Source organism: Solanum verrucosum, unplaced genomic scaffold, assembly GCF_900185275.1.
Source record: "Solanum verrucosum unplaced genomic scaffold, falcon-dt-bn FXZP01001088.1, whole genome shotgun sequence".
Lineage (NCBI taxonomy): Eukaryota > Viridiplantae > Streptophyta > Magnoliopsida > Solanales > Solanaceae > Solanum > Solanum verrucosum.
This window is the reverse complement of record NW_026019802.1, coordinates 136,547-208,635: the sequence shown is the minus strand read 5'-3', so window position 1 is coordinate 208,635 and position 72,089 is coordinate 136,547. Positions and strand designations below refer to the sequence as shown.

Here is a 72,089-nt window from a genome sequence, read left to right as displayed (position 1 = left end):
TATCATAGTTGATTTTATACTATTATTCATTACATATTAGTTTCTATTTTGGGTTGGCCGATGATATCTACTCAGTACATGTTGCCCTGTACTGAGCCCTGCTTGTGTTTTTTCTTTGTTTTCCTTTTGTGGAGTGCAGCGAGTGTATCAGTGACTTTGAATCGCCCTCAACTCTAGCTAGTCTCCAGCACATCAGGTTCCAAGGTGAGCTATTCATTGCAGCTCGTGTTGGATTCTCTTGGTCATGATAAGATGTCCTTAGTTTTTGGACATAAACTATTTTATTCATTTATTTTGGTGTCTTTAATACTCCTAGACTTAGTATTTGAAGATTAGATGTACTTGATGTGATGACTTTCAGGTTTTGGGAATAATGTGTAATAGACTTTAGAGGTTGTTTTGATTGGTTACTGTTATAAGTTTTGAGCTTCCGCATTATGGTTTGTATTTCGTAAGTTTAACAAGTAATATATATTGGGGTTTGGATTCATTGGTTCGCCCACCTAGGAGGTTAAGTGTGGGTGCCACTCATGACTTGTTTTGGGTCGTGATAGTATTGAACTCCTAGATTGATTGAGTGAATATCTTCTTCTTTTGTTGTTCTTGTTTCCTTGTATATGTCCTTTGATATGTGCAGGTTTGTCTTGATTGATTTAAACATATATTCCCTTTCCATTCTTATGTGCTTAACTCTTTTAGAAGATTCCTTTCCTTAGGCGTTTTTTGTGCTTGACTTAGTTCTCTTTCTTTTCCTGGAATAGGTAGTAAATCAATTAAGTGTTTTCATATTAAAACTTCTTGATTACATGAGGCTAACACAAGATACTCCAGCTCGGACTCAAAAAGCTCCATGAGAGGTGCTCGTATTAGGAATCGAATCTGCACCACAAACTAGTGCTACAAGTGTAGTAGTATGAGTACGAAACCACGTGTACCCAGTATATCTCATAGACCGATAACAATGAAATAGTGATGGGAGTTCATATAAGAAAATCAGTTCTTTACTTATACAAGTCTATATTAGTGTCATCAATAGAGGTAATCAATTATCAAGTACTTTCCAACCACTAATAAAATGCATAATCATCAAGAATGAAGGATGTTATGAGATGCAATGCAATATGACACCATGAAATGATATGCCTCAAATGCCAAGTACTCTCTCAACCGTATATACATGATACTTCTTGGAAATACATCGAGAGTTCATGCGCCATGGGGGACTCGCGAGGTCCATATACTGACACGGACGATCTCCACGTGTCTGTGCGGATGATCTCAACGCACTATCATAAAATTAAACAATTTCCGCATGGACGATCTCCACGTGCCCAAATTATAATCTTAATAACTCAATATCCCCAGCACAGACGATTTCCAAGTGCCCAATTTATACGCAACCTCATGTCAATGCATGTGCACAATATAATATTAATGAAAAATGATGATGATGCATCTCAATCAAATATCAATATGATATGTAATCACCTCAGCTATCACAAGTATACGAGTTTAATAAAGAACACAATCACACATAATAAATCAAGTCAATAATATATCAGCTAATGCACATATGCTTTGGCATTCTCGGATTTCGATCCGCATTCTATAGTAATAAACTTTTCCTTTATAACACAAGTACTCATACCAACGCCCGTCACACCATTGGTACGAGACCCCCATCTTTCGCCCTTACCCATGGTCTATTCCATTTTTAATCTTTAATTAGAAAAACGTCCTTCAATTAAGTCTAGAAAGTTTTAACATACCTTGAATGCCAAACACGTGGCACGAGTCCTTAAGATTTTTCCTTCCCTTTTCGCCAAAGTTTCAGAACGTTCCCAATCTACCAATTATGCAATATTCGTAAGTAAGCGAGTTCATAGACACTCATATTACTACACCTCTAACCTAAACCAAAAACTCATCAAATTGCTATAATCAAGCTCCTAATTGTGGTGCCAACTAATATGTCAAATCTTATATTTCCTAAAAATCTAGCCTAGGATTAAGTCTCACCCCTCTAAATATCACAAATCTACGGAATACAATACAACCAAAACTTAATATTCTATATCCATAGATTAAACTTCAACTATAAAGTAATAATTATTAGAGAATTCCAAAATTAAAACCAAATAAGTCGCACCCTGTAATCTTTGTTTTGCCAAGAATTAATTTCCTATAGCTAACAATTGTTTACCCCCACATCAACAACCATCATGTGTAGAGTAACACGAAACTCCAAAAATTATTTTATTTACCTAATTTTTTCCAACCGAAAACTTATACCATTGGTCAATAGTCATTAATAGTTAGTTATTAACCTACCAGTGATTCCTTGGCAACAATTTCTACCACATATGCCTACCCCATAAACCAAATATAATATCTAATCATTCAATACATACATAAACGACAATATTAAGTTGTAGCTATATTTTTTCTTTACCTGTAGACTTCCGTTCTTGTTCTAGTAATGCGGTAGTTCTCTTCGTCGTGTGCAGATAGAAGTTAAGGTGGATTGTGGTGGGACAAAGAATTATAAACCCTCAATTAATCTTAATTCATCTCTTTATATGGGTCAAATTACTTGGATATTAAAATAAATTATGGACTTAGCCCATTAACTACCAACTAATTTATTTTATTTAATAAATACCCGCTAATTAAATAATCGTAGTTATCAAATAGTTCAAAATTTCCATTAAAATTCTTACGGGAAGAATCAAAATAGTCCTAGTTCTCAAAAAGGCCTAGCGGGTCGTTACATCACCTACCACTTAAACAAACATTCATCCTCGAACGGTAAAGGAATAGAGCACACTTGAATGCTCAAAAAGCTAAAGATATTTACTCCTCATGTCTGACTCGGTCTCCCATGTAGCCTCCTCCACCAGACGATGCTTCCATTTAACCTTTACTGAAGAAATCTCTTTCGACCTCAACTTTCGAATTTGCCTATCCAAAATGGTTACCGGCTCCTCCTCAAAAGTCAAATTCTGATCAAGTAACACATAATCCCATTGAATCACACAAGAACCAGATGATACTTTTTCAACATTGAAATATGAAAGACGTGGTGAACACCCAACAAATCAGGTGGCAAAGACAACTCATACGCCACCTCACCCATACGCTCAACAATCTCGAAAGGACCAATATATCTTGGGATCAACTTGCCCTTCTTTCCAAATCTCATCACACCATTCAGGGGAAACTTCAATAGAACCCGCTCTCCAACCATGAACTCAAAATCACGAACCTTTCGATCTACATAACTTTTTTGCCTACTCTGAGCCATGAGAAGTCTATCTTGGATCAACTTGACATTGTCCAAGGACTCCCTCAACAAATCTGTACCCCACGGTCTAACGTCAAATGCATCAAACCAACCAATTCGAGATCGACATCTCCTACCATACAAAACCTCAAATGGTGCCATCTCAATGATTGAATGGTAACTATTATTGTAAGCAAACTCCGCTAAAGGTAAAATCTGATCCCAATGACCACCAAAGTCGATAACACACACCTACAACATGTCCTCAAAAACCTAAATAGTCTGTTCAGACTGACCATCTGTCTGAGGGTGAAAAATTGTATTAGGATCCACCCGAGTGCGCAACTCTTTCTGCATAGATCGTCAGAAATGAGATGTAAATTGTGTGCCACGATCTGAAATAGTAGAAATGAGAACCCCATGCAAACAAACTATCTCTTGAATATAGATCTTGGCTAACTTCTCTAAATTATAGGTAGTCTAAACTGGTACGAAGTGTGCAGACTTAGTCAATCGATCCACAATGACCCATATAGCGTTAAATTTACCCAAGGTACGTGGCAACTCTACCACAAAGTCCATAGCAATATGCTCCCACTTCCACTCAGGTATGGGCATCATTTGAGTTACACCTCCAGGCTTTTGGTGTTTATACTTTACTTGCTGACAATTCAAACACAAAGATACAAAATCTACTACGTCCCTCTTCATATGACACCACCAATAGTGTTGCTTCAATTCACGATATATATTAGTAACCCCTGGATGAATGGAGTACCTCAAACTATGTGCCTCCTCCATGATCAGTCTAGTCAAATCACCTGTCCGTGGAATACAAATACGACTTTTTATCCTCAAAACTCCCTCACTATCAAGAATTGCATCCTTGGCTTCTCCTTTTGACACCTTCTCTCGAATCTTACATAAATCACCATCATCAAATTGTTGTGTCGGAATTTTCTCCAACAAGGATGACCTGGTCTTCACATAAGCCAAAACCATACTAGATTCTGAAATATTAAGCCTCACAAAGCTATTGGCCGAGGACTGGACATCCCTAGCAAAAGGACTCTCGCTAATCTATAACAAGGCTAAACTACCCATACTTACCACCTTTCGACTCAAGGCATCTGCTACCACATTTGCCTTGCCTGGATGATAAAAAATAGTCATGTCGTAGTCTTGAAGCAACTCCAACCATCTCCACTGCGTCAAATTGAGATCCCTCTGATTGAATACATACTGGAGACTACGATGATCCGTGAACACCTCACAATGTACCCCATAAAGGTAATGCCTCCAAATCTTCAATGTAAACACTACAACCGCAAACTCCAAGTCATGAGTAGGGTAGTTCTTCTCGTTAACCTTCAACTGCCTTGAAGCGTAAGCTATCACCTTCCTCTTCTTCATCAATACACAACCAAGAACAATCTGAGAAGCATCACAATATATAATAAAACCCTCTCCCTCTACGGGTAGAGTTAAAATCGGAGCAGTAGTTAATAAAGTCTTGAGATTTTGGAAACTTACCTAACACTCGTCAGACCACTGAAAAGTCACTTATTTCTGGGTCAATCTAGTTAGTGGGGATGCAATGGATGAGAACCCCTCTACAAATCATCGATAATAACCTGCAAGGCCTAAGAAACTCCGAATCTCCGTAACTGAAGTAGGTCTGACCCAATCTCGAACTGCCTCAATCTTCTTAGGATCCACCATAATACCTTCCTTGGACACTACATATCCCAAGAATGTTACCAAACTAAGCCAACACTCACACTTTGAAAACTTTGCATAGAGCTTCTTCTCCTTCAAAATCCCAAGAACAATCCTCAAATGATGCTCATGTTCCTCCTTACTACGAGAGTATATCAATATATCATCTAATGAAGACAATAACTAAGGAATCCAAGTACAGTCTGAACACTGCATTCATCAAGTTCATAAAAGTTGTTGGGGCATTAGTCAACCGAAAAGACATCACCAAAAACTCATTGTGGCCATATCATGTCCAAAAGGTTGTCTTAGGGATATCCTCCGCCCTAACCTTCAACTGATGATAACTGGATCTCAAGTCAATATTAGAGAAAACTGAAGCACCTTGGAGCTGATCAAATAAATCATCAATACAAGGTATCAGGTACTTATTTCTGATGGTAACCTTGTTCAACTATTGATACTCGATACACATACGCATGGACCCATCTTTGTTTTTCACAAATAACACTGGAGCACCCTAATGAGATATACTCGATCTTATAAAACCCTTGCTCAACAAATCCTGCAACTGTTCTTTCAACTATTTCAATTTGGTCGGTGCCATACGATAAGGAGGAATGGAAATAGGCTGAGTGCCTGGTTCTACGTCAATACAAAAATCAATATCATGATCAGGCGGAAGACCTGGTAAATCTGTCGAAAATACCTTCGAAAGTTCACTCACCACCGGAATAGACTCAAGCATATGAGTCTCAACAGTAGTATCTTGAATGTGCTCTAAGTAAGCCAAAAATCCCCTCACTACCAAGTGATGAGCCTTAAGAAATGATATCACCCCTTTAGGAGGGTGACGAAGAGAACCTCTCCATTCTACTATAGGAATTCCAGGCATAGCTAATGTAACTGTCTTGGCATGACAATTTAAAATTACGTGATGAGGAGAAAACCAATCCATATCAAGAATCACATCAAAATCTACCATACCTAAGACTTTTAAATCAGTGTGAGTGTCATATCCTATCAAAGTAACTATACATAGTCGATACACCCGATCTACCACTACGAAATCCCCAACAGGAGTAGAAACATGTACCAGCGAATCAAGAGACTCACCTAATATATCCAGACTCGAAGAAAAATATGTGGACACATAAGATTAAGTAGATCCTGGATCAAATAATACAGTAGCTGGTCGATGACAAACCGAAATAATACCTGTGATAACAACATCTAAAGTCTCAGCCTCTGGACTACCTGGAAAGCATAACAGTGAGAACGAATGCCCTCAGATTGTGAACCCCTACGACCACCACCTCGACCAGAAGGAGAACAACCTCTACCTAAATGAGAACCACTTCTGTCACTCTGTACACCTCCCTTAGTTGAAGGTTATGCAGCCCTGAAAGTCGAAGCCTGAGAACCCTGATGCGAGCCACCATGTCTGGTCCTAGGGCAATCTCTCACAAAGTGTCCCATATCACCACACTCAAAATAACCCCTACGAGACGTAGGTGGATGAGAGGAACCTGAATGACCAGAATGCCCTCCACGACCTACAAGTCTGCCTGTGAAGTATGCACTGAACTCGAAGAACTATATCCAGCGTAATCAGCCTCAAATGCTAGCATAACAGCATGAATGGGTTTGCTAGACTGAGAGTGATAAACTCTCCCTGAGTAACATTAACTTTTCGGTGGAGCACCACCACAATCACCTGAATGACGCACCCTCTTTCCCTCACGCTGCTCAAATCCCTCACGTCAAATCATCTTTAACTCCTTAGCATCATCTACCACCTTCTGGAACGGAAAACCTTTTCACTCTCTTAGCCTCGATGGGAAGTATCATCGAAGCATGCGTAGCCAAGGCATGAAATTTACCCTCATACTCTACGACTGACATACCATCTTGTTGCAAACCCTCGAACTAGACCCTCTTACGCTCCCTCTCACTTTGTGGAACAAACTTGGCTAGAAATACTTGAGTAAACTGAGTCCATGATAGTGGAGGGGATCCAGCTGGCCTACTACTAATATAATCCCTCCACCACTACTTGGCAGAGCCAGTCATCTGAAATGCTGCCTAGTTAACTCCATGAGACTCCACTAATCCAAGATTATGGAACCTCTCATGACAACTAACTATAAATTCATATGCATCCTCAGTTAAGTCACCAGTATAAGTCGGAGGATTCATTAGTCTGAACCTCCCAAACATTTTTTGTTCATCCACAGTCATGGAAGGCCTGTTCGCCAAGTATGATGCAATACCTGGCAATTCCATACTATCTAAATAGGGAGCTATAAAAGCAACTGGCTGAGTCCTGGGAGTCTGAGAATCTGGAGTAACCATCGGATCTAGAGTATGACCTCGAACACGGGTCTGTGAGGCATCAGAGGTGACATGCAAAGTTCCCGCCTAAGCCATCCCCTCTAGAAGTCCTAACGTACGAGCAAAGGTATCTTGAAGCACTGGGGCGGCAATAATACTGGGTGGAGCCTGAGCTGGTCCATCCCTCTCAACACGATCTTGCACATTCCCAGGAATAACATCTATATTATGAGGTACTGCTCTATCATGTCCCTGGGTAGCTATTGGTACTTGTCCTTCCACGGGTGCTGTAATACGACCCTTACCCCGACCTTGACCTTGTCCCCTGCCTCTACCCCGGATAGTGCTCCCAAAAGCAGGTGCAAGAATAGGCTCCTAATCACCACTTGCAGATGTACGAATCTTATATTTCCTAAAAATCAAGCCTAGGATTAAGTCTCACCCCTCCAAATATAATAAATCTACATAATACAATACAACCAAAACTTAATTTTCTATATCCATATATTAAATTTCAACTATAAATTAATAATTATTAGAGAATTCCAAAATTAAAACCAAATCATTCGCACCTTGTAACCTTTAACAAAAATAGAAGTACCCAGAATTCAAATATCACTATCTTTGTTTTGCCAAGAATTAATTTCCTATAGCTAACAATTATTTACCCCACATCAGCAACCATCATGTGTACAATAACACTAAACTCCAAAAATTGATTTCATTTACCTATTATTTTCCAACCGAAACCTTGTACCATTGGTTAATAGTCATTAATGGTTAATTATTAAACTATCAGTGATTCCTTGTCAACAATTTCTACCACATATGCCTACTCCATACACCAAATATAATATCTAATCATTCAATACATACATAAATGGCAATATTAAGTTATAGCTATTTTTTTCTTTACCTGGAGACTTCCGTTCATGTTCTAGTAATGCGGTAGTTTTCTTCGACGTGTGCATATAGAAGTTAAGGTGGATTGTGGTATGACAAAGAATTATAAACCCTCAATTAATCTTAATTCATCTTTTTATGTGGGCCAAAGCACTTGGATATTAAAATAAATTATGGACGTAGCCCATTAACTACCAACTATTTTATTTTATTTAATAAATACCCGCTAATTAAATAATCCTAGTTATCGAATTGTTATAAACTTTAGCGGGTCGTTACATCACCTACCACTTAAACAAATGTTCGTCCTCGAAGGGTAAAAGAATAGAACGCACCTAAACGCTCAAAAAACTGAGGATATTTACTCCTCATGTCTGACTCGGTCTCCCATGTAGCCTCCTCCACCGGACGATGCTTCCATTGAACCTTTGCTGAAGCAATCTCTTTCGACCTCAACTTTTGAATTTGCCTATCCAAAATGGTTACCGGCTCCTCCTAAAAAGTCAAATTCTGATCAAGTAACACCGAATCCCATTGAATCACATGAGAACCACCCTGATGATACTTTTTCAACATCGAAATATGAAAGACGGGGTGTACACCTGACAAACCAGGTGGCAAAGACAACTCATACGCCACCTCACCAATACGTTCAACAATCTCGAAAGGACAAATATACCACGGGATCAACTTGCTCTTCTTTCCAAATCTCATCACACCCTTCATGGGCGAAACCTTCAATAGAACCCACTCTCCAACCATGAACTCCAAATTACGAACCTTTTGATCTGCATAAATTTTTTGCCTACTTTGATCCTTGAGAGTCTATCTTGGATCAACTTGACATTGTCCAAGGACTCCCTCAACAAATTTGTACCCCACGGTCTAACCTCAAATGCATCAAACAAACCAATTGGAGATCGACATCTTCTACCATACAAAGCCTCATATGGTTCTATCTCAATGATCGAATGGTAACTATTATTGTAAGCAAACTCCGCTAAAGACAAAAATTGATCCCAATGACCATCAAAGTCGATCACACGCACCCACAACATGTCGTCAAGAACATAAATAGTCTGTTCAGACTGACCACCTGTCTGAGGGTGAAAAGCTGTATTAAGATCCACTAGATTGCCCAACTCTTTCTGGATAGACCGTCAGAAATGAGATGTAAATTGTGTGCCACGATCTGAAATAATAGAAATGGGAACCTCATGCAAACGAACTATCTCTAGAATATAGATCTTGGCTAACTTCTCTGAATAAAGAACACAATCACACATAATAAATCAAGCCAATAATATATCAACTAATGCCTATATGCTTGGCATTTTTGAATTTCAATCCGCATTCTATAGTAATAAACTTTCCCTTTATAACACTAGTACTCGTACCAACGCCCGTCACACCATTGGTACGAGGACCCCATCTTTCACCCTTACCCATGGTCTATTCCATTTTTAATCTTTAATTAGAAAAAAGTCCTTCAATGAAGTCTAAAAAGTCTTATAATACCTTGAAGGCCGAACACGTCCACAAATCCTTAGGATTTTTCCTTCCCTTTTCGCAAAGCTTCAGAAAGTTCCCAATCTACCAATTATGGAATATTCGTAAGTAAGTGAGTTCATAGACACTTATATTACTACACTTCTAACCTAAACCAAAAACTCATCAAATTGCTATAATCAAGCTCCTAATTGTGGTGCCAACTAATATGTCACGTCTTATATTTCCTAAAAATCAAGCCTAGGATTAAGTCTCACCCCTCCAAATATCATAAATCTGCGGAATACAATACAACCAAAACTTAATTTTCTATATCCATATATTAAACTTCAACTATAAAGTAATAATTATTAGAGAATTCCAAAATTAAAACCAAATCATTCGCACCCTGTAACCTTTAACAAAAATGGAAGTACCCTAGCACTATCTTTGTTTTGCCAAGAATTAATTTCCTATAGCTAACAATTGTTTACCCCCACATCAGCAACCATCAAGTGTAGAGTAACACGAAACTCCAAAAAATATTTTATTTACCTAATTTTTTCCAACCGAAAACTTATACCATTGGTCAATAGTCATTAATAGTTAGTTATTAACCTACCAGTGATTCCTTGGCAACAATTTCTACCACATATGCCTACCCCATAAACCAAATATAATATCTAATCATTCAATACATACATAAACGACAATATTAAGTTGTAGCTATTTTTTTTCTTTACCTGGAGACTTCCATTCTTGTTCTAGTAATGTGGTAGTTCTCTTCGTCGTGTGTAGATAGAAGTTAAGGTGGATTGTGGTATGACAAAGAATTATAAACCCTCGATTAATCTTAATTCATCTTTTTATATGGGCCAAATTACTTGGATATTAAAATAAATTATGAATTTAGCTCATTAACTACCAACTAATTTACTTTATTTAATAAATACCTGCTAATTAAATAATCGTAGTTATCGAATAGTTCAAAATTTTCATTTAATTTTTTTACGGGAAGAGTCAAAACCGTCTTAGTTCTCAAAACGACCTAGCGGGTCATTACAGTTTATGGTGCAATTAATGAGAGTGAAGTAACTCGAACGATTGCTAGCAAGTTTGGTGGACCTCGCATAGCAAAAGAACATGCTCCGGATAGTACCAATTATCCTACATAAAGACCATGTAAAACAAATTTGAGATAGTTGATTGTAGCTTAGACTTTTAATTATTATATATTTTTTAATTTTTAGATGATGTATAATTGTGTTTGCTACAGTTTTTTGCAACAATATATAATATGTACTATTTTACATTATTAGATTTATTCTTCCCAAATTTATACTAGTTGAATACCAACTTCATACATTTTTATATTTAGCCTTTGTTTTAGATTTTCAAATTAGATACCAAGTGTATAAAAATTGGATATTGGCTTATATTGGATTTTTAGTTTTGAAAAACACATCACAAACATAGTAAAAATTAAAATATTTTGAGATTCCTTTTATACAACAACTGTATACATAGTTACATTTAAGTTTTCCAAATGGATATCAATTGGATACAATATTAACTAGTTTTAGGTTGACTGATTTGGTTGAAATCTCAATTACATCTTAGTTTTTCTATTTTTTCCAATTGGATACCAGTTGGATACCAATCGGATACAACAATAACTAGTTTTAGGTTAGCTAATTTTATTGAAATCTCAATTACGTCTTGCTTTTTCTATTTTTCCAATGAGATATCAGTTGGATACCAATTAGAAATTAGATTAACTAGTCTTAGGTTGGCTATTTCGATTGAAATCTATTTTTTTTTAAATTTTCTAGTGGGATATCAGTTTGATACCAAGTGTATACCAATTGGATACAACATTAACTAGTTTTAGGTTGACTAATTCGATTGAAATATCAATTACATGTTTTTTTTCAATCAGTGGGACTTCAGTTGGATACCAAATGGACACAATTTTCATACTTAAATTTGACTAAATTTTTTCAGTTGACACCAATTGCATACCAGTATTACCGAGTTTTTCACTATACATTTGAAAAACACTGAATACACAAAGAATTAAGTAGTACACATAATAAATGTTCTGAAATTATAATTCATTAACTTAAAATGCAAAATAAATCAAAACATGAGTTTGTCACAATTAAACAACCAAATCAAAATAAAAATAAATTATGACTTTTTCCATCAGGGTAATTTGAATATGTCTTCTTGTTGTGTCCCTCCCGACGACATGTATTGCACGTAATTTTAGACCTCTTGAATTTCACATCAGCTAGCCCTTTTAGAATTGTATACAAATTTTATACAATTCTTATTCACACATTTCATACATATTTTTACTCAAAAGTCATCAATTATTCATACCAGTATCTAACCAATAGATTACCAAAATAAATCCAACTTATAAAGATTAATTGTAATTTCTTAAATTAACAGTATACCAAATTCATTACATTATCATTATTATCAAATTACATTCCATTATAATGTCAAAAAAATCCATTCAAATCAGAAATTGTATCATAAAACATTATAGATTGCCACACATGTTTGGAATTAGTAGTATTAAAAAAAATTATATATATTTTTAACCAGCAAACATATATACCAAATAATAATGGAGTACCAAAATATAACATTATTCATTTTAAAAAAACGCCAAAATGGAGTATACACATTTCATACATTTTTTAGGCACACTTTTCATACATATTTCATACTAACATTATAACTATTTCATCCCATAAGTCGTAATTTTTTCACAACAGAATCATGCTAATATAATACAAAAATAACAATAATTTTAACAACTACTTGTCATTAATTAGGTAAACAGTATACGAAATTCATTCCAATATAATTTCAATATAATTCCAATATCGTACAAAAATGGAATAACCAGATATCATTTACAAATAAATTTTATGTAATTTTTTTTTTACCAAAAACCTTAAATTAAAAAAATAAATCATACCAAGATCTATACCAGTTTCAAACAAATTTATGTAATTTCAAAACAAGAATGTTCATACAAAAAGCATCATAATTAAATTATATTATACACAAACAAAATCTGAAAATTTTATTTCCAGTATCACTATTCTTATTATTTATTTATTTTACGTTTGATTAGTATAACAATACAAATAAAAAATCGCAAAAAGAACACTAACCTGAAAGATCCCATCTACCACCACTTTATTAATATTGATAAGAAGCCGTCCATTATAAATAAATGAAGATTATTGAATAAAAATGAATTGGAACTAATTGAGAGTGACAAGTAACTACAGAAAAAATTGAGAAGATAGAGAAACGTTTGAACAAAAGAAAAAAAAATCTATTTTTGAATGAAATTTAACTGCATTGAGTTAAAAAAGGAAAATGAAAATTCCTTTTTTTTATGAAACTCCTAGTTTTATGGCACATACTATTTATTATTAATGAATTCAAATTAATTACTAACAATTTATCCATTTTTAGCTTATTTATTTTTCAAATAAAATGATTTTTACTGTTATTTTAAATCATTTTTTTATTTAATAAAATGTTAGAACCTGCAATTTTTTATTGTTATAACTTGAAAGAAAAATAATAATGTCATAACTTATAATTATTAGTCATACATATGTCAATCATAAATTTTTTCACTTTAAAAATAGGGCTTCTAAGCCCGGCCCATATAAGCCCTTCTCCCTTGGGGCTTTGATCAGAGCCGGATCGGGGTTGGCCCATGGGCCAAAACTTTTTATTTAGGGAGAATTATATGAAATAGCAAACTATTAAATCAAATTAAATGTTATAGCCATAATTTATTTTAATTGTAATTCACAATAAACATCCCTTTTTTGCCATCTGATTCAGTATACAATTAGCCATTCTATATATTTCGGTATAAAATGTACAAAATGTAGTTGTGTTTGTATAAAGCGAGAGAAAAGTGTATATACAAATACAAATACATATATTTTCATCCTATACACTTATAATTATATAAATACAGATCTTATTATACAAATTACAATGTATAAATGAATTTATACAAAATTAAACAATTGTATAACATTGGATGTTTGTAGCGAATTATACAAATCAAAAGCTCCATAGCAAACAAAAAATTTGCTATGGAACGCAATTATGCAAACTATAACTATAACATACAAATATGATTTTTATGTTTGCTATATGTGAAAGTTGCTCTTTTACTTAAGGGTAATTTACAATAATTTCACTAGTATATAATCTAATTACTTAAATACACACTATGTTGTAACATTATGAATCTTTACCAGATTTTGGTACGCCCAAATACATGTATCTTGGAATATATGCACTCAAAATTAGGTTATTTGTTCTAGATACACTCTATCCGAGTAGATTCACATATATCTAGGATACATAGAAAAATCTTGCGCCCTCGCCTCCCTCCCATCTTACTTGTCACTCTCTTATCTCACTCGCGTATTTGGTATGCGAGATACATGCTAATTACACTAGATTTTTTTCTAGTGTTATTGAAACAACACCATTGTTTATCATATTTAATTTGAAAATCTTCTCATTTTCTTGATGTTATAGAATATAACTTTGAAAAGAAAAAAAATGAAAAAAAGAAGGGCTAGCCCGCCCCAGCCCTCGGCCCTTCTAGGGTTGGGTTGGGTTGAACATTTTCAGGTCCTTCAAAATGAAGGGCCTACCAGCCCTAGCCCTTCAAATTCCTTGGCCCGCGAGGCTTGGGCCGGTTGGGGCTGGACCGATCCTTTTTGACATCTCTATGCATAAGTATTCTTCTCCTTTAAAAAGATTTACAAATTTAAAATATTTTTAATTTTTAATTTCAGATTTTAAAATTAATTTTATTAATTCAATATAAATTATGTTTAAAAACACTCCATCGTGCATGGAGTAGTTATTTTAGCCACATATTTATAATTAGTTAGTAAATATTTTTTTGCTCCTTTTTTGATATTATCTTCTTCTTTTTTGTGTGTATACATATATATATATTTTAAAGTATTTGAAGTTTTTTTTGAATTTCTTAATTTTAAAACACATTCTTTGCACTCTGTACTTCTCCTATTATTTGTTTTGCTGTAAATAAAGAGGTTGCGGAAAGATAGTTAAAAATATTTTTCATAAAAATATATAGAAGATATAAATTTTATTCAAATAAAGAATTCAACTTCTAAATAATGATCATTATTTGAATGTGTTGCTTCTTATTTTTTATTTTATTATTTAAATTTTTTAAATAATTATTTTAATGTGTTGCTTCTCGTTTTATTTAAATAAAGAGTTTAATTTTTTTAAAATTTTAATTCTAAAGGAGATCATTGAGAAAGAATTTAAGTACCAACATGGGTTGTGGTGCAGTGTGGGAGTGCTTCACCCTTAACCAGAGGTCTCGAGTTCGAGCCCTGGGTATGGAGAAAATCATGTTGGGAGAGCCACCCCTAAACGGGCCCTGCAGTGCGCGATCTGGATTTAGTCGGAGCTCCAATGTGAGCTCCGGACACCGAGTGGGGAACCAAAAAAAATGAATTTAAGTAATTATTATTTATTATTTATTATTTAATAAAAAATAATTTTTAGAAGTTTTAGTTTCAAATTTCAAATTTAATATAATTATAAATTACAATTAATAAGAATACTGTTTTTTTTTGTGGTGATGACATATGGTACTATAAAATTGACTTTATAGTTGCTATTAAAAAGGGTAAACAAACGCGATTGACTATCTTATAGTAACCATATTTAGGGGTCTTTTGGTAGAGTGTATTGGAGAAAATAATGCTTGCATTAGCTTGATGTATTATTAGTACCTTGTTTGGTACACTTTTCTAACCTATGCATAACTAATGTTTGTATTAGTAGTACACTCTATTGTGTATTGAAGAGTGTATTACTAATACCATCTATTTCTATGCATTAGTAATGCAATGGATTCTAATGCATGCTTTAACATTATCAAAGACACAATTGCCCTCAAAAACTTTTTTTACATCCTTCCCACTATATTTGTGGAGGGTATTTTTGTAAAAAAAAAAATTTCTAAAAGAATTATGTAATGCATAATATTTTTAGTACACCAAACCAAACATTGCATAAAAAAATCTCATCATAACGAATGCAAGCATAACTAATACAAGCATTACTAATACACTATAATCTGCATTATTCTTATATACTCTACCAAACGACCTATAGACAAGATTAGTATATATATCTGTAGTTCCATACAAACTGTACAAAATAGGTCAAAAATTAAAGTGACCAAGCGACAAAATAACACAATATAGAGATAATGATAGTTTGTGGACACTCAATAATAGTATTGTGATCATCATTTTTGAAAAATCTTTTCACACTATCTAGGCATGGTTGCAAAACAGTATTTCTCCATGCTTCATCAACAACTTCTTTTCTATCTTCTTTAAAAACACCAGTAGCCATAATATGATGCACCGACCACATTTTCTCATTTATTAATCGTTGAATCTTGTCAAGTTGGTTACAAATTAATATATGAGTATTACGCTTGATACTTGAAATTGAAGCTTGAAGAATCATCTTCTTTGATTCATCATCTCCGTCTATATTTTTTTCTTCCATTAAATATCTGGCCATTTCTGGGATATCAATGGACCGTCAGATTTCTTTGGTGTAATCTGCATCTGGAATGAAAATTTGCCGCACCTCATCCACCATCCTTGCATGCAACATAAATTTAAGAATAGTTTTATTTAGTTGAACATATATTTGTAAACCAAAATTATTATTAGGAAAACTATATAGGAAAAGTTTTAGTTAGAGTCATTATTATATTTTGATTCAGATATAAAATAACTACAAAAACTACCTGCATTGACCATTCATCAACCCTCGTGTCAACTCTACGGTTCAAGACTGATTGCTCTACCTCAATCCAAATAAAGCAATTGTCATACTTATAATTGAACATGAACCTAGGGTCTTCCACAAGTTTTTCAATATACGAATTTGACCCTCCAACAATAATTGGAACACATTGAGTCTTCAAAAAATTTTCTATGTAGACAATGGACTTTAGACAGAAATCTTCGACCGTGAAGTCAGAATCTGGCTCAATTTCACCTTAAAAAATTGTGAAACAAAATAACTGTCAATTAATTTTCACATTAAAATAAACGAATAACAAAACAATGTCTTCTTAGAATATGTATACCTTGGAAATAGTGTCGTACACCTTGTTTCTTAGCATGTGTAATCTTGTTGGTCACACTTTCAAGTCCCTTATATACTTGTATTTTGTCCGAGTTGATTATTTCACCTAAAAAATGGGTGGCAGGGTCAATAGAGAGCCGAGATTTTCCCGTTCCTGTTGATCCCATTATGAACACCACTTTCTTCTTGTTGAACTTGTTGTTGTTGTTGATGAAAGTATTCATTTTAGCTACACATATAATAAAATCATAATAATAATTAGTTTAAAATAGTAAATAATCTCATGAAAACCACTCATGCATACACTTATATATTAATTTTTTTATATAAATATAAAGTTAATATGTAGAAACAATGCTTGAGATGTAATAAACTATGTAAAAGAATATATTTTTCTTGATGGTGGTTATGAAAGAGATTGCATTGAGCATTTAAAGTAAAATGTATTTGTGGACTTATTAATTGGCATACCATATTCAGAAATACTGATATCTTTTAGGCTAAGATCAACGACTTTTGAAAAATGTATAGATATGTTAACTGGATTTTGGTAATGACAAGTAAATAATTTTAGGATAAAGTTATCAAATGTACGTTGTTTGGAGATCGCATATAACTGGGCATTTATAGTAAAAATGTGATTATGAACTTATGAATTGGTATATAGCAAATTTTAAAAAAATTCTTATCTTTTAGTATAAGAATAATTCTTGAAAAGAACCTACAGATACGTCAGCTTGATTTTGGGTAATTAGGCTTAAATAATTTTTGGATGAAGTTTCTAGATGCACATTGTTATTAGATCACATACAAGATTGACGAAAATATAGATTTTAAAAGGATTGTAAAAAGAACTCAATAATATTTCTGAAGGAATACGTTGAATTGATAATGCGTCAATTCATACACTATTTAACAACACGCCATAAGTGCTAAATCTAATTCAATTAGAAGGGAAGGAACAATTATCGATGAGTATTTCAATTATAATTATTTATATTTACTTGTGCAGCATGTAATAATAGATAAATATTTTATTGAATGAAGCTTCCATCATCGTGATTGAATTAGGTAGAATATATTACCTTAAATGATCCTTACCGATAGATTGCAAATTTATTATTTTATCTTCTTTGTCTATTTAACAATTTTAAATTTGGAGTTAAGAATTTTATTCTTTTAAATTCCTTAAGGTTAGAATCTTCCCAAACATTTATTGTCATTTATTTTTTCACTCTATTACCTTGATATTTAGAATTGTCATGCCTTGGGCCTACACCCTGGGCTGGACTGGCACTCGAAGATCATTACTGGCCTCAAGCGAACCCTTGGCCTGGCTTACTAACTTAGCGAAAGACTTAACTCATCACATACACATTTATGAAGTAACTATAATGTTATAATGGAACATTCAACTGGCAATTAAGGCAAACTCAAGTCTTTAATATATTAAATGAAAAGTAAAGTCAACTGAATTAACTAACTGAATGTCTGTCTGTCTATCAAGCCTCTAAACAATTGAGATGGATGTCGGGACAGTCCCACGACATCCTAATGAAATAATACTAAAACTAAAAGCTATGAAAATGAGTCCTCTGGAATGCAAAGAGGCTCACTAATAGACTCTGAACTTCTCACTGGATCAATGATGCGTCGGATACCGATCCTAGTTACCTGTGTCTACATTATAATAAGATGTAGGCCAGCTAGCATCAGTACATTGAATGTACGAGTATGCGAGTTGGAATGCTAAACACAACTTAAGCTTGAAAAGAAATGAAAAGGAAACTGAAGAACTTACCCGGCTCAATTCCACTCAACATAACTGAACTCATTTCAATATAAAGTAGTTTTAAAACAAGTGCAATATAAAGAAAGTTATTTAAAACATGATGTCAACTCTGGGCGTAAGCAAAGATACACTAAAACTCTGAAATGTATGTAAAAATACAAATAACTGTGTATATAAGAATACAAATAACTTATGTGGGAGTTTCTCTAATTGACAACCATCACTTAAGAGCTATAGTGATGATACAACGATCTTCCTCATGCTGCCAGTGCATCCTATACCTTGCCACATGTATAAGACCTAAACTACTAAGTGGATCCACTAGTCTATGCGAAAAGGATTCATCTAAAAAGTATGACCCTTTTCTACCCATGATGGCTACATGGTTTATGGGGGCTATGGGTTCTCTGAACGGTCCCCCATATCGGTGCTCAATACTACTCCAAAAATAAGATACTAGCTCTCTATGTTTAAAAACATACTTCTTCTGTGATTTGAGATTAGTGCTAAAAAACTTAGCTCAAAGGCTATCTTGGAAATCAAAATTTCCCCTCTTGCTTCATTTAGAAAGCAATTACTCTTTTTTGAAAACTAGCCCGAGGGCCCTTTGGAAATCGAGGTTTCCTTTCTTGTTTAAATGTGAAAACATTTTAAACCCTTTGGGAATACATAGTCCCCATATACTTTTGAAGAAATGGACTTCAAACTTTACTCTTTACTCAACTTTAACTTTAAGTCTTAAAACAAAGTTAAAACATTTATAAAAGACTTTTGAAACCTTTGAAGGACTTCCCTTGATTTTGACCTTAACTGCTCTTGACTAGACTTTTAACTGGTCCTTGAATTGAATTATGGATTCAAGGATTTTGATTTGTGATTGGAAAGATCTCATGATGTTTAGGAATGATTTTAGATAGCTAAACATGAGAAAAGACCGAATATCAATGTTTGAGGGCGGGTCCGCGATGCGGAGAAGCTTTTAAAATTTAGTTTCGAAAATGACTTTTGAGGCAAAAGACTCTGTGATGCGAAACGAAAATTCCCAATTCTGGGAACCAGCTCCGTGACGCGCCACCATTTCTAGATTTCGTTCGACGAAATTTCTTCTTCGTTTTCCAGCCCCAATTCACCCAAACTCGGTTCATTTTCTTAAATTAGTTTTAGATACAGATACCCAACAAATGTACCTAAGAACCTAACTAGAAACGACTCTATAAGACGACGTAACGATTTCAGAAAACTTCCCAACTCAGTCAAATTCAAGAACAATATATGAATGCAAGCATAGGTATCAAGATCATCAATATTCAAACTCCTTTAGGACGAATCCAACTGAAATAAATATGCTTGGCACATGGGAGAATGATCCCAACGTTATGGAAGCCTCACATACCTAGTAGGAATAAACCCTTGGCGAAAATCCCAACTATCTTGATTGATCTTGATGAATCTTTGCCCTTTCTCCTTCTTCTTTTCTCTTCTCCTTAGCCCTAGTGTGAAATTACAAATTCTAAAACTGACTAAAATCTGATTTGACCCATATTAAACTCCTAAAAATGTATTAAAATAATACGGCCATGAAAAGACTAAAATACCCTTTAAAAATCTGGATTGGACATTTCCTTAATCCAATAGCCCTACTTCCCAAGGGCATAACTTACTCATACGAACTCGGTATCGCGCAAACTTGGCGGTGTTGGAAAGATTATTCCAAGAGCTTTCCAACCATATCTGGATATACACCTAAGTCATCCTGATCTAGGAGTTATGGTCCTTTGAAATTGACCAAAAACTCACTTTTCCTAACTTAAAATATATTCCAGATTTTTCATTCTTTCCAAAAATGACTATTTTCAGTTCTTAGCTTCTTCCTAGCTATTTCTATTTGCGAGATGTTACAATATCTCTCCCTTGGGAAAATTTGTCCTCGAATGAGATTACTCTTATTAGGCTAAGGGTGGTAACATCAAGTTCAAACACCCAACAAGCAAATGCGAACAAACAACATGCTCACTCATAATTTAAAGAGTACTTAGAAGAGAATTAGTACCTTGGTCTGCATTTTCTCCGGACTCAAAGAGATGTGGATATCTCTTCTTCATGTCCTGTTCAGCTTCCCAAATAGCTTCCTCAACGAATTGATTCCTCCAAAGGACTTTGATTGATGCTACCTCTTTTGTTCTCAACCTGCGAACTTGGCGATCTAGAATCTGAACAGGAATCTCCTAATAAGATAAGCTACCGTTGATCCCAATATTTTCAGTTGGTATGATCAATGAAGGATCGCCCATGCATTTCTTCAACATAGAGATGTGAAACACCGGATGAACCGCGACCAACTCTTGTGCTAGCTCCAACTCATATGCTATGTCGCTCCCCAATATACACGCAAGTGTACGTGGTTGCGCTACTTATATTCACTTAGTTCTACAACTAAAAGTAACCAAGTAACCTTTTTAAGAGTTGATGATTTAGTTAATTACCTACTAATAATTATGCACTAAATAAAAGTAACCTATAGTGAACAACTTTGTTAATATGTTTCAAGCAAGTTTAAAAACAATTTCAGGGCTGCAGCTTACATTGAATATCATGCATCATATCATCGGCTTAGAATTCACTTCAATTGTCAAATTACTGGTTTATAGGGTTGATAGTATAGTCCGAGTGGTTCGCCTCTCGCCGCCTACCCTAGTTAGCCATCTAACTACATCGTGGGCGGGGATAAAGAAACTAACTGGCGAGCATTTATGTTTCATCCTATTTCATAACCAAGCAAGGTGTTTGTTTGGGTGTCACTCCTGAACACTAATCACCTCAATCTTATGGGTGGACCGAGCTCTCTATATTCTCTGGTCTATCTAATCCCTCCTCGTTCGATTTTAAGATTAGACACTAGATTTATTTTATGGTGCACAAGCATAAAATAGTAAAACAAGAATATATAAGTAATTTGGATTGACAACCGAAAATCAATTCATAAAGCCTCAAATATTCAACACATAATCCATAGCTACAGCCCCAGAACTAGGGCGTTTAGTCAATCATGCTACTAGAAAACAAGAAAATACAATAGTTCATGCAATTTCCGGAAAATAGAAGAGTTAAAGGATTAAAACCTATTACAAACTTGAATTCTCCCTTCCACACTAAATCAAAAGTCAAACCCTTATTATGGAACCCTAAGGATCTATTTATACTAGTAGGAAAAGTTGGGAACCAATCCTACTCAAATTAGAAAACCTATTTAATGTTAAAAAGTTGGAAAAGTTGGAGAACAGGTGGCGTGTCGAGCCCTTTATCGCGCCTCAAGGTTTCTTCATTCGTTTAGCTCCCGGCGCGCTGTGCCAACCAGAGCGCCTGGGCAGCACCTCTGAGCTTTCCCTTCTGGCGCGTCGCGCTTCTCAGTATGTCTCAACGGCTCTCTGAAGTACCACCAGCGGTGCGCCGCGCCAACCAGTGCGCCAGCCAATGGTGGTTTTTTTTGCCTTAACCATTTTCCTGCATCTCCTTGGTCCTTCTTCCATCTTCCTAATCCATATTCCATCAAGATTTCCTGAAACAACTAATCACATGTGTAAGTATGCATTCATTACAAGTGAAACTAAAATTCAAGCTAATAACTCAAGATCGTCATCAAACATCATCACTTCGTGGGCCAATTTTGACTACTTAGGTATATAAATATGCCTAAGATCACCACCCCACACTTAGAATTTTGTTTGTCCTCAAACAATCTTTAAACTATCGACTCTTTTTCCTCAAACTTGGCTTTATCAACCCACCTTAAAACCAACCAAACATATTTAACCATGATCTTGTAGTTCACATTGGATGCAACAATTCACAACATTTATACCAAGTACACACATGCTCAAAGAATGACTCTTTTGTTATTTTTCCGGGCTAATGCAAACTCATATCACACATCAATTAGATAATCCTACACATGCCATAAATGCCTTCACTTGTTTATGTTTAGTTAAGCCTTTCACTCAAGCAATTTCAAAATCAATAAGGCCTATCTTTCGAACAAACACTCACTCTCACAAAAGAAATTCTTACTTTCCTCAACATACCATAAGCTTGCCCATAGTGTATTCTTACCTTCGCATTATATTTCTCAAGGAATCAAGAGGACTTTCATTTGGTTGTAATGTCGGCTTAAGGTAAGGGAGGGAATATTTAGGAATCATTTTAGTGACTACACCTCCCTAATGCACATGCCATTATTTTGCCAACAAGTTTCTTTATAGCTGTTGTTTCCTCCTAGTCCACACTTCATGACTATTTTCCCTTTTTGTTGCTCCATATTTGCCCTTTATTTCTTTATTATCATTTTTTTTAAAATTCTTTTCTATATGCCTTCGCACTGGCCATCCAAACTATAGATCTTTATAATCCAAGTAAGGCACACATTATCCTTAATAGGATCAGGGCCACTGTTTCGAGCATAATTCTAAATTAGCCACCCTCAATTTTAGTCGAGGTGCACATTGTCGCGAAGGACCAGGGCCAAAATGGAATTTCCTTTTTCACACAATGTAGCCATTCACCCTTAGCTATATCAACCAACATTTTCCAACCTTTCTTCTCAACATAGTGCGTTAAGTATTTTTCATAGGATCAAAAGACTTGGTCTCAAACAACGAGTTTCGGCTTATCATGTGATTTATCAATAAACAAGACTAAAGGCTCAATGGGGCTTTACTAGGGATGATTTCAATAGTAGGCATACAAGTAGAGGTAAGAATTGGCTATTTCAAAGAAGCGCCTCAATCACATTCCTTAAGTCATACAAACAACTAATTCAACACACACAAGGCAAGTTCTAGATATCAAGTTAAGAAAGAACCAATCAATTCTCACCACACAAGGCATTATGACACATATAAGGATATATCAACCAACATGCTTCTACAACTTGCATTACGGTATCATTACACAATTAAGCCCATATATTTTTATTTTGAGTCAAAACTAAGAACATACGCTTGTTACAAGGTCAACAATTTATTGCATTCTTCCAAATATGACTACCCATGACGTTTGACTAACCTTTTTGGACAGAGTTTCAAAAGGCCAAGGTTGTTTTCGCAATCCTACTCTTCTATGTGACTAATTTCCCTTAGACGATCGTCATCCATCCATCATTGGGAACTGTCACTCTTTGACGACTGTAAGACTCGATAGAGCAATAAACTAGTCCTATTCGGTTCAAAGGGACAATTCTCAGTAAAAGTATCGAAAACAAATGCTGAGGAACCCAAACTAAAAAAATTAAAAATTTAACTAAAAACTACCACTAGATTCGATAAAGCAGTAAACAACTCTTTACAACAAAGACATATTACCCCACCCCACACTTTAAAAATAAGCACTGTCCACAGTGCACAATTAAAGCAAAGTATAGAGTTAGGAATACTCCCTCAGGCCTTTAGGCCTCGTCGTCACTGTCATCGAGCATCATTAAGGCATTCGCTTTATCAGCGGCATCAGCAACCTCCTCCTCATCATCCATAGCCTCGTCAGCAGTGGGCTCATCATCATCCAAAGGCTTTAAAAAGGCAGAACCAGTCTTGCACAAAAAAGCTGCGCGCTCAGACAAAGGATATCATTCTGCCATTGTTTCCATCTCAGCATCTGTAACCGGACGCCCTCCTATACCGAACATTCTTGCCATGACACTGGCATCACGGGCTTGCCTTTCTTGAGCAGACAAGACAGGTCCATGTGACAGATCTAGTGCCTTAGTTCAGGTCACATCTACTAACTTACCCATCAGATCCGGGTGATAAGCAACAGTCATGTCCATTGTTTCCTTTTCAATACCCTCATCCATCAGAAAACGGGTGATCAACCCCCCGTAACAGAATCTCCACCTTAAATTGTTCCTAAATTTCATCATATTTTGCCTCAGGATTGCCCCAACATTAATGGACATTCCTTTCATTAGCATATAGACTAACACCACCCTATCCCGTGTCACCTCAGTCAAATTTTTGGTAGGCAACAACACGCTACATACTATCTTCAGCCACACCCTAGCAACCTGATTAAAGTTAGCAAAATGGAGGGTATTATGCCTCCTAGTATCCTTACTCCTCTCCCACCTAGCAGTCGAATCAACCCCACACAAGGTATGTCGGATATCCCTATAAGAAGGTGTATCTGTCAAGCTATTAAACTTATCAGGGTCACAATTCGGGGTTCCTAACAACTAATTCAGAATTTGGGCAGAAAACTTGACATCTTTTCCCCTAACAAGCACTGTTTTATATTTTGTTTCAGTTAGCCAATTAGTATAAAATTCTGTCACTAACGTCAAATTGCGATCTCCCAGATTTTCAAAGATGAACCGCAAACCCAACTCATTAACAGTCTGATATATATCAGGAAATTGTGACTTTAACCGTACCTCATTCACAAATTCGTCGCCCATATACTTCGCCTCTTGTTGACATGCAAACCATTCCCAACCATACCTTTGCAAAGCCTTTTTGCCAAATTTTTGGACCGGTTCACATCCGCTAGAGGACCCGGAGGCTTCCCCTTTTCTACTCCGCTTTGAACCCGCCATATTTTTGGATTTTGGAGCCATCTCAATCTGTTAAGAAAAGAAACTAAAGAAACCAAAAAAATAGAGAAATTAGGGGAGGAGTCGGGTAGGGCAGTGAGTTGAATGGAGAAAAAGAAAAAAATGGTGGGGGAATGATGGTTTAGAAGGGGAAGGGAAGTGAGGAAGTTGGAGAGTAAGTAGTGGAGAAGTGGGGAAGAGGAGAGTTCATAGGTGGTGGAGGGAAAAATAAGAGTTTGTTGGTGTTGTAATGGAGGAAGGAGAAGAGTTAGGGAAGAAAAATAGAGAAAGGTTTGAAGGATTTGAGGAGGTGGATCGGTTAGGATTTAAGGAAAGAATGTAGGATTTAGGGGTTTTAACGGGAGTGGGTCGGGGGTGAACCGGGTCAAAACCCGGTTAAAATTTTTTTTCTGGGCAGTGGGGCGATGGGAGAGGCGAAGCGTCTCTCAGTGTGCTTGAGAAGCGTCTCTCAGTGTGCTTGAGAAGCCGCTCTGACGTGCGGCGCGCCAGCAGTGTGCTTGGCTCCAATTTTTTATATAATTTTTTTTTTACTATTACAGACTAAGTTACAAAGAATGAAAAATACCATTGAACTAAAACTAAGAACTAAAAGAACTTCCTAGATTTTACGAATTAAGACTATGCTAAAAATCAAAAATTCCAAACACGAACTCCCTATCTATTACACATTGTTCATGGGTTGCCTCCCATGTAGCGCTTGATTTAACGTCGTGGCACGACGCGACTTGGATCATTCATCATTTAGCTCAAGAACCTCCCCATCACGATTCGAATCTTCACCAAAATAGTGCTTCACTCTTTTCCCATTGACCAAGAACGTAGGACCTGTCTCACCTTGAATTTCAACTGCCCCATGTTGTGTCATCCTAATCACTTTAAACGGGCCATTCCACTTTTACCCGAGTTTCCCTAGGAACAACCTTAGTCTAGAGTTAAAGAGTAATACCTTGTCTCCCGGATTGAAAGTACGGGCCACTATGTGCTTGTCATGCCACCTCTTCGTTTTTTCTTTGTATAGTTTGGCATTCTCATACGTGTGGAGCCTAAACTCCTTAAGTTCATATAGTTGGTTGACTCTCCTTTTACTGGCTAACTCGGGGTCCAAGTTTAACTTCTTAATTGCCCAATAAGTTTGATGCTCTAATTCCGCCAGAAGGTGACATGCTTTTCCAAATACTATGTGATAGGGATAAATCACTATGGGTGTCTTGTACGCAGTTCGATATGCCCACAACGTATCATCCAACTTTTCAGCCCAATCTTTCCTCTGCTCATTCACCGTTTTCTGCAAAATTTGCTTTACCTCTCTATTCGACACCTCCACTTGGCCACTTGTTTGAGGATGGTAAGTTGTCACAACCTTATGACGAATACCATACTTAGCAAGAAGGTTCTTAGAAAGATGGTTAACTAAATGCTTACCTCCATCACTTATGATTGCCCTTGGCGTGCCAAAACGAGTGAAGATGTGCTTCTTGATGAACTTTATCACCACCCTTAAGTCATTGGAAGGAAGAGCGACCGCCTCAACCCATTTGCTAACATAATCCATAGCCACAAGAATATATTGGTTTCCACTTAATGGTGGGAAGGGACCCATAAAGTCAATACCCCACACATCAAAAATTTCCACCTCCAAAATGTTGTTTAGTGGCATCTCATGTCATCTTGAAATAGTACCCAACCTTTGGCATCTATCACAACCTTTCACAAAAGCAACAAAATCTTTAAATAGCGAGGACCAAAAGAAACCAGAATGTAGTACCTTATGAGCAGTGCGTTCTCCTCCATGATGACCTCCATATGGGCTAGCATGACAACTTTCCAGCACTTTGTGAACCTCATACTCAGGGATGCACCTTCTCCCTGCCCGTTGTTTGAACAAGAATGGTTCATCCCAAATGTAGAAATTGGCATCATGGTTAAGCTTTTTCTTTTGTTGGGTGGTAGCATACGGAGGATAATCACCACTTACTATCAAATTCACTATGTCTGCATACCATGGCACTTGAGAGATATCCAATGCCATTAATTGATCATCCGGAAACTCTTCCCGGATTTGCTCACCTTCATTCACATGTGAAAAATCTTCCAACCTAGATAAGTGATATGCTATTTGATTCTCCGTACCCTTCCTATCCTTGATTTCGAGGTTGAATTCTTGGAGAAGCAATATCCACCGAATCAGCCTTAGTTTAGCATCCTTCTTGTTGAATAGGTACCTAGTAGCTGCATGGTCTGTAAAAACAATCACTTTAGTACCTACCAAATACGATCTGAATTTGTCGAAGGCAAACACTAGGCCCAACATCTCCTTCTCAGTCACTGTGTAATTCGCTAGAGTAGAATCAAGGGTCTTGCTTGCATAATAGATTGAGTGGAACACTTTATTCTTTCTCTGTCCTAATACTACACCCACTGCTACATCGCTTGCCTCACACATAAGTTCAAATGGTAATTCCCAATTAGGGGCAATTAAGATGGGAGCCTCAATTAAGTTCCTCTTCAGCATCTCAAAAGCTTTCGAACACATCTCATCGAAGTCAAACTTCACCTCCTTCTCCAACAGACTGCACATAGGTCTTGCAATCTTGGAAAAATCCTTGATGAATCGCCTGTAAAAACCTGCATGACCAAGAAAACTACGCACACCTTTTACAAAAATGGGAGGGGGCAATTTTTCAATAACTTCTACCTTAGCCTTATCAACCTCCAAACCAGATTTAGACACCTTTTGTCCAACACTATCCCCTTTCTTACCAAAAAAGACACTTTTCCCAGTTTAGAACTAAGTTAGTGTCTTCACATCTAGCAAGTACTTTATCAAGATTCTGGAGACATACATCAAAAGACTTCCCAAAGACAGAGAAATCATCCATGAACACCTCTACAAAGTCTTCCACCATATCATGAAAAATGTCCATCATACACCTTTGAAAAGTCACCGGTGCATTGCAATGTCCGAATGTCATGCGTTTGAAAGCATATATACCATACAGACAAGTGAATGTGGTCTTTTCCTGATCCTCGGGTGCAATCAAGATCTGGTTGTAACTTGAATAGCCATCTAAGAAACAATAGTACTCCTGGCCTGCTAACCTGTTAAGCATTTGATCAATAAAGGGAATGGGTAGTGATCTTTCGAGTAGCATCATTAAGTTTTCGGTAATCCATACAAATTTGCCACCCTGTCACTGTTCTAGTAGGAATTAGCTCATTCTTTTCGTTTCTTACCACAGTCATACCTCCCTTCTTGGGAAGACATTGCACCGGACTTACCCAGTTACTATCAGAGATTGGGTAAACAGCCCCAACATCTAACCACTTGATCACTTCCTTTCGTACCACTTCATTCATCAATGGATTTAGACGACGTTGATGTTGTGTACTTGGTTTGTGATCATCTTCCATGTAAATTCTGTGCATACATAATGCCGGACTAATCCCATGAATATCAACCATTTGTTATCCAATTGCTTTCTTCTTCCGCTTCAAGATTCTCAATGTTGCCTCAACTTGTAATTCAGACAATTCTGCAGAAAGTGTAACAGGCAGAGTTTCATTAGTACCCAAATAAGCATACCTTAGGTGGGCTTGCAAGGCTTTTAGCTCTAACTTAGGAGCCTCTTCAATTGATGGTATTGGAGGGGGCCCTAACTCACGATCTAAAGACTCCACTTATGTCCTACGAGTTTCTACTACTGCTAGATTTAAGCATGATTCAGTCACTTGAGCTTCTGCATCTCCCTCGAACTGTTGATCCACTAACTCTCTTTCTAAGGGGTCTTCGGGCAAAACTAACTGTGGCTCTACTATGCGATCAACCACATAATAGCAGAGAACTCTTCATAAATAGAAGGTAATTTTAAAGCTCGGTAAACATCAAATACCTCTACCTTATCATGTGCCCTCATGGTTAGTTGACCAGCTGCTACATCAATCAACGCCCTACCCGTAGCCAAGTAAGGTCGTCCCAAGATAAATGGGACTTCAGAATCGGGTTCAAAGTCTAAGAACACATAATCCACTGGGAAAATCAATGAACCTACTTGCACTAACACATCTTCTACCACCCCCTCTGGCTTAGCAGTGGATCTATCGGCAAGTTGGAGAATGACAGTGGTTCGTTTTGGATTACCTAACCCAAGATTTTGGTACACAGATAGAGGCATTAAATTTATACTTGCCCCCAAATCACACAACCCCCGGGCATGACCACTTTGCCCAATTGTAATCTGCACAGTGAAACTACCCGGATCTTTTAACTTTTTGGGCAATCTTTTTGGATCCTTGAGCTGCACTCCTTAGTAAGTGCTACAGTTTCATATTCAGTGAGTCTCCTCTTGCTGGCCACAATGTCCTTCACGTATTTAGCATACTTCGGGATACCCTGCAAAATGTCAACCAAAGGTAGATTAATGTGAACTTGTTTAAGGAGAGAGAAACTTACCAAAGCATTTATCTTCATTATGCTTTTTCAGCCTCTGTGGAAATGGAGGTGGTAATTTCTTTTGAGGAACAGGTGCCTCAATATTGGAGCTTTTCACTACCTCTTCCACTTTCTTTTCTTTGTTTGATACATCAATGTCTCTCTTCTTTGGAGCTAGTTCCTCTAATTGCAGCCCACTTCGAGTACTTACCGCATGTAATTGCTTTGAATTGGACTCAATATCACTGGGCAACCCACCTTGGGGACGCAAGTTCAAAGAATTTTCCACTTGCGCAACTTGTTTCTCTAAACTCATTTGGGACATCTGGAAGTTTCTAATGTTCTCATCCTGCTTATCTATTCTAGCATTTAATTTGGTCCATATTTCAGTCATGAGCTTTTGTAGTAGCTCTTTTTGTGCTCTAGAATTTCAGCCTTAGTTATGATTGTAGTATTATTGCCCAGTCCCTTGAGAACGGTATTGGTTAATCCGTTGCACCTAATTTTGGTTTTGGTTCCCATCCCATGAGAAGTTAGGATGGTTTTTCCAACTAGGGTTGTAAGTGTTACCATAATTTTGTTGCACTCCACCTCTTTGCGCATTACCCACATAGTTTACAGAATCCGGGTTTGCCTCACATTGTTCGGTTTCATGAGTTCCACTGCCACATACCTCACACCAATTTGCTGCCTGTTGTAATACATTTACCAGAGCCTGATTTAGAGCTATTTATTTAAATTGCAATGTAATGTTATGTTGTATTGCATCTAATTTAGCATTAATGGCAGTAGCTTGGTCTACATCTAAGATCCCTGCAGCCTTTTGGGTTGGATATCTGGACATTTCTCCCTCATATCCTTGGTTCCCTTCAGAAAGTTTATCGATTAAGGCGAAGAACTCTTCTCTTGTTATGGCTAAGGCCTGTTCACATGCTGCACTATTAAGAAGAGAACAAGCGTTATAGTCTAAGCCTTCAAAGAAAGTGTGACAAAGTACCTCATTGGTTTGCATGTGATGTGGGCAAGCATTCAATATTTGTTTGAAACGCGCCCATGCTTGGTACATGTCCTCCCTTTGCTTTTGAACAAAGTTTATTATCTCTCCTCTCAACTTCGCGATTTTCTTGGATGGAAAAAATCGACTCAAGAACTTCTTTGCTAAATCATCCCAAGAAGTGATGGAGTTTGGTGGCTCAGAATCTAACCAACATCTTACAGCTCTTAACAATGAGTATGGGAACAAAGTCAACCTTACATAGTTTGATGATACTCCAATTGGGATGTATGTATTGGTGATGTCTATGAAAGTTCTAAGATGGACTTGAGGATCCTCATAGGGGAGACCAGTGAATTTCCCATTAGTATGGAGGATATGTACCATGTTTTGCGTTAGTTCAAATTCTCCCCCCCTCGGTGGAGGTTTCCTAATACTAGATGCCATGTTGGCTGTGAGAGGGACTGCCTCATCACGGACTGGTCTTGCGGGTACGATTGGCAGTGCTCCTTGGTTATTTGGGTTTCTTTGGTTATTCACGTTTTTTGGGTTTTTTAAGTTGTCTTGATTATCATCCTCAACATTTTCTAGAAGACCTAACCCCAATTCTCCTCGTCCTTGATTCATCTTTCTGCGCTGTCGTAGAACTCATTCAGTTTCATTGTATGCTTCGACAAGTTCTCCTTTTCTAGCCAGACCTGAAAGTCAAGTGCCTGCAATAAACAAGCTAAGATCAAGTAATTAATATCTAAATATTTTAAGCGTAGACTTAAAAAGATTGAGTATAAATCAATTTTGAAGTCCCCGGCAGCGGCGCTAAAAACTTGTTGCTCCCCAATATACACGCAAGTGTACGTGGTCGCGCAAGTAATATAGATTCTTTAAGAAATGAGTTATTGTTCCCAAGGGACCTATGATCAACTTAAATTCACTTAGTTCTACAACTAAAAGTAACCAAGTAACCTTTTTAAGAGTTGATGATTTAGTTAATTACCTACTAATAATTATGCTCTAAATAAAAGTAACCTATAGTGAACAACTTTGTTAATATGTTTCAAGCAAGTTTAAAACATTTCCAGGGCTGCAACTAACATTGAATATCATGCATCATATCATCGACTTAGAATTCACTTCAGTTTTAAAATTACTGGTTTATAGGGTTGATAGTATGGTCTGAGTGGTTCGCCTCTCGCCGCCTACCCTAGTTAGACATCTAACTACATCGTTGAGCAGGGATAAATAAACTAACTGGCGAGCATTAATATTTCATCATATTTCGTAACCAAGCAAGGTGTTCGTCTAGGCGTCACTCCTAAACACTAATCACCTCAATATAATGGGTGGACCGAGCTCTCTATATTCTCTGGTCTATCTAATCCCTCCTCATTCGATTTTAAGATTAGACACTAGATTTATTTTATGGTGTGCAAGCATAAATAGTAAAACAAGAAGATATAAGTAATTTAGATTGACAACCGAAAATCAATTCATAAAGCCTCAAACATTCAACACATTATCCATAGCTACAACCCCAGAAATAGGGTGTTTAGCTACTCATGCTACTAAAAAACAAGAAAATATAATGGTTCATGCAATTTCCGGAAAATAGAAGAGTTGAAGGATTAAAACCTATTACAAACTTGAATTCTTGCCCTTGCACACTAAATCAAAAGTTGAACCCTTATTATGGAACCCTAAGGATCTATTTATACTAGTAGGAAAAGTTGGGAACCAATCCTACCCAAATTAGGAATCCTATTTAATGTTAAAAATTTGGAAAAGTCGGAGAACAGGTGGCGTGTCGCGCCCCTTATCGCGCCTCAAGGTTTCTTCACTCGTTTAGCTCCTGGCGTGCCACGCCAAGCAAAGCGCCTGGGCAGCGCCTCTGAGGTTTCCCTTCTGGCTAATCTCAGTACATCTCAACAGGCTCTCTAAAGTACCTCTAGTGGCGCGCTGCGCCAACCAGGGCGCCAGTCATTGGTGATTTTTTTTGCCCTAGCCATTTTCCTGCATCTTTTTGCTCCTTTTTCCATCTTCCCAATTCATATTCCATCAAGATTTCCTGAAACAACTAATCACATGTGTAAGTATGCAATCATCACAAGTTAAACTAGAATTCAAGCTAATAAATCAAGATCGTCATCAAACATCATCACTTCGTGGGCCAATTTTGACTACTTAGGTATATAAATATGCCTAAGATCAAGCTACTTTGCCAATCCTCTTGGATATTCGATAAGGTTCAATATACCAGGGATTAAGTTTCCCATTCTTACCGAACCTCCTAACACCCTTCATGAGTGAAACTTTTAGATATACCCAATCATCTACTTCGAACTCCAACACCTTTCTCCTGACATCAGTGTAGGATTTCTAACGACTCTGTGCCATTTTAAACCGCTCTTGAATCGCTTTCACCTTCTCCATAGCTTGATGGACTAAATCTGGTCCTATTAACCGTTCTTCACCAACTTCAAACCATCCAATAAGAGATCTACATCTTCTCCCATAAAGCGCTTCATATGGAGTCATCTGGATACTAGAGTGGTAACTATTGTTGTATTCAAATTCAATAAGGGGTAGGTGATCACCCCAATTACCTTTGAAATCGACCACACAGGCCCTCAACATATCTTTTAATGTCTGAATAGTGCGCTCTACTTGCCCATCTATCTGAGGATGAAAAGCAGTACTTAATTTCACCTTTGAACCCAAACCTTTCTGAAAAGATTTCCAGAATTGTGCACTAAATTGTGCACCTCTATCTGAAATAATGGAGACTGGGACTCCATGAAGTCTTACCAACTCCTGAATATATAACCTGGCGTAATCCTCTGTTGAATGACTAGTCTTTATCGGCAAAAAGTGGGTTGGTTTTATCATTCTGTCGTCAATAACCCAAATAGAATCATGCTGCCTGCGAGACCTTGGTAAACCTGTGATGAAGTCCATATTAATCATCTCCCACTTCCATTCCGAAAGTTCTATTTTGTGCTCTACTTTAACTTGTTGGCAATTTGGGCACTTAGCAACAAATTTTGCCATGCCCTTCTTCATACTATTCCACCAATACACGTCTTTCAAATCACGATACATCTTTGTGGTAGCCGGCTGAATGGAAAATGTCTGTAACATCTCACAATTTGAAATAACTAGGAAGAAGCTAATAATTGGAAATATGCATTTATGGAAAGAATGAAAATCTGGAAAAAATAAAATTTGTTTAAGTTAGGAAAAGTTGAGTTTTGGTCAACTTCAAACGGCCACAACTCATAGCTCAGGATGAGTTAGGTGTACTTCTAGATATGGTTTGAAATCTCTTGGAATGCTCTTTCCAACGCTGCCAATTTTGCGCGATTTCGAGTTCGTATGAGTTAGTTATATTCTTTGGAAGTTGGGTTGTGCGATAAAGGAAAGTCTAATGCGAATTTTTGAAGAGTAGATTAGTCTTTTCCTTATCAAATTAATGTAATTCATTTGAGTGAATTCATTAAGGGTCAAATAAGAATGAGATCAGTTTAGTCAATTGGAAATTCACGCTAGGGCTGGGAGAAAAGAGAAAACATGAGAAAGAAGAAGAAAAGTTCAGATTTTGCTAAGATCGTGCGATTTGGTGGTGGATTTTGCCAAGGAATTAATCTTACAAGGTATGTGGGTCTTACACATCGTTGGGTTCATTCACCCACGTGCCAAACATGTTTAGTTCAGCGAAATTCATCATAAAAGAGTTTGGAAGTTGATGTTCTTGACATGTATTCTAGAATTTTAATGTTGATCTTGAATTAGGATGAAATGAGGAGTTTCTGAGATCTTTGAGTCGAATTACAGAGTTGTTTTGAGTTAGGTTCTTGAATCCATATGCTAGGTATCGAAATCTAAAATGAATTTGAGATCAATAGTCTAGTTTAGGCGAATTGGGGCCATAAAACGGAGAAGGAAAAAGTCGGCGGTGATCTGGCACGCAAGTCCGCGTTGCGCACTTGCTCTTCTAGTGACCAAAAAGTTTCTCTGCATCGCGGTTAAGACGCGGACTCCTCTGTCTCAAAATTTAATTTCACGAGTAATTATTTAAAACACCTCCGCGTCGCGGACTTGTTCCAAGACGGTGATTTCGTGACCTTTCTCATGTTTAGCTTTTTAAGATCATTCCTAAACATCATGTGATCCTTCCTATCACAAATCAAAATCCTTTAATCCATAATTCAATTCAAGGACCAGGTAAGAGTCAAGTCAAGACTAGTTAAGATCAAAGTCTAGAGAAGTTCTTACAGTTTTCCAAACGTCTTTCGCAAACGTTTTAACTTTGTTTTAAGACTTAAGTTTTGAGTTTAGTAAAGAGTAAAGCTTGAAGTTCATTTCTTCAAACGTATATGGGGACTATATATTCCCAAAGGGTTTAAAATATTTCCATATTTAAACAAGAAAGGCAACCTCGATTTCCAAAGGGCCTTCGGGCTAGTTTTAAGAAAAGAGAAATCGCTTCTAAATGAAGCAAGAGGGGAGACTTTGATTTCCAAGATAGCCTTTAAGCTAAGTTTTTGAGCACTAATCTCAAATCACAGAAGAAGTATGCTTTTAAACATAAAGAGCTAGTATCATATTTTGAGAGTAGTATTGAGCACCGATATGGGAGAGCGTTCAGAGAACCCATAGCTCCCATAAACCATGTAGCCATCATGGGTAGAAAATGGTCATACTTTTTAGAGGAACCCTTTTCGCATTGACTAGCGGATCCACGTAGTAGTTCAGGTCGTATACCTGTGGCAAGGTATAAGATGCGCTGGCAGCTTGAGGAAGATCGATGTATCATCACTATAGCTCTTAAGTGATGGTTGTCGAATAGAGAAACTCCCACACAAGTTATTTGTATTTTTACATACATTTCAGAGTTTTAGTGTATCTTTCCATATGCCCAGAGTAGACAAACAACTTTTTTTTATATTGCACTTGTTTTAAAACATCTTTATATTGAAATGAGTTCAGTTATGTTGAGTTGAGTTGAGCCAGGTAAGTTCTTCAGTTTCCTTTCAGTTTCTTTTCAAGCTTAAGTTGTGTTTAGCATTCCAACTCACATACTCATACATTCAATGTATTGATGCCAGTTGTCCTGCATCTTATTATGATGAAGACACAGGTAACTAGGATCAGCATCCAATGCATCGTTTATCCAGTGAGCACTCCAAAGTCAGTTGGTGAGCCTCTTTGCGTTCCGGAGGAGTCATTTTATTACTTTTAATTATTTTATCAGTTCATTAGGATGTTGTAGGGATTGTCACAACATCCATATCAGTTGTTTTTAGAGGCTTCATAGATAGTCAGTCAGTTAGTAGTTCAATTGTCTTTATATTATCATTCAGATGTAGTTTACAAACTTCAGTTGCCGTTTTGGCGAAGTTTATATCTCTTTATAGCTATGTTTTGAGATTATCTTGTTAAGTTAAGTCTTTCGCTGAGTAGGTAAGCCAGGCCAAGGATTTGCTTAGGGCCAGTATTGGTTCTTGAGTGCCGGCCACGTCCAGGGTGTAGGCTCGGGGGGTGACAAACTTGGTATCAGAGCACGTTCAAGAGTCCTAGGGAGTCTATGATGTCGTGTCTGTAGAGTTGTAGGTATCGATGTGAAGCGCGCCTCATCTATAATTAGAAGGCTACAACATTTAGGAAAATATCTCACTTCTTTCACACTCTTTTCGTGCATTAGAGTTGATCTCTAAAAAGTTCCTTCTAATTTGTGCTTGTGCATGTTTTTAGATAATCATACCACCACGAAGAGCAGTCAAAGGTTGTCCAGCTAGCAGAAATGTTGAGGAACAAGAGTTATCTATAGCACCTGAAGTGCAACATCAAGGAGAAGTTACCAATGCTGAATTCAGGGAAGTAATCAGGATGCTAAGTCAGGCTGTGACTAACCAGGTTGGGCAGCAAAGAGGAGTTGGATAGAATGAGGCTGATACTTCAAGGATTCGTGAGTTCTTGAGGATGAATCGTCCAAGTTTAACTGGTTCAAGCACTTCTGAGGATCCGTAGAACTTTGATGATGAATTGAAGAATGTATTTGAGGTTATGCATGTTGCTGATGTTGAGCAAGTTGAACTAGCTGCATACCAACTGAAGAATGTTGCTAGGACTTGGTTTGACCAGTGGAAAGGGGGTAGAGATGAGAAGGCACCACCTGCGAGTTGGGCCTGTTTTGAGGAGACTTTCTTGGGGCGTTTCTTTCCTCGAGAACTAAAAACAATGGCCAAGGTACGTGAGTTTCTCACACTTAAGCAGAATTCTCTAAGCGTTCATGAATATGGGTTGAAATTCACCCAATTGTCCCGTTATGCTCCAGAAATGGCTGCGGACATGACGAGTAGAATGAGCTTGTTTGTTGCTGGGTTGGCTCGTCTGTTGAGTAAAAAAGGTAGGGCCGCAATGCTAATTGGGGAAATGGATATATCGCGGTTAATGGTGTATGTGCACCAGGTTGAGGAAGAGAAGTTAAGGGATAGAGAAGAATTTAAGAACAAGAGAGCCAAGACAGGAAATGAGTTTGGGCAGCAAAAGAGTAGTACCAACCGGTCATCTTTCCAACAGAAACAAAATGGACTACTCCATCATCTTCTAGTGCACGCGCACCTAAGAACAAATGTGAGTACAATAGTCAGAATTTCAGAGCTAAACAAGCTTATTCTCCGGGTAGTGTGGCACAACGGGGTAGTAAGCTTCCTGCATGCGCCAAGTGTGGTAGGAAACACTCAGGTAATTGTTGTGAGGGCTCCACTTGTTGTTTCAAGTGTGGTCAAATTGGGCATTTCATGCGAGAGTGTCCTAAGAACATGCAAGGAAATGGTAATGGGGCAACAAAGCCCAGTCTTCTTCAGATGCTCTACTAGACAGAGCTGCACCTAGAGGGGCTACTTTTGTTACTGGCGGAGGAACAAACTGCTTATATGTTATCAACAGTCACCAAGAGCAAGAGTATTCGCCAGATGTTGTCACTGGTATGATCCAAGTCTTTGACTTTACTGTTAATGCTTTGCTAGACCCAAGTGCGAGTTTATCTTTTGTAACTCCTTACGTTGCTATGAATTTTGATGTTATTCCTAAGCAACGTAGTGAACCATTCAGTGTTTCTACACCTGTTAGTGAGTCTATTCTAGCAGAGAGGGTCTACTATGATTGTCCCATTCCCGTCAATCACAAGAGTACCATGGCTGATCTAGTTGAGTTAGACATCGTAGATTTTGATGTCATACTTGGTATGGAGTGACTTCATGCCTGTTATGCCTCAGTTGACTGTAGAACTCGAATTGTCAAGTTTCAGTTTCCAAATGAGCCAGTCTTAGAGTGGAAAAGTAGTTCAACAGTGCCTAAGGGTAATTTAATTTCGTACCTTAAGGAAATGAAGTTAGTTTCCAAGGAATGTGTCTATCACTTAGTCCGAGTTAATGACTCAAGTGTTGAGGTACCTCAAATTTAGTTAGTTTCAGTAGTAAGAGAGTTTCCAGAAGTCTTTCCAGATGATCTTCCTGGAGTGCCTCCTGAGAGAGAGATAGACTTGGCATAGACCTTCTTCCAGATACTCGTCCTATATCTATTCTGCCATATAGAATGACACCATCAGAGTTGAAATAGCTTAAAGAGTAGTTGAAGGATCTTTTAAATAAGTGCTTTATTCGACCAAGTGTCTCACCTTGGGGAGCTCCGGTCTTGTTCGTGAGAAAGAAAGATTGTTCCATTAATATGTGTATAGATTAACGTCAATTGAACAAGGTTACCATCAAGAAAAAAGTATCCTCTTCCAGGGATTGATGATCTTTTCAATCAGCTTCAGGGTGCTTCTTGTTTTTCGAAAATAGACCTCAGATCTGGATACCATTAGTTGAAAGTAAGGGAATTTCATATTTCGAAGAAAGCATTCAGGACCCGTTATGGTCACTATAAGTTTCTGGTCATGTCATTTGGTTTGACCAATGCACTTGCAACATTCATGGACCTTATGAACAAAGTTTTGGAACCTTATTTAGATATGTTTATTATCGTCTTCATTGATGACATACTAATCTATTCAAGGAATGAAGAAGATCATGCTAGTCATCTCATAATAGTTTTTCAGACTTTGAAATATAAGGAGTTATATGTTAAATTCTGAAAATGTGATCTTTGGCTTGAGCCTATGGCGTTCTTAGTCCACATAGTTTCCGGTGATAGAATTAGAGTTGATACCCAAAAGATAGAGGCAGTGCAGAGTTGTCCTAGACCCACATCTCCAACTGATATTAGGAGTTTCTTGGGTTTGGCTGGATAGTATAGAAGGTTCATAGAGGGGTTCTTGTCTATTTCATCCCCTTTGACCAAATTGACTCAGAAGACAATTAAGTTTCAATGGTCTGAAGCTTGTGAGAAAAGCTTTCAGGAATTGAAAAAGAGGTTAACTACTGCCCTAGTATTGACTTTACCAGAAGGTACACAAGGTTTTGTGGTGTATTGTGATGTATCTAGAGTTAGATTGGGTTGTGTGTTAATGTAGAATGTCAATGATATAGCTTATGCCTCTAGACAATTGAAAGTTCATGAGAAGAACTACCCAACCCACGACTTAGAATTGGCTGCTGTAGTATTTTCTTTGAAAATATGGCGCCATTATCTTTATGGTGTTCATGTGGATGTGTTCACCGATCACAAGAGTCTTCAGTATATGTTCACTCAGAAAGAGCTCAATCTCAGACAGAGACGGTGGTTAGAATTACTCAAGGATTATGACATGAGTAATCTTTACCACCTAGGTAAGGCTAATGTTGTTGCTGATGCTTTAAGCAGGTTGTCTATGGTTACCAAAAGATGTGCATAGACTTGCACGCTTGTGAGTCAGACTTATGGATTCTACAAAAGGAGGAGTAGTGGTGATGAATGAGGCTGAATCATCATTAGTGTCAGAACTAAAAGGCAAGCAATACCATGACCCTATTTTGCTTAAATTGAAGGCAAATGTTCATAAGAAAAAAGTATTAGCTTTTGAACAAGGGGGAGATGGCGTACTGAGATATCAAGGTAGATTGTGTGTACCAATGGTGGATGGACTCCAAGAGAGGATAAGGGAGGAGGCTCATAGCTCCAGATATTCCATTCATCCGGGTTCCACAGCGCGATTTGAAAGAGGTGTATTGGTGGAATAGTATGAAGAAGGGCATTACATAATTTGTTGCTAAGTGCCCAAATAGCCAACAAGTTAAAGTAGAGCACCAAAGCCTGGTGGTTTGGCTCATAATATAGAACTTTTGGAATAGAAGTGGGAGATGATTAATATGGACTTCATCATAGGTTTACCAAGGTCTCGCAGTCATCATAATTCTATTTGGGTGATTGTCGACAGAATGACAAAATCAACCCACTTTTTGCCGGTAAAGACTACCCATTAAGCGGAGGATTATGCCATGTTATATATTCAGGAGGTGATAAGGCTTCATGGAGTCCCAGTCTCCATTATTTCAGATAGAGGTGCACAATTTACTGCACAATTCTGGAAATCTTTTCAGAAAGGTTTGGGTTCAAAGGTGAACTTAAGTACTGCTTTTAATCCTCAGACAGATGGGAAAGTAAAGCGCACTATTCAGACATTAGAAGATATGTTGAGGGCCTGTGTGATCGATTTCAAAGGTAATCGGGATGATCACCTAAACCTTATTGAATTTGCATACAATAATAGTTACCACTCTAGCATACAGATAGATCTATCTGAAGCTCTTTATGGGATAAGATGCAGATATCCTATTGGATGGTTTGAAGTTGGTGAAGCAGGGTTGATAGGACAAGATCTAGTTCATCAAGCTATGGAAAAGGTGAAGGTGATTCAAGAGAGGTTGAAAACGGCGCAGAGTCGTCAGAAATCCTACACTGAAGTTAGGAGAAGGGCGTTGGAGTTCGAGGTAGATGATTGGGTATATCTAAAAGTTTCACCCATGAAAGGTGTTATGAGGTTTGGTAAGAAGGGGAAACTTAGTCCCCGGTATATTGGGCCTTATCGAATATCCAAGAGGATTGACAATGTAGCTTATGAGTTGGAGCCTCCACAAGAGTTAGTCACGGTTCATCCGGTATTTCACATCTGCATGTTGAAGAAGTGCATGGGAGATCCTTCATTGATCATACCAACTGAAAATATTGGGATCAAGGACAACTTATCTTATGAGGAGATTCCTGTTCAAATTCTAGATCGCCAAGTTCGCAAGTTGAGAACAAAAGAGGTAGCTTCAGTCAAAGTCCTTTAGAGGAATCAATTTGTGGAGGAAGCTACTTGGGAAGCTGAAGAAGAGATATCCACATATCTTTGAGTCCGGAGAAAATGCAGACCAAGGTACTGATTCTCTTCTTAGTACTCTTTAAATTATGAGTGAGCATATTGCTTGTTGCATTTGCTTGTTGGGTGTTTGAACTTGATATTACACCCTAGCATAGTAAGAGTAATCTCATTCGAGGACGAATTTTCCCAAGGGGAGATATTGTAACATCTCGCAATTTGAAATAACTAGGAAGAAGCTAATAATTGGAAATAGCCATTTCTGAAAAGAATGAAAATCTGGAATTTTTTTTTTGTTTAAGTTAGGAAAAGTTGAGTTTTGGTCAACTTCAAATGACCATAACTCCTAGGTCGAGATGAGTTAGGTGTACTTCTAGATTTAAGAATAGTTTTATTTAGTTGAACATATATTTGAAAACCAAAAGTATTAGTAGGAAAACTATATAAGAAAAGTTTTAGTTAGAGCCATTATTATATTTTGATTCAAATATAAAATAACTACAAAAACTACTTGCATTGACCATTTCATCAACCCTCGTGTCAACTCTACGGTTCAAGACTGATTGCTCTACCTCAATCCAAATAAAGCAATTGTCATACTTATATTTGAACATGAACACAGGGTCTTCCACAAGTTTTTCAATATACGAATTTGACTCGCTAACAATAATTGGAACACATTGAGACTTCAAAATTTTTCTATGTAGACAATGGACTTTAGACAGAAATCTTCGGCTGTGAAGTCAAAATCAGGCTCAATTTCACCTTAAAAAATTGTGAAACAAAATAACTGTCAATTAATATTCACATTAAAATAAACGAATCACAAAACAATGTCTTTTTCAAATATGTATACCTAGCAAATAGTGTCGTACACCTTGTTTCTCAGCGTGTGTGATCTTGTTGGTCACTCTTTCAAGTCCCTTATATACTTGTATTTTGTCCGAGTTGATTATTTCACCTCAAAAATGGGTGGCAAGGTCAACAGAGAAACGAGATTTTCCCGTTCCTGTTGATCCCATTATGAACACCACTTTCTTCTTGTTGAACTTGTTGTTGTTGTTGATGAAAATATTCATTTTAGCTACACATAAAATAAAGTCATAATAATAATTAGTTTAAAATAGTAAATAATCTCATGAAAACCACTCATGCATACACTTATATATTAATTTTTTTTATAAATATAAAGTTAATAAGTAGAAACATTGCTTGAGATGTAATAAACTATGTAAAAGAATATATTTTTCTTGATGGTGGTTATGAAAGAGATTGCATTGAGCATTTAAAGTAAAGTGTATTTGTGGACTTATTAATTGGCATACCATATTCAGAAATACTGATATATTTTTGGATAAGATCAACGACTTTTGAAAAATGTATAGATATGTTAACTGGATTTTGGTAATGACAAGTAAATAATCTTAAGATAAAGTTATCAAATATACATTGTTTGGAGATCGCATATAACTGGGCATTTATAGTAAAAATGTGATTATGAACTTATGAATTGGTATATACCAAATTTAAAAAAATTTCTTATCTTTTAGGATAAGAATAATTCTTGAAAAAAACCTACAGATACGTCACCTTGAATTTGGGTAATTAGGCTTAAATAATTTTAGGATGAAGTTTCTAGATGCACATTGTTATTAGATCACATACAAGATAGACGAAAATATTGATTTTAAAAGGATTGTAAAAAGAACTCAACAATATTTCTGAAGGAATACGTTGAAGTGATAATGCGTCAATTCATACACTATTTAACAACACATCATAAGTGCTAAATCTAATTCAATTAGAAGGGAAGGAACAATTATCGATAACTATTTCAATTACAATTGTTTATATTTACTTGTGCAACATGTAATAATGGATAAATGTTTTATTGAATGAAGCTTCCATCATCGTGATTGAATTAGGTAGAATATATTACCTTAAATGATCCTTACTGAGATTGCATATTTATTATTTCTCTTCTTTGTCTATGTAACAATTTTAAATTTGGAGTTAAGAATTTTATTCTTTCAAATTCTTTAAGGTTAGAATCTTCCCAAACATTTATTGTCATTTATTTTTTCACTCTATTACCTTGATATTTAGAATTTTCACACCTTGAGCCTACACGCTAGGCTGGACTAGCACTCGAAGACCATTACTGGTATCAAGGGAACCCTTGGCCTGGCTTACTAACTTAGCGAAAGACTTAACTTATTACATACACATTTATGAAGTAACTATAATGTTATAATGGAACATTCAACTGGCCATTAATGCAAACTCAAGTCTTTAATATATTAAATGAAAAGTAAAGTCAACTGAATTACCTAACTGACTGTCTGTCTGTCTATGAGGCCTCTAAACAACTGAGATGGATGTCGCGACAATCCCACGACATCCTAATGAAATAATACTAAAACTAAAAGCTATGAAAATGAGTCCTCTGGGATGCAAAGAGTCTCACCAACAGACTCTGATGTAGGCCAGCTGGCATCAGTACATTGAATGTACGAATATGCGAGTTGGAATGCTAAACACAACTTAAGCTTGAAAAGAAACGGAAAGGAAACTGAAGAACTTACCTGGCTCAATTCAACTTAACATAACTGAACTCATTTCAATATGAAGTAGTTTTAAAACAAGTGCAATATAAAGAAAAGTTATTTAAAACATGATGTCAACTCTGGGCGTATCCAAAGATACACTAAAACTCTGAAATGTATGTAAAAATACAAATAACTGTGTATTTAATAATACAAATAACTTCTGTGGGAGTTTCTCTAACTGACAACCATCACTTAAGAGCTATAGTGATGATACAACGATCTTCCTCATGCTGCCAGCGCATCCTATACCTTGCCACATGTATAAGACCTGAACTACTAAGTGGATTTACTAGTCTATACGAAAAGGATTCATCTAAAAAGAATGACCGTTTCTACCCGGGTACATGGTTTATGGGGGCTATGGGTTCTCTGAACGGTCCCCCATATCGGTGCTCAATGCTACTCCAAAAATAAGATACTAGCTCTTTATGTTTAAAAACATACTTCTTCTGTGATTTGAGATTAGTTCTAAAAAACTTAGCTCAAAGGCTATCTTAGAAATCAAATTTTCCCCTCTTGCTTCATTTAGAAAGCGATTACTCTTTTCTGAAAACTAGCCCGAGGGCCCTTTTGAAATCGAGGTTTCCTTTCTTGTTTAAATGTGAAAACATTTTAAACCCTTTGGGAATACATAGTCCCCATATACTTTTGAAGAAATGGACTTTAAACTTTACTCTTTCTTTACTCAACTTTAACTTTAAGTCTTAAACCAAAGTTAAAACATTTGTAAAAGACTTTTGAAAACTTTGAACGACTTCCATTGACTTTGACCTTAACTGCTCTTGACTAGACTTTTAACTGGTCCTTGAATTGAATTATGGATTCAAGGATTTTGATTTGTGATCGATTAGAAAGATCTCATGATGTTTAGGAATGATTTTAGATAGCTAAACATGAGAAAAGACCGAAAATCAATATTTGAGGGCGGGTCCGCGACGTGGAGAAGGTTTTAAAATTTAGTTTCAAAAATGACTTTTGAGGCAAAAGACTCCGTGACGCGAAACGAAAATTCCCAATTCTAGGAACCAGCTCCGTGAAGTGCCACCACTGCTAGATTTCGTTCGACGAAATTTCTTCTTCGTTTTCCAGCCCCAATTCATCCAAATTGGGTTCTTTTTCTTAAATTAGGTTTAGATATAGATACCCAAAAAATGTACCTAAGAACCTAACTAGAAACGACTCTATAAGACGACGTAACGATTTTAGAAAACTTTCCAACTCAGTCAAATTCAAGAACAATATATGAATGCAAGCATAGGTATCAAGATCATCAATATTCAAACTCCTTTAGGACGAATCCAACTGAAATAAATATGCTTGGCACGTGGGAGAATGATCCCAACGTTATGGAAGCCTCACATACCTGGTAGGAATAAACCCTTGGCGAAAATCCCAACTATCTTGATTGATCTTGATGAATCTTGCCCTTTTTCCTTCTTCTTTTCTCTTCTCCTTAGCCCTAGTGTGAAATTCCAAATTCTAAAACTGACTAAAATCTGATTTGACCCATATGCTCCTAAAAACGCATTAAAATAATAGGGCCATGAAAAGACTAAAATACCCTTTAAAAATCTGGATTGGACATTTCCTTAATCCAGTAGCCCTACTTCCAAAGGGCATAACTTACTTATACAAAATCGGCATCGCGCAAACTTGGCGGCGTTGGAAAGATTATTCCAAGAGCTTTCCAACCATATCTAGATATACACCTAACTCATTCTGAGCTAGGAGTTATGGTCCTTTGAAATTGACCAAAAACTCACTTATCATAACTTAAACAATATTCCAGATTTTTGATTCTTTCCAAAAATGACTATTTTCAGTTCTTAGCTTCTTCCTAGCTATTTCTATTTGCGAGATGTTACAATATCTCTACCTTGGGAACATTTTTCCTCGAATGAGATTACTTTTATTAGTCTAAGGGTGGTAACATCAAGTTCAAACACCCAACAAGCAAATGCAAACAAACAACATGCTCACTCATAATTTAAAGAGTACTAAGAAGAGAACTAGTACCTTGGTCTGCATTTTCTCCGAACTTAAAGAGATGTGGATATCTCTTCTTCATGTCCTCTTCAACTTCCCAAGTAGCTTCCTCAACGAATTGATTCCTCCAAAGGACTTTGATTGATGCTACCTCTTTTGTTCTCAACTTGCGAACTTGGCGATCTAGAATCTGAACAGGAATCTCCGAATAAGATAAGCTACCCTTGATCCCAATATTTTCAGTTGGTATGATCAATGAAGGATCACCCATGCATTTCTTCAACATGGAGATGTGAAACACCGGATGAACCGTGGCCAACTCTTGTGGTAGCTCCAACTCATATGCTATGTTCCTCCCAAGATACACGCAAGTGTACGTGGTTGTGCAAGTAATATAGATTCTTTAAGAAACGAGTTATCGTTCCCAAGGGACTTATGATCAACTTATATTCACTTAGTTCTACAACTAAAAGTAACCAAGTAACCTTTTTAAGAGTTGATGATTTAGTTAATTACCTACTAATAATTATGCACTAAATAAAAGTAACCTATAGTGAACAACTTTGTTAATATGTTTCAAGCAAGTTTAAAAACAATTCCAGGGCTGCAGCTTACATTGAATATCATGCATCATATCATCGGCTTAGAATTCAATTCAGTTGTCAAATTACTGGTTTATAGGGTTAATAGTATGGTCCGGGTGGTTCACCTCTCGCCGTCTACCCTAGTTAGCCATCTAACTACATCGTTGAGCGGGGATAAATAAACTAATTGGCGAGCATTTATATTTCATCCTATTTCGTAACCAAGCAAGGTGTTCATCTGGGCGTTACTCCTGAACACTAATCACCTCAATTTAATGGGTGGACCGAGCCCTCTATATTCTCTGGTCTATCTAATCCCCCCTCGTTCGATTTTAAGATTAGACACTAGATTTATTTTATGGTGCGCAAGCATAAAATAGTAAAACAAGAATATAGAAGTAATTTGGATTGACTACCGAAAATCAATTCATAAAGCCTCAAACATTCAACACATAATCCATAGCTACAGCCCCAGAACTAAGGCGTTTAGCCACTTATGATACTAGAAAACAAGAAAATACAATAGTTCATGCAATTTCCAGAAAATAGAAGAGTTAAAGGAGTAAAGCCTATTACAAACTTGAATTCTCCCTTGCACACTAAATCAAAAGTCGAACCCTTATTATGGAACCCTAAGGATCTATTTATACTAGTAGGAAAATTTGGGAACATAATCCAACTCAAATTAGCAATACTATTTAATGTTAAAAACTTGGAAAAGTCGGAGAACAAGTGGCGTGTCGCACCCCTTATCGCGTCTCTAGGTTTCTTCACTCGTTTACCTCCTGGCGCGCCGCGCCAAGCAGAGCGCCTGGGCAGCACCTCTGAGGTTTCCCTTCTAGCATGTCGCGCCTCTCAGTACGTCTCAACAGCTCACTGAAGTACCACTAGTGGTTTTTTTTGCCTTAGCCATTTTCCTGTATCTTCTTGGTCCTTCTTCCATCTTCCCAATTCATATTCCATCAAGATTTCCTGAAACAACTAATCACATGTATAAGTATGCAATCATCACAAGTTCAACTAAAATTCAAGCGAATAACTCAAGATCGTCATCAAACATCATCACTTCGTGGGCCAATTTCAACTACTTAGGTATATAAATATGCCTAAGATCACCACCCCACACTTAGAATTTTGTTTTTCCTCAAACAATCTTTAAACTATCTACTATTTTTCACAAAACTTGGCTTTATCAACCCACCTCAAAACCAACCAAACATATTTAACCATGATCTTGTAATTTACATTGGATGCAACAATTCATAACATTTATACCAAGTACACACAAGCTCAAAGAATGACTCTTTTGTTATTTTTCTGGGCTAATGCAAACTCATATCACACATCAATTAGATAATCCTACACATGCCATGAATGCCCTCACTTGTTTATGTTTAGTTAAGCCTTTTACTCAAGCAATTTCAATATCAATAAGGCCTATCTTTCGAACAAACACTCACTCTCACAAAAGAAATTCTTACTTTCCTCAACATACCATAAGCTTGCCCATAGTGTATTCTTACCTTCGCATTATATTTTTCAAGGAATCAAGAGGACTTTCATTTGATTGTAATGTCGGCTTAAGGTAAGGGAGGGAATATTTAGGAATCATTTTAGTGACGACACCTCCCTAATGCACATGCCATTATTTTGCCAACAAGTTTTTTTATAGATCTTCTTTCCTCCTAGTCCACACATCATGACTATTTTCCCTTTTTGTTGTTCCATATTTGCCCTTTATTTCTTTATTATCATATTTTTTTTAAATTTTTTTTATATGCCTTCGCACTAGCCATCCAAACTCTAGATTTTTATCATCCAAGTAAGGCACACATTATCCTTAATAGGATCAGGGCCACTGTTTCGAGCATAATTCTAAATTAGCCACCCTCAATTTTAGTCGAGGTGTACATTGTCGCTAAGGACCAGGGTCAAAATGGAATTTCCTTTTTCACACAATGTAGCAATTCACCCTTAGCTATATCAACAAACATTTACTAACTCTTCTTCTCAACATCGTACATTAAGGATTTTTCATAGGATCAAAAGACTTGGTCTCAAACAACGAGATTCGGCTTATCATGTGATTTACCAATAAACAATGCTAAAGGCTCAATGGGGCTTTACTAGGGATGATTTCAATGGTAGGCATACAAGTAGAGGTAAGAATTGGCTATTTCAAAGAAGCGCCTCAATTACATTCCTTAAGTCATACAAACAACTAATTTAACACACACAAGGCAAGTTCTAGATATCAAGTTAAGAAATAACCAATCAATTCTCACCACACAAGGCATTATGACACATATAAGGATATATCAACCAACATACTTCTACAACTTGCATTACGGTATCATTACACAACTAAGCCCATATATTTTTATTTTGAGTCAAAACTAAGAACATATGTTTGTTACAAGGTCAACAGTTTATTGCATTCTTCCAAATATGACTACCCATGACGTTTGACTAACTTTTTTGGACAGAGTTTCAAAAGGCCAAGGTTGTTTTCTCAATCCTACTCTTCTATGTGACTAATTTTCCCTTAAGACAGTCGTGATCCATCCATCATTGGGAACTGTCACTCTCTGACGACTCTAAGACTCGATAGAGCAATAAACTAGTCCTATTCGGTTCAAAGGGACAATCCTCAGTAAAAGTACCGAAAACAAACGCTGAGGAACCCAAACTAAAAAAGTTAAAAATTTAACTACCACTAGACTCGATAAAGCAGTAAACAACTCTATACAACAAAGACATATTACCCCACCCCACACTTTAAAAATAAGCACTGTCCTCAGTGCATAATTAAAGTAAAGTATAGAGTTATGAATACTCCCTCAGGCCTCTAGGCCTCGTCGTTACAGTCATCGAGCACCATTAAGGCATTCACTTCATCAGCGGCATCAACAGCCTCCTCCTCATCATCCATAGCCTCGTCAACAGTGGGCTCATCATCATCCAAAGGCTTTAAAAAGGCAGGACCAGTCTTGCACAAAAAATCTGCACTCTCAGACAAAGGATATCGTTCTGCCATTGTTTCCATCTCAGCATCAGTAACCGAACGCCCTCCTATGCGCAACTGCAGCTCTGCCATACCGAACATTCTTGCGATGACGCTGTCATCACGCGCTTTCCTCTCTTGAGCAGACAAGACAGGTCCATGTGACGGATCTAGTGCCTTAGTTCGGGTCACATCTACTAACTTACCCGTCAGATTCGGGTGATAAGCAACAATCATGTCCATTGTTTCCTCTTCAATACCCTCATCCCTCAGAAAACGAGTGATCAACACCCCGTAACAGAATCTCCACCTCAAATTGTTCCTAAATTTCATCATATTTTGCCTCAGGATTGCCCCAACATTAATGGGCATTCCTTTCATCAGCATATAGAGTAACACCACCCTATCCCATGTCACCTCGGTCAAATGTTTGGCAGCCAACAACACACTACATACTATCTTCAGCCACACCTTAGCAACCTGATTAAAGTTAGCAAAATAGAGGGTATTATGCCTCCCAATATTGTTACTCCTATCCCACCTATCAGTCCAATCAACCCCACACAAGGTATGTCGGATATCCCTAAAAGGAGGTTTATCTGTCAAGCTATTAAACTCATCAGGGTCACAATTCGGGGTTCCTAACAACTCTCTTAGAATTTGGGCAGAAAACTTGACATCTTTCCCCCTAACAGGCACAATTTTATATTTTGTTTCAGTTAGCCAATTAGCATAAAATTCTTTCACTAACGTCAAATTGCAATCTCCCGGATTTTCAAAGATGAACTGCAAACCCAACTCATTAACAGTCTGATATTTATCAGGAAATTGTGACTTTAACCGTACCTCATTCACAAATTTGTCGCCCATATACTTCACCCCTTGTTGACATGCAAACTATTCCCAACCATACCTTTGCACAGCTGTTTTGCCAAATTTTTGGACCGGTTCCCGTCCACTAGAGGACCCGGAGGCTTCCCTTTTTCTGCTCCACTTTGAACCCGCCATATTTTTGGCTTTTGGAGCCATCTCAACCTGTTAAGAAAAGAAACTAAAGAGATCAAAAAAAAAAGAGAAATTAGGGGAGTAGTCGGGTAGGGCAGTGAGTTGAATGGATAAAAAGAAAAAAATGGTGGGGGAATGATGGTTTAGAAGGGGAAGGGAAGAGAGGAAGTTGGATAGTAAGTAGTGGAGAAGTGGGGAAGAGGAGAGTTCATAGTTGTGTGGAGGGAAAAAGAAGAGTTTGTTGGTGTTGTAATGGGGAAAATGGGAGTGTAATAGAGGAAGGAGAAGAGTTAAGGAAGAAGAATGGAGAAAAGTTTGAAGGATTTGAGGAGGTGGATCGGTTAGGATTTAGGGGAATGGGGAAGAATGTGAGATTTTAGGGGTTTTAAGGGGAGTGGGTCGGGGGTGAACCGGGACAAAACCCGATTAAAAAACATTTCTGGGTAGTGGGGCGATGGGAGGGGCGACGCGCCTCTTAGAGCACTTGAGAAGCCGCTCTGACGTGCGGCGCCAGGCGCGGCGTGCCAGCCAGTGTGCCTGGCTCCAGTTTTTTATATAATTTTTTTTACTATTACACATTAAGTTACAAAGAATGAAAAATACCATTGAACTAAAACTAAGAACTAAACGAACTTCCAAGATTTTACGAATTAAGACTATGCTAAAAATAAAAAATTCCAAACACGAACTCCCTATCTATTACACATTGTTCATGGGTTGCCTCCCATGTAGCGCTTGATTTAACGTCGTGGCACGACGCAACTTGGATCATTCATCATTTAGCTCAAGAACCTCCCGATCACGATCTGAATCTTCACCAAAATAGTGCTTCACTCTTTGCCCATTGACTAAGAACGTAGGACCAGTCTCACCTTGAAGTTCAACTGCCCCATGTTGTGTCATTCTAATCACTTTAAATGGGCCATTCCACTTTGACCTTAGTTTCCCTGGGAACAACCTTAGTCTAGAATTAAAGAGTAATACATTGTCTCCCGGATTGAAAGTACGGGCCACTATGTGCTTGTCATGCCACCTCTTCGTCTTTTCTTTGGATAGTGTGGCATTCTCATACGCGTGGAGCCTAAACTCCTAAAGTTCATGTAGTTGGTTGACTCTCCTTTTACTGGCTAACTCGGGGTCCAAGTTCAACTTCTTAATTGCCTAATAATCTTGATTCTCTAATTCCGCCGGAAGGTGACATGATTTTCCAAATACTATGTGATAGGGAGAAGTCCCTATGGGTGTCTTGTACGCAGTCCGATATGCCCACAATGCATCATCCAACTTTTCAGCCCTATCTTTTCTCTGCTCATTCACCATTTTGTGCAAAATTTGCTTTACCTCTCTATTCGACACCTCCACTTAGCCACTTGTTTGAGGATTGTAAGTTGTCGCAACCTTATGACGAATACCAAACTTAGCAAGAAGGCTCTTAACAAGATGGTTAATTAAATGCTTACCTCCATAACTTTTGATTGCCCTTGGCATGCCAAAGCGTGAGAAGATGTGCTTCTTGATGAACTTTATCACCACCCTTAAGCCATTGGAAGGAAGAGCGACCTCCTCAACCCATTTGCTAACATAATCCACAGCCACAAGAATATATTGGTTTCCACTTAATGGTGGGAAGGGATCCATAAAGTCAATACCCCACACATAAAAAATTTCCACCTCCAGAATATTGTTTAGTGGCATCTCATGTCGTCTTGAAATAGTACCCAACCTTTGGCATCTATCACAACCCTTCACAAAAGCAACAAAATCTTTAAATAGCGAGGGCCAAAAAAAACCAGATTGTAGTACCTTATGAGCAATGCGTTCTCCTCAATGATGACCTCCATATGGGCTAGCATGACAACTTTCCAGCACTTTGTGAACCTCATACTCAGGGATGCACCTTCTCACTACCCGGTCTACCCCTTGTTTGAACAAGAATGGTTCATCCCAAATGTAGAACTTGGCATCATGGTTTAGCTTTTTCTTTTGTTGGGTGGTAGCATCCGGAGGATAATCACCACTAACTACCAAATTCACTATGTCTGTATACCATGGCACTTGAGAGATATCCAATGCCATTAATTGTTCATCCGGAAACTCTTCCCGGATTTGCTCACCTTCATTCACATGTGAAAAATCTTCCAACCTAGATAAGTAATATGCTATTTGATTCTCCGTACCCTTCCTATCCTTGATTTCGAGGTCGAATTCTTGGAGAAGCAATATCCACCGAATCAGCCTTGGTTTAGCATCCTTCTTGTTGAATAGGTACCTAGTAGCTGCATGGTCAGTAAAAACAATCAATTTAGTACCTACCAAATACGATCTGAACTTGTCAAAGGCGAATAGTAGGGCCAACATCTCCCTCTCAGTCACTGTGTAATTCGCTTGAGTAGAATCAAGTGTCTTGCTTGCATAATAGATTGAGTGGAAAACTTTATTCTTTCTCTGTCCTAATACTGCACCCACTGCTACATCGCTTGCATCATACATGAGTTCAAATGGTAATTCCCAATTAGGGGCAATTAAGATGGGAGCCTCAATTAAGTTCCTCTTTAGCATCTCAAAAGCTTTCAAACACATCTCATCGAAGTCAAACTTCACCTTCTTCTCCAAGAGACTGCACATAGGTCTTGCAATCTTGGAAAAATCCTTGATGAATCGCCTGTAAAAACCTGCATGACCAATAAAACTACGCACACCTTTTACAGAAATGGGAGGGGGCAATTTCTCAAAAGCTCCTACCTTAGCCTTATCAACCTCCAAACCAGATTTAGACACTTTGTGTCCTAACACTATCCCCTCTCTTACCATAAAATGACACTTTTCCGAGTTTAGAACTAAGTTAGTGTCTTCACATCTAGCAAGTACTCTATTAAGATTCAGGAGACATACCTCATAAGACTTCCCAAAGACAGAGAAATCATCCATGGACACCTCTACAAAGTCTTCCACCATATCATGAAAAATGGCCATCATACACCTTTGAAAAGTCATCGGTGCATTGCAAAGTCCAAATGACATGCGTTTGAAAGCATATGTACCATACAGACAAGTGAATGTGGTCTTTTCCTGATCCTCGGGTGCAATCAAGATCTGGTTGTAACCTGAATAGCCATCTAAGAAACAATAGTACTCCTGCCCTGCTAACCTGTCAAGCATTTGATCAATAAAGGGAATGGGGTAGTGATCTTTCCTAGTAGCATCATTAAGTTTCCGGTAATCCATACAAATTTGCCACCCTATCACTGTTCTAGTAGGAATTAGCTCATTATTTTCATTCCTTACCACAGTCATACATCCCTTCTAGGGAACACATTGCACCGAACTTACCCACTTACTATCAGAGATTGGGTAAACAACCCCAACATCTAACCACTTGATCACTTCCTTTCGTACCACTTCTTTCATCAAAGGATTTAGACGACGTTGATGTTGTGCACTTGGTTTTTGATCATCTTCCATGTAAATTATGTGCATATATAATGCCAGACTAATCCCATGAATATCAGCCATTTGCCATCCAATTTCTTTCTTCCTCCGCTTCAAGATTCTCAATGCTGCCTCAACCTGTAAATCAGACAATTTTGCAGAAAGTATAACAGGCAGAGTTTCATTAGTACCCAAATAAGCATACCTTCGGTGGGCTGGCAAGGATTTTAGCTCCAACTTAGAAGCCTCTTCAATTGATGGTATTAGAGGGGGCCTTAACTCGCGATCTAAAGACTCCACTTAAGTCCTATGAGTTTCTACTACTGCTAGATTTAAGCATGATTCAGTCACTTGAGCTTTTGCATCTCCCTCGAACTGTTGATCCACTAACTCTCTTTCTAAGGGGTCTTCGGACAAAACTAACTGTGACTTTACTATGCGATCAACCACAGAATAACAGAAAACTCTTCATAAATAGAAGGTAATTTTAAAGCGCGGTAAACATCAAATACCTCTACCTTATCAGGTGCCCTCATGGTTAGTTGACCAGCTGCTACATCAATCAACGCCCTACCCGTAGACAAGAAAGGTCGTCCCAAGGTAAATGGGACTTCATAATTGGGTTCAAAGTCTCCACAAAATCTACTGGAAAAATCAACGAACCTACTTGCACTAACACATCTTCTACCACCCCCTCTGGCCTAGCAATGGATTTATCTGCAAGTTGGAGAATAACAATGGTTCGCTTTGGACTACCTAACCCAAGCTTTTGGTAAACAGATAGAGGCATTAAATTTATACTTGCCCCCAAATCACACAACCCCCGGGCATGAACACTTTGCCAAATTGTAATCTGCACAATGAAACTACCCGAATCTTCTAACTTTTTGGGCAATCTATTTTAGATCCTTGAGCTACACTCCTCAATAAGTGCTACAGTTTTATATTCAGTGAGTCTCCTCTTGCTGGCCACTATGTCCTTCACGTATTTAGCATACTTCGAGATACCCTGCAAAATGTCAACCAAAGGTAGATTAATGTGAACTTGTTTAAGGAGAGAGAGAAACTTACCAAAGAATTCATCTTCATTTTGCTTTTTCAGCCTCTGTGGAAATGGAGGTGGTAATTTCTTTTGAGGAACAGGTGCCTCAATATTGGAGCTTTTCACTACCTCTTCCACTTTCTTTTCTTTGTTTGATACCTCAGTGTCTCACTTCTTTGGAGCTAGTTCCTCTATTTGCAACCCACTTCTAGTACTTACCGCATGCAATTGCTTTGGATTGGGCTCAGTATCACCAGGCAGCCCACCTTGGGGACGCAAGTTCAAAGAATTTGCCACTTGCGCAACTTGTTTCTCTAAACTCATTTGGGACATCTGGATGTTTCTAATGTTCTCATCCTGCTTATCTATTCTAGCATTTAATTTGGTCCCTATTTCAGTCATGAGCTTTTGGAGTAGCCCTTCATTGGTCATCCCCTCTTTTTGTGCACTAAAATTTGAGCCTTGGTTATGATTGTAGTATTGTTGCCCAACCCCTTGAGAACGGTATTGGTTAACCCCTTGCGCCTAATTTTTGTTTTGGTTTCCACCCCATGAGAAGTTAGGATGGTTTTTCCAACTAGGGTTGTAAGTGTTACCATAATTTTGTTGCACTCCACCTCTTTGCGCATTACCCACATAGTTTACGAAATCCGGGTTGTCCTCACATTGTTCGGTTTCATGAGTTCCACTGCCACATACCTCACACCAATTTGCTGCCTGTTATACTACATTTACCAGAGCCTGATTTAGAGCTATTTGTTTAATTGCAATGTAATGTTATGTTGCATTGCATCTAATTTAGCATTAATGGCAGTAGCTTGGTCTACATCTGAGATCCCTACAGCCTTTTGGGTTGGAGTTCTAGACATTTCACCCTCATACCCTTGGTTCCCTCAGAAAGTTTATCGAGTAACGCGAAGAACTCTTCACTTGTTATGGCTAGGGCCTGTCCACCTGCTGCACTATTAAGAAGAGAAAGAGCATTATAGTCTAAGCCTTCAATGAAAGTGCGACAAAGTACCTCATTGGTTTGCATATGATGTGGGCAAGCATTCAACATTTGTTTGAAACGTGCCCATGCTTGGTACATGTCCTCCCCTTGATGTTGAACAACGTTTATTATCTCTCCTCTCAACTTTGGGGTTTTCTTGGATGGAAAAAATCGACTCAAAAACTTCTTTGCTAAATCATCCCAAGAAATGTGGAGTTTGGTGGCTCAGAATCTAACCAACGTCTTGTAGCTCATAACAATGAGTATGGGAACAAAGTCAACCTTACATAGTTTGATAATACTCCAATTGGGATGTATGTATTGGTGATGTCTATGATAGTCCTAAGATAGACTTGAGGATCCTCATGGGGATGACCAGTGAATTGCCCATTAGTATGGAGGATATGTACCATGTTCTGCTTTAGTTCAAATCTGCCCCCCGATGGAGGTTTCCTAATACTAGATGCCAAGTTGTCTGTGAGTGGGACTGCCATATCACAGAATGGTCTTGCGGGTACGACAGGCGGTGCTCCTTGGTTATTTGGGTTTCTTTGGTTATTCACGATTTTCGGGTTATTTAGTTGTCTTGATTATCATTCCCAACATTTTCCAGAAGACCTAACCCCAATTCTCCTCGTCCTTGATTCATCTTTTTGCGCTGTCGTAGAACTCATTTAGGTTCGTTGTATTCTTCGACAAGTTCTCCTTTCCTAGCCAGACCAGAAAGTCAAGTGCCTGCAATAAACAAGCTAAGATCAAGTAATTAATATCTAAATATTTTATGTGTAGACTTAAAAAGATTGAATATAAATCTATTTCTAAGTCCTCGGCAGCGGCGCCAAAAACCTGTTGCTCCCCAATATACACGCAACTGTACGTGGTCGCGCAAGTAATATAGATTCTCTAAGAAACGAGTTATCGTTCCCAAGGGACTTATGATCAACTTATATTCACTTAGTTCTACAACTAAAAGTAACCAAGTAACCTTTTTAAGAGTTGATGATTTAGTTAATTACCTACTAATAATTATGCACTAAATAAAAGTAACCTATAGTGAACAACTTTGTTAATATGTTTCAAGCAAGTTTAAAAACAATTCCAAGGCCGCAGCTTACATTGAATATCATGCATCATATCATCGGCTTAGAATTCACTTCAGTTGTCAAATTACTGGTTTATAGGGTTGATAGTATGGTCCGAGTGGTTCGTCTCTCGCCGCCTACCCTAGTGAGCCATCTTACTGCATCGTTGAGCGGGGATAAATAAACAAACTGGCGAGCATTTATATTTCATCATATTTCGTAACCAAGCAAGGTGTTCATCTGAGCGTCACTCCTAAACACTAATCACCTCAATATAATGGGTGGACCGAGCTCTTTATATTCTCTGGTCTATCTAATCCCTCCTCGTTCAATTTTAAGATTAGACACAAGATTTATTTTATGGTGCGCAAGCATAAATAGTAAAACAAGAATATAGAAGTAATTTGGATTGACAACCGAAAATCAATTCATAAAGCCTCAAGCATTCAACACATTATCCATAGCTACAGCCCGAGAACTAGGGCGTTTAGCCACTCATGCTACTAGAAAACAAGAAAATACAATAGTTTATGCAATTTCCTGAAAATAGAATAGTTGAAGGATTAAAACCTATTACAAACTTGAATTCTTGCCCTTGCACACTAAATAAAAAGTCTAACCCTTATTATGGAACCCTAAGGATCTATTTATACTAGCAGGAAAAGTTGGGAACCAATCCTACCCAAATTAGGAATCCTATTTAATGTTAAAAACTTGGAAAAGTCAGAGAACAAGTGGCATGTCGCGCCCCTTATCGCACCTCAAGGTTTCTTTACTGGTTTAGTTCCTAGCGTGCCGCGCCAAGCAGAGAGTTTGGGCAGCGCGCCTCTCAGTACGTCTCAACAGGCTCTCTTAAGTACCACCAGTGGCGCGCCACGCCAATCAGTGCGCCAGCCATTGGTGGTTTTTTTTGCCTTAGCCATTTTCCTGCATCTCCTTGCTCCTTCTTCCATCTTGCCAATTCATATTCCATCAAGTTTTCCTGAAACAACTAATCACATGTGTAAGTATGCAATCATCACAAGTTAAACTAAAATTCAAGCTAATAACTCAAGATCGTCATCAAACATCATCACTTCGTGGGCCAATTTTGACTACTTAGGTATATAAATATGCCTAAGATCAAGCTACTTTGACAATCCTCTTGGATATTCGATACGGTTTAATATACCGGGGACTAAGTTTCCCCTTCTTACCAAATCTCATAACACCCTTCATGGGTGAATCTTTTAGATATACCCAATCATCTACTTCAAACTCTAACGCCCTTATCCTGACATCAGTGTAGGATTTCTAACGACTCTGTGCCCTTCTCCATAGCTTGATGGACTAAATCTGGTCCTATTAACCCTTCTTCACCAACTTCAAACCATCCAATAGGAGATCTGCATCTTTTCCCATAAAGAGCTTCATATGGAGTCATCTAGATACTAGAGTGGTAACTATAGTTGTATGCAAATTCAATAAGGGGTAGGTGATCATCCCAATTACCTTTGAAATCGATCACACAGGCCCTCAACATATCTTCTAATGTCTGAATAGTGCGCTCTGCTTGCCCATCTGTCTAAGGATGAAAAGCAAAACTTAAGTTCACCTTTGAACCCAAACCTTTATGAAAAGATTTCCAGAATTGTGCACTAAATTGTGCACCTCTATCTGAAATAATGGAGACTGGGACTCCATGAAGTCTTACCAACTCCTGAATATATAACCTGGCGTAATCCGCTGCTGAATGAGTAGTCTTTATCGGCAAAAAGTGGGCTGATTTTATCCTTCTATCGTCAATAACCCAAATAGAATCATGCTGCCTGTGAGACCTTGGTAAACCTGTGATGAAGTCCATAATAATCATCTCCCACTTCCATTCCGAAAGTTCTATTTTGTGCTCTACTTTAACTTGTTGGCAATTTGGGCACTTAGCAACAAATTTTGCAATGCCCTTCTTCATACTATTCCACTAATACATGTCTTTCAAATCACGATACATCTTTGTGGAAGCCGGATGAATGGAAAATGTGTGTAACATCTCGCAATTTGAAATAACTAGGAAGAAGCTAATAATGGGAAATAGGCATTTTTGGAAAGAATGAAAATCTGGAAAAAATAAAATTTGTTTAAGTTAGGAAAAATTGAGTTTTGGTCAACTTCAAACGGCCACAACACATAGCTCAGGATGAGTTAGGTGTACTCTTTGGAAGTTGGGTTGTGCACTAAAGGAAAGTCTAATCCGGATTTTTGAAGGGTAGATTAGTCTTTTCCTTATCAAATTAATGTAATTCATTTAAGTGAATTCATACAGGGTCAAATAAGAATGAGATCAGTTTAGTCAATTGAAAATTCACGCTAGGGCTTGGAGAAAAGAGAAAACACGAGAAAGGAGAAGAAAAACTCAGAATTTGCTAAGATCATGCGATTTGGTGGTGGCTTTCGCCAAGGAATTAATCTTACAAGGTATGTGAGTCTTTCATAGCGTTGGGTTCATTCACCCACGTGCCAAACATGTTTAGTTCAGCGAAATTCATCCTAAAAGAGTTTGGAATTTGATGTTATTGTCATGTATTCTACAATTTTAATGTGGTTCTTGAATTAGGATGAAATGAGGAGTTTCTGAGATCTTTGAGTCGAATTATAGAGTTATTTTGAGTTAGGTTCTTGAATCCATATGCTAGGTATCGAAATCTAAAATGAATTTGAGATCAATAGTCTAGTTTAGGCGAATTGGGGCCATAAAATGGAGAAGGAAAAAGTCGGCGGTGATCTAGCACACAAGTCCGCGTCGCAGACTTGCTCCCCCAATGACCAAAAAGTTTCTCTGCGTCACAGTTAAGACGCGGACTCCTCTGTCTCAAAATTTAATTTCATGAGTAATTATTTAAAATACCTCTGCGTCGCGGACTTGTTCCAAAACGGTGATTTCGTGACCTTTCTCATGTTTAGCTTTTTAAGATCATTCCTAAACATCATGTGATCCTTCCTATCACAAATCAAAATCCTTGAATCTATAATTCAATTCAAGGACCAGCTAAGAGTCAAGTCAAGCGTAGTTAAGATCAAAGTATAGAGAAGTTCTTACAGTTTTCCAAAAGTCTTTCGCAAACGTTTTAACTTTGTTTTAAGACTTAAGTTTTGAGTTTAGTAAAGAGTAAAGCTTGAAGTTCATTTCTTCAAAAGTATATGGGGACTATATATTCCCAAAGGGTTTAAAATATTTCCACATTTAAACAAGAAAGGAAACATCGATTTCCAAAGGGCCTTCGGGCTAGTTTTAAGAAAAGAGAAATCGCTTTCTAAATGAAGCAAGAGGGGAAACTTTGATTTCCAAGATAGCCTTAAAGCTAAGTTTTTGAGCGCTAATCTCAAATCACAGAAGAAGTATGTTTTTAAACATAAAGAGCTAGTATCATATTATTGGAGTAGTATTGAGCACCGATATGGGGGAGCGTTCAGAGAACCCATAGCCCCCATAAACCATGTAGCCATTATGGGTAGAAAAAGGTCATACTTTTTAGAGGAACCCTTTTCGCATAGACTAGTGGATCCATGTAGTAGTTCAGGTCTTATACCTGTGGCAAGGTAGAGTATGCGCTGGCAGCTTGAGGAAGATCGATGTATCATCACCATAGCTCTTAAGTGATGGTTGTCGAATAGAGAAACTCCCACATAAGTTATTTGTATTCTTATATACACAATTATTTGTATTTTTACATACATTTCAGAGTTTTAGTGTATCTTTGCATATGCCCAGAGTAGTCATCATGTTTTAAACAAATTATCTTTATATTGCATTTGGTTTAAAACTTCTTTATATTGAAATGTGTTCAGTTATGTTGAGTTGAGTTGAGCCAGGTAAGTTCTTCAGCTTCCTTTCAGTTTCTTTTCAAGCTTAAGTTGTGTTTAGCATTCCAACTCACATACTCGTACATTCAATATATTGATGCCAGTTGGCCTGCATCTTATTCTGATGCATACACAGGTAACTAGGATCAACATCCAGTGAGCACTCCAGAGTCAATTGGTGAGCCTCCTTGCGCTCTGGAGGACTCATTTTATTGCTTTCAATTATTTTATCAGTTCATTAGGATGTTGTAGGGATTATCCCAACATCCATCTCAGTTGTTTTTAGAGGCTTCATGGATAGTCAGTCAGTTAGTAGTTCAGTTGTCTTTATATTATTAGTCAGATGTTGTTTACAGACTTCAGTTGCCATTTTGGCGAAGTTTATCTCTTTATAGTTATGTTTTGAGATTATCTTGTAAAATTAAGTCTTCCGCTGAGTAGGTAAGCCAGACCAAGGATTCGCTTGGGGTCAGTATTGGTTCTTGAGTGCCGGCCACGTCCAGGTTGTAGGCTTGGGGGGTGACAAACTTGGTATCAGAGCACGTTCAAGAGTCCTAGGGAGTTTTAGATGTCGTGTCTGTAGAGTTGTAGGTATCGATGTGAAGCGCGCCTCATCTATAATTAGGAGGCTGCAACATTTAGGAAAATCTCTCACTTCTTTCACACTCTTTTCGTGCATTAGAGTTGATCTCTAAAAAGTTCCTTCTAATTCGTGCTAGTACGTGTTTTCAGATAATCATACCGCCACGAAGAGCAGTCAGAGGTAGTCCAGCTAGGAGAAATGTTGAGGAACAAGAGTTACCCAATGCACCTGAAGTGCAACCTCAAGGAGAAGTTACCAATGCTGAATTCAGGGAAGTAATCAGGATGCTAAGTCAGGCTGTGACTAACCAAGTTGGGCAGCAAAGAGCAGCTGGATAGAATAAGGTTGATACTTCAAGGATTCGTGAGTTCTTGAGGATGAATCGTCCAAGTTTAACTGGTTCAAGCACTTCTGAGGATCCGTAGAACTTCGATGATGAATTGAAGAATGTATTTGAGGTTATGCATGTTGCTGATGTTGAGCAAGTTGAACTAGCTGCATACCAACTAAAGAATGTTGCTAGGACTTGGTTTGACCAGTGGAAATAGGGTAGAGCTGAGAAGGCACCACCAGCGAGTTGGGCCTGTTTTGAGGAGACTTTCTTGAGGCATTTCTTTCCTCGATAACTGAAAAAGGCCAAGGTACGTCAATTTCTCACACTTAAGTAGGATTCTCTAAGCGTTCATGAATATGGGTTAAAATTCACCCAATTGTCCCGTTATCCTCCGGAAATGGTTGCAGACATGAGGAGTATAATGAGCTTGTTTGTTGTTGGGTTGGCTCGTCTGTCGAGTAAAAAAAGGTAGGGCCGCAATGCTAATTGGGGAAATGGATATATTGAGGTTAATGGTGTATGTGCACAAGGTTGAGGAAGAGAAGCTAAGGTATAGAGAAGAGTTTAAGAACAAGAGAACCAAGACAGGGAATGAGTTCGGGCAGCAGAAGAGTAGTACCAACCGGTCATCTTTCCAACAAAAACAAAAGGGACCTACTCCACCATCTTCTAGTGCACGTGCACCTAAGAACAAATGTGAGAACAATAGTCAGAATTTCATAGCTAAACAGGCTTATTCTCAGGGTAGCGTGGCACAACGGGGTAATAAGCTTCCTGCATGCACCAAGTGTGGTAGGAACCACTCAGGTACTTGTTGTGAGGGCTCCACTGGTTGTTTCAAGTGTCATCAAAATAGGCATTTCATGCGAGAGTGTCCAAATAATTGGGCAAGGAAATGGTAATGGGGGCAACAAAGCCCAGTCTTCTTCAGTTGCTCTACTAGACAGAGCTGCACCTAGAGGGGTTACTTCCGGTACTGGCGGAGGAACAAATCGCTTATATGTTATCAACAGTCACCAAGAGCAAGGAGTATTTGCCAGATGTTGTCACTGGTATGATCCAAGTCTTTGACTTTACTGTTAATGCTTTGCTAGACCCAAGTGCGAGTTTATCTTTTGTAACTCCTTAAGTTGCTATGAATTTTGATGTTATTCCTGAGCAACTTAGTGAACCGTTCAGTATTTCTACACCTGTTCGTGAGTCTATTCTAGCAGAGAGAGTCTACTGTAATTGTTCCGTTCCCGTCAGTCACAAGAGTACCATGGCTGATCTAGTTGAGTTAGACATGGTAGATTTTGATGTCATTCTTGGTATGGACTGACTTCATGCCTGTTATGCCTCAGTTGACTGTAGAACTCGAGTTGTCAAGTTTCAGTTTCCAAATGAGCTAGTCTTAGAGTGGAAAAGCAGTTCAACAGTGCCTAAGGGTAATTTTATTTCGTACCTTAAGGCAAGGAAGTTAGTTTCCAAGGAATGTGTCTATCACTTAGTCCGAGTTAATGACTTAAGTGTTGAGGTACCTCCAATTTAGTTAGTTTCAGTAGTAAGAGAGTTTCCAGAAGTCTTTCCAGATGATCTTCCCGGAGTCCCTCTTGAGAGAGAGATAGATTTGGCATAAACCTTCTTCCAGATACTCGTCCTATATCTATTCTGCCATATAGAATGGCACCAACAGAGTTGAAATAGCTTAAAGAGTAGTTGAAGCATCTATTAAATAAGGGCTTTATTAAACCAAGTGTCTCACCTTAAGGAGCTCCGATCTTGTTCATGAGAAAGAAAGATGGTTCCATTAGGATGGGTATAGATTACCGTCAATTGAACAAGGTTACCATTAAGAACAAGTATCCTCTTCCAGGGATTGATGATCTTTTCGATCAGCTTCAGGGTGCTTCTTGTTTTTCGAAAATAGACCTCAGATCTAGCCACCATCAGTGGAAAGTAAGGGAATTTGTTATTCCGAAGAAAGCACTCAGGACCCGTTATGGTCACTATAAGTTTCTGGTCATGTCGTTTGGTTTGACCAATGCACCTACAACGTTCATGGACCTTATGAATAGAGTTTTCAAACCTTATTTAGATATGTTTATTATCGTCTTCATTGATGACATACTAATCTATTCAAGGAATGAAGAAGGTCATGTTAGTCATCTCATAATAGTTCTTCAGACTTTGAAATATAAGGAGTTATATGCTAAATTCTCAAAATGTGAGTTTTGGCTTGAGCCTGTGGCGTTCTTAGTCCACATAGTTTCAGGTGATGGAATTAGAGTTGATACCCACAAGATAGAGGCAGTGCAGAGTTGTCCTAGACCCACATCTTCAACTGATATTAGGAGTTTCTTGGCCTTGGCTGGATATTATAGAAGGTTCATAGATGGGTTCTTGTCTATTTCATCCCCTTTGACCAAATTGACTCAGAAGACAATTAAGTTTCCATGGTCTGAACCTTGTGAGAAAAGCTTTCAGGAATTGAAAAAGAGGTTAACTACTGCCCCAGTATTGACCTTACTAGAAGGGACGCAAGGTTTTGTGGTGTATAGTGATGCATATAAAGTTGGATTGGGTTGTGTGTTAATGCAGAATGACAAAGTTATAGCTTATGCCTCCAGACAATTGAAAGTTCATGAGAAGAACTACCCAACCCACGAATTAGAATTGGCTATTGTAGTATTTTCTTTGAAAATATGGCGCCATTATCTTTATGGTGTTCATGTGGATGTGTTCACCGATCACAAGAGTCTTCAGTATGTGTTAACTCAAAAGGAGCTCAATCTAAGACAGAGACGTTAGTTAGAGTTACTCAAGGATTATGACATGAGTATTCTTTAGCACCTAGGTAAGGCTAATGTTGTTGCTGATGCTTTAAGCAGGTTGTCTATGTGTAGTACCGCCCATGTTGAGAAAAGAGAGAGTTAGCAAAAGATGTGCATAGACTTGTACGCTTGGGAGTCAGACTTATGGATTCTACAAAAGGAGGTGTAGTGGTGATGAATGGGGCTAAATCATCATTAGTGTCAGAACTAAAAGGCAAGCAATACCAAGACCCTATTTTGCTTAAATTGAAGGCAAATGTTCATAAGTAAAAAGTATTAGCTTTTGAACAAGGGGGAGATGGTGTACTGAGATATCAAGGTAGATTGTGTGTACCAATGGTGGATTGACTCCAAGAGAGGATAAGGGAGGAGGCTTATAGCTCCAGATATTCCATTCATCCGGGTTCCACAAAGATGTAGCGCGATTTGAAAAAGGTGTATTAGTGGAATAGTATGAAGAAGGGCATTACATAATTTGTTGCTAAGTGCCCAAATAGCCAACAAGTTAAAGTAGAGCACCAAATCCTGGTGGTTTGGCTCAGAATATAGAACTTTTGGAATGGAAGTGGGAGATGATTAATATGGACTTCATCATAGGTTTACCAAGGTCTTGCAATCATCATAATTCTATTTGAGTGATTGTCGACAGAATGACAAAATCAGCCCATTTTTTGCCGGTAAAGACTACCCATTCAGCAGAGGATTATGCCAGGTTATATATTCAGGAGGTGGTAAGACTTCATGGAGTCCCAGTCTCGATTGTTTCAGTTAGAGGTGCACAATTTACTGCATAATTCTGGAAATCTTTTCAGAAAGGTTTGGGTTCAAAGGTGAACTTAAGTACTACTTTTAATCCTCAGACAGATGGGAAAGTAGAGCGCACTATTCAGACATTAGAATATATGTTGAGGGCCTGTGTGATCGATTTCAAAGGTAATTGGGATGATTACCTAAACCTTATTGAATTTGCATACAACAATAGTTACCACTCTAGCATCCAGATGGCTCCATATGAAGCTCTTTATGGGAGAAGATGTAGATATCCTATTGGATGGTTTGAAGTTGGTGAAGCAGGGTTGATAGGACAAGATCTAGTTCATCAAGCTATGGAAAAGGTGAAGGTAATTCAGGAGAGGTTGAAAACGGTGGAGTCGTCAGAAATCTTACACTGATGTTAGGAGAAGGGCGTTAGAGTTCGAGGTGGATGATTGGGTATATCTAAAAGTTCCACCCATGAAAGGTGTTATGAGGTTTGGTAAGAAGGGGAAACTTAGCCCCCGGTATATTGGGCCTTATCGAATATCCAAGAGGATTGACAATGTAGCTTATGAGTTGGAGCCTCCACAAGAGTTAGTCACGGTTCATCTGATATTTCACATCTCCATGTTGAAGAAGTTCATGGGAGATCCTTCATTGATCATACCAACTGAAAATATTGGGATCAAGGACAACTTATCTTATGAGGAGATTCCTGTTCAGATTCTAGATCGCCAAGTTCGCAAGTTGAGAACAAAAGAGGTAGCATCAGTCAAAGTCCTTCGGAGGAATCAATTTGTGGATGAAGCTACTTGGGAAGCTGAAGAAGAGATATCCACATATCTTTGAGTCCGGAGAAAATGCAGACAAAGGTACTAATTCTCTTCTTAGTACTCTTTAAATTATGAGTGAGCATATTGTTTGTTGCATTTGCTTGTTGGGTGTTTGAACTTGATATTACACCCTTAGCATAGTAAGAGTAATCTCATTTGAGGACGAATTTTCCTAAGGGGAAGTTATTGTAACATTTCGCAATTTGAAATAACTAGGAAGAAGCTAATAATTGGAAATAGCCATTTCTGGAAACAATGAAAATCTGGAAATGTTTTTTGTTTAAGTTAGGAAAAGTTGAGTTTGGGTCAACTTTAAACAGCCATAACTCCTAGGTCGAGATGATTTAGGTGTACTTCTATATATGTTTGGAAATCTCTTAGAATGATCTTTCCAACGCGGCCAAGTTTCCACGATTCTGAGTTCGTATGAGTGAGTTATTCCCTTTGGAAGTTGGGTTTGCAATTAAGGAAAGTCTAATCCGAATTTTTGAAGGGTAGATTAGTCTTTTCTTTACCCAATTAATTTAATTCGTTTTAGTGAATTAATTAAGGGTCAAATCAGAATGAGATCAGTTTATTCAATTGGAAATTCACGCTAGCGCTTGGAGAAAAGAGAAAAGAGGGGAGAAAGGAGAAGAAAAGCTCAGATTTCGCTAAGATCGTGTGATTTAGTGGTGGATTTCGCCAAGGAATTAATCTTACAAGGTATGTGAGTCTTTCATAGCATTGGGTTCATTCACCTACGCGCCAAATAAATTTAGTTCAGCGAAATTCGTCCTAAAAGAGTTTGAAAGTTGATGTTCTTAACATGTATTGTTGAATTTGAATGTTGTTCTTGAATTGGGATGAATAGAGGAGTTTCTGAGATCTTTGAGTCGAATTATAGAGTTGTTTTGAGTTAGGTTCTTGAGTCCATATGCTGGGTATCAGAATCTAAAATGAATTTGAGATCAATAGTCTAGTTTAGGCGAATTGGGGCTGTAAAACGAAGAAGGAAAAAGTCAACCGTGATCTGGCACGCAAGTCCGCGTCGCGAACTTCGTCCCCCAGTGACCAAAAAGTTTTTCCTCGTCGCAGTTAAGACGTTGACTCCTCTGTCTCAAAATTTATTTTCACGAGTAATTATTTAAAATACCTCCGCGTCGCGGACTTGTTCCAAGATGGTGATTTCGTGACTTTTCTCATGTTTAACTATTTAAGATCATTCCTAAACATCATGTGATCCTTCTTATCACAAATCAAAATCCTTGAATTCATAATTCAATTCAAGGACCAGTTAAAAGTCAAGTCGAGCAATTAAGATCAAAGTTTTGAGAAGTTCTTAAAGTTTTCCAAAAGTATTTTGCAAACGTTTTAACTTTGTTTTAAGACTTAAGTTTTGAGTTCAGTAAAGAGTAAATCTTGAAGTTCATTTCTTCAAAAGTATATGGGGACTATGTATTCCAAAAGGCGTTAAAATGTTTTCACATTTAAACAAGAAAGGAAACCTCGATTTCCAAAGGGCCTTCGAGCTAGTTTTTAGAAAAGATAAATTGCTTTCTAAATGAAGCAAGAGGGGAAACTTTGATTTCCAAGATATCCTTTGAGCTAAGTTTTTGAGCGTTAATCTCAAATCACAGAAGAAGTATGTTTTTAAACATAAAGAGCTACTATTATATTTTGGGAGTACTATTGAGCACCGATATGGTGGAGCATTCAGAGAACCCACAACCCCCATAAAACAAGTAGCCATCATGGGTAGGAAAGGGTCATACTTTTAAGATGAACAATTTTTGCATAGACTAGTGGATCCACTTAGTAGTTCAGATCTTATACATGTGGCAAGGTATAAAATGCACTGCCAGCGTGAGGAAGATCACTGTATCAACAAAATAGCTCTTAAGTGATAGTTCTCGGTTAGAGAAACTCCCACATAAGTTATTTGTATTCTTATATACACAGTTATTTGTATTTTTACATACATTTCAGAGTTTTAGTGTCATACTCCCAGAGTTGACATCATGTTTTAAACAACTTTTCTTTATACTGCACTTGTTTTAAAACTTCTTTATATTGAAATGAGTTCAGTTATGTTGAGTTGAGTTGAGCCAGGTAAGTTCTTCAGTTTCCTTTTAGTTTCTTTTCAAGCTTAAGTTGTGTTTAGCATTCCAACTTGCATACTCGTACATTCAATGTACTGATGCCAGTTGGCCTGCATCTAAGATGAAGACGCAGGTAACTAGGATCGGCATCCAGCGCATCGTTGATCCAGTCAGCACTCTAGAGTCAATTGGTGAGCCTTCTTGCATTTCAGAGGACTCTTTTTATTGCTTTCAGTTATTTTATCAGTTCATTAAGATGTTGTGGGGATTTTCCCAACATCCATCTTAGTTGTTTTTAGAGGTTTCATAGACAGTCAGTCAGTTAGTAGTTAAATTTTCTTTATATTATCATTCAGATGTTGTTTACAGTGTACAGTATCCGTTTTGGCTAAGTTTATATCTCTTTAAAGTTATGTTTTGAGATTATCTTGTTAAGTTAAGTCTTCCACTGAGTAGGTAAGCTAGGCCAAGGGTTCGCTTGGGGCCAGCAATAGTTCTCGAGTGCTGGCCTCGTCCAAGGTGTAGGCTCGGGGAGTGACAATCTAGAGCTATGAGCCTCCTCCATGATCCTCTCTTGGAGTCCATCCACCATTGGTACACACAATCTACCGTGATATCTCAGTACGCCATCTCCCCCTTGTTCAAAAACTAATACTTTTTGCTTATGAACATTTGCCTTGAATTCAAGCAAAATAAGGTCTTGGTCTTGCTTGCCTTTTACTTCTGACACTATTGATGATTCAGCCCCATTCATCACCACTACTCCTCCTTTAGTGGAATCCATGAGTCTGACTCCCAGGCATGCAAGTCTATACAGATCTTTTGCTAACTTTCTATTTTCTACCTCAACATTGGCAGTAATACCCAAAAACAACCTGCTTAAAGCATCAGCAACAACATTAGCTTTACCTGGGTGGTAAAGAATACTCATGTCATAATCCTTGAGTAATTCTAACCACCTCCTCTGTCTGATATTGAGCTCCTTCTGAGTGAACACATACTGAAGGCTCTTGTGATCGGTGAACACATCCACATGAACACCATAAATATAATGGTACCATATTTTCAAAGAAAATACTACAGTAGCCAATTCTAAGTCATGGGTTGGGTAGTTCTTCTCATGAACTTTCACCTGTCTGGAGGCATAAGCTATAACTTTGTCATTCTGCATTAACACACAACCCAATCCAACTCTAGATGCATCACAATACACCACAAAACCTTGTGTACCTTTTGGTAAGGTCAATACTGGCAGTAGTCAACCTCTTTTTCTATTCCTGAAGCTTTTCTCACAAGCTTCAGACCATTGAAATTTCACTGTCTTCTAAGTCAACTTGTTCAAAGGAGACGAAATAGACGAGAACCCCTCTACAAACTCCTATAATATCCAGCCAAGCCTAAGAAACTCCTAATATCAGTTGGATATGTGGGTCTAGGACAACTTTGCACTGCCTCTATCTTTTGAGTATCAACTCTAATACTATCACCAGAAACTATGTGACCCAAGAATGCCACCGATCAAGACAAAACTCACATTTTGAGAACTTAGCATACAACTCCTTATATTTCAAAGTCTGAAGAATAACTTTGAGATGTCTAGCATGATCTTCTTCATTCCTTGAATAGATTAGTATGTCTTTAATGAAGACGATAACAAACATATCTAAATAAGGTTTGAAAACTCTATTCATAAGGTCCATGAACGCTGCAGGTGCATTGGTCAAACTGAACCACATGACTAGAAACTCATATTGACCATAACGGGTCCTGAATGTTGTCTTTGGAATATCATATTCCCTTACTTTCAACTGATGGTAGCCAGATCTGAGGTCTATTTTTGAAAAACAAGAAGCACCCTGACACTGATCGAAAAGATCATCAATTCTCAGAGAAGGATACTTGTTCTTGATGGTAACCTTGTTCAATTGGCGGTAATCTATACACATCCTAAGGGAACCTTCTTTATTTCTAACGAACAAGGCCGGAGCACCCCAAAGTGAAACACTTGGTCAAATAAAGCCCTTATCTAAAAGATCCTTCAACTGTTCTTTAAGCTCTTTCAACTCTGCTGGTGCCATTTTATATTGCAGAATAGATATAGGATGAGTATTTGGAAGAAGATGTATGCCGAATTCTATCTCTCTCTCAGGAGTGACTCCGGGAAGATCATCTCGAAAGACTTTTGGAAACTCTCTTACAATTGGAACTGACTGAAGATGAGGTATCTCAACACTAGAGTCATTAACTCGGACTAAGTAATAGACACACCCCTTAGAAACTAATTTCCTTGCCTTAAGGTACGAAATGAAACGACCCTTAGGCACGACTGAACTGCTTTTCCACTCTAAGACTAGCTCATTTGGAAACTGAAACTTGACAACTCAAGTTCTACAATCAACTAAGGTATAACAGGCATGAAGCCAGTCCATACCAAGAATGACATCAAAATCTACCATGTCTAACTCAATTAGATCAGCCATGGTACTCTTTCGATTAAGGAAATGGGACAATCACGATAGACGCTCTCTACTAGAATAGACTCACCAACAGGTGTAGAAACACTTAATGGTTCACTAAGTTGCTCAGGAATAACATCAAAATTCATAGCAACATAAGGAGTTACAAAAGATAAACTCGCTCTTGGGTCTAGCAAAGCATAAACAATAAAGTCAAAGACTTGGATCATACCAGTGACAACATCTGGCGAATCCTCTTGCTCTTGGCGACTGTTGATAGCATATAAGCGGTTTGTTCCTCCGCTCGTACCGGAAGTAGCCCCTCTAGGTGCAGCTCTGTCTGGTGGAGCAACTAAAGAAGACTGGGCTCTATTGCCCCTATTACTATTTCCTTGCTTCTTCTTTGGACACTCTCGCATGAAATGCCCATTCTGACCACACTTAAAACAACCAATGGAGCCCTCACGACAAGTACCTGAATGGTTCATACCACACTTGCCGCATGCAGGAGGCTTACTACCTTCTTATTCCATGCTACCTTGAGAATAAGCAGGTTTAGCTCTGAAGCTCTCACTATTGTACTCATATTTGTTCTTAGGTGTACGTACACTAGCAGATGATGGAGCAAGTCCCTTCTATTTCTGTTGGAAGGGTGACCGGTTGGCATTAATCTTCTGCTGCTCGGACTCATTCCCTGTCTTAGCCCTTTTGTTCTTAAACTCCTATTTATCCCTCAGCTTCTCTTCCTCTACCTGCTACACATAGACCATCAACCTTAAGATATCCATGTCACCTATCAACATTGCGGCCCAACCTTCTTTACTCAACATACGAGCCAATCCAACAACATACATCACATCAAACACCTTTTTCAGTTCATCAACAAAGGTCTCTGGATCCTCAGAATTTCTTGAACCAGTGAAACTTGGAGGATTCATCCTCAAGAACTCACGAATCCTTGAAGTGTTAACCTCTCCTTGTCGAGATCTTCGTTCTTGCCCAACCTGGTTAGTCACAGCTTAACTCAGGATCCTAATTGCTTTTCTGAACTCATCATTACTGACTTCCCTTTAAAGTTGCACTTCAGGTGCATTTGGTAACTCTTGTTCCTCAACATCTCTCCTAGCTGGACGACCTCTGACTGCTCTTTCGTGGCAGCATGATTATCTAAAAACACGTGCAAGCACGAATTAGAAGGAACATTTTAGAGATCAACTCTAACGCATGAAAAGAGTGTGAAAGAAGTGAGAGATTTTCCTAAATGTTGCAGCCTCCTAATTATAGATGTGGCGCTCTTCACACCGATAACTAGGACTCTACAGAAACGACTTCATAGACTCCCTAAGACTCTTGAACTCTATGCTTTGATACCAAGTTTGTCACGCCCCGAGCATACACCCTAGGCGGGACTGGCACTCGAAGAACATTACTGGCCTAGCGGACTAACTCAGGGGAAGACTTAACTCATCACATACACATTTATGAAGTAACTAGAATGTTAAAAAAGAACATTCAACAAGCCATTAAGGCAAGCTCAAGTCTTTAACATATAAAATGAAAAGTAAAGACAACTGAATTAACTAACTGACTGTTTGTCTGTTTATGAAGCCTCTAAATAACT

At 37.7% G+C, this 72,089-nt stretch overlaps 2 protein-coding genes and 1 pseudogene across 2 annotated transcripts; 1 reads left to right on the top strand and 2 right to left on the bottom strand.

Annotated features, from left to right (window-relative positions):
- Nucleotides 1-6,235: 6,235 nt before the first annotated feature.
- LOC125813293 (cold shock domain-containing protein 3-like) lies at nt 6,236-6,891 on the bottom strand (annotated as a pseudogene).
- A 22,262-nt stretch (nt 6,892-29,153) lies between these two features.
- Nucleotides 29,154-30,164, bottom strand: LOC125813105 (uncharacterized). The gene is made up of 3 exons (XM_049492618.1): nt 29,792-30,164; nt 29,721-29,731; nt 29,154-29,636 (listed from the first exon to the last, which is right to left on the bottom strand). Exons 1-3 carry the CDS (start codon nt 30,162-30,164, stop codon nt 29,154-29,156), a joined length of 867 nt encoding a protein of 288 aa, XP_049348575.1.
- A 6,834-nt stretch (nt 30,165-36,998) lies between these two features.
- Nucleotides 36,999-37,862, top strand: LOC125813019 (uncharacterized). Its single transcript, XM_049492546.1, has 3 exons — nt 36,999-37,505; nt 37,618-37,747; nt 37,855-37,862. Exons 1-3 carry the CDS (start codon nt 36,999-37,001, stop codon nt 37,860-37,862), a joined length of 645 nt encoding a protein of 214 aa, XP_049348503.1.
- Nucleotides 37,863-72,089: the final 34,227 nt, after the last annotated feature.

Excerpts from the sequence above, each read along its gene's own strand:
- LOC125813019 (XM_049492546.1), top strand. The coding sequence starts at position 36,999 with ATGGCCAAGGTACGTGAGTTTCTCACACTTAAGCAGAATTCTCTAAGC. Across the intron at positions 37,506-37,617 it reads GTGTGGTAGGAAACACTCAG|TCTTCTTCAGATGCTCTACT; the intron begins GTAATTGTTGTG and ends AACAAAGCCCAG.
- LOC125813105 (XM_049492618.1), bottom strand. The coding sequence starts at position 30,164 with ATGACTGAAATATGGACCAAATTAAATGCTAGAATAGATAAGCAGGAT.